This window comes from Apteryx rowi, unplaced genomic scaffold (assembly GCF_003343035.1).
Source record: "Apteryx rowi isolate R43461 unplaced genomic scaffold, aptRow1 scaffold_154, whole genome shotgun sequence".
In the NCBI taxonomy this organism is placed as follows: domain Eukaryota; kingdom Metazoa; phylum Chordata; class Aves; order Apterygiformes; family Apterygidae; genus Apteryx; species Apteryx rowi.
Window position 1 is genome coordinate 993,602 of NW_020447797.1, and position 70,048 is coordinate 1,063,649.

The 70,048-nt window shown below is 51.5% G+C and overlaps 2 protein-coding genes across 3 annotated transcripts in view; both read right to left on the reverse strand.

Annotated features, from left to right (window-relative positions):
• Positions 1–20,542: 20,542 nt before the first annotated feature.
• Positions 20,543–25,616, reverse strand: LOC112962776 (zona pellucida-binding protein 2-like). The gene is made up of 10 exons (XM_026059245.1): positions 25,456–25,616; positions 25,040–25,056; positions 24,410–24,514; positions 23,702–23,845; positions 23,312–23,539; positions 22,792–22,892; positions 22,186–22,357; positions 21,727–21,909; positions 21,205–21,286; positions 20,543–20,849 (listed from the first exon to the last, which is right to left on the reverse strand). Exons 1-10 carry the CDS (start codon positions 25,614–25,616, stop codon positions 20,543–20,545), a joined length of 1,500 nt encoding a protein of 499 aa, XP_025915030.1.
• Positions 25,617–58,820: 33,204 nt separating this feature from the next.
• Positions 58,821–70,048, reverse strand: part of CRHR1 (corticotropin releasing hormone receptor 1) — a 33,054-nt gene continuing 21,826 nt past the window's right edge. Inside the window, exons 4-13 of one of the 2 annotated variants that reach the window (XM_026059241.1) lie at positions 69,524–69,609; positions 68,335–68,441; positions 67,813–67,933; positions 67,257–67,410; positions 66,923–66,983; positions 65,634–65,706; positions 63,983–64,068; positions 61,483–61,618; positions 61,220–61,261; positions 58,821–58,961 (exon numbers count right to left, since the gene is read on the reverse strand). In XM_026059241.1, coding sequence (XP_025915026.1) covers positions 58,821–58,961; positions 61,220–61,261; positions 61,483–61,618; positions 63,983–64,068; positions 65,634–65,706; positions 66,923–66,983; positions 67,257–67,410; positions 67,813–67,933; positions 68,335–68,441; positions 69,524–69,609 — 1,007 coding nt within the window. The remainder of the gene's footprint in view (positions 58,962–61,219; positions 61,262–61,482; positions 61,619–63,982; positions 64,069–65,633; positions 65,707–66,922; positions 66,984–67,256; positions 67,411–67,812; positions 67,934–68,334; positions 68,442–69,523; positions 69,610–70,048) is intronic. The other variant, XM_026059242.1, reaches the window with a different exon arrangement.

Here is a 70,048-nt window from a genome sequence, read left to right on the forward strand (position 1 = left end):
AGATCTCACGCTCCTCTGCACTGGCAGYGGGGCAAACACATGAGCCGGGGTGGGCACAGAGATGGACTCACAACAGCTCAGCTCACACCCTCCCTGCCGGGAAGGGAAGAAGAGTCTCCCTGAATTCACATGTCTGGCATTGACTGGTGGGGATCACTGGTGTTTAAGCTAGAGTGTCCTTTCCTAAGGTAGGCAAACTGAATATAGAAAGGCTAGCAAAAAATCGGTCACACCAGGAAACAGTTATGAACTGAACTCAAGTGTTCTGCCACCATACTGCCACTTCCCTAACCAGACCCTCATTTGTTTCTCAAGAAGTCTTCCCAAGCTGGAAAGTCTCCTCTCGGGAACGGGTAAGACAGTGCGAACAACCTGAGGCCTAACCAACCTCCCAATGCCCATCCTGCCCTTAGCTCCTGACTCACAGGTCACAGAGGACTTGGCTCTCCCAGGATCCTTCCACTGTGAGCTGCGAGCCTGCCTAGGCTGGGGAACCCCAAAGGGCTCCTCCGCACAGCAGCTTCCAGCCTCACCAGGCAGACCATCAAGGATGGAAGAGCAGGAGGCTGCAACTCTGCTTGGGGCTACTGCTTCGCTGCACTCTCTGACTTGCTGCTGCCTCAAAGCTCTAGGAGGGACAACTCAAGCCCCATCTCAAAATATTTAAAGAGAATAAGGCAATAGAGATGGTGGCAGGCATATATATTTGGGAGAGGGTGAGCAGGGCAGATACAACAGAAAAATTCTGTGGAGAAGCACAAGGTAGGGAGAGGCAGAAAGAAGAGCTGGAGCAGCCTGCACCCACACATCTAGCCCTGGCCCTTCCCAGCAGCAGCAGAAGCATTGAAATGGAAATGACTTGCTATTTACAGTGCCAGCAGTGCCTTCCGGCTCCCACACAGAGCCAGTCTGGGCACCTCCCTGCCCGCCCCCAGCCAGGCCTATCTCTGTGCCACAGAGGTCAGAAAAAACAGGGATGTTGCTTGGTGTGAAAATGGTGTGGGGAGCAGGCTCAGCTTCCTCATCCTCTCTGGACAGTACAAAGCCTGTAATGGGCAAGAAGAGCAGCACGCTCAGGATTAAATGCATTCTGCCCTCCCCATCCCCCTGCGCCCCTCCATAGGCACCCAGGGGCTCAGGAACAAAGCAAGATGGGAGAAGCATGGGAGAGGGACTGGGCAGGGCCACAGTTTCCTCTGACTGGCAGCACAGGCTGGGAGGTATTTCAGATCTCCCTGAAAGGCCCCGGCCATTCTGCTGCAGGCCAAAGGACGCTATGTGGGAGCCACATGTGTGGGAGTGCAGAAGACAGATGTTCATGATCCAGCATCTTTATTTACCCACTGGCAGCAGAAAAGAAACTTGATCCCATGCTCTTCCCTGCCATGGCTAGGTGAGATGGTGGGATTAAGCCCATTTTATAGAGCTCTGAGCTATACAGGTGGGCTTGGCATTTCCAGCTCTTTGCTTACATCTGGTCTACTCTGAGTACCATTTCTGCAGCGCAGATCTCTGATGTGGCACATTGCAGACTGGATTATGAAAGAGTTAACTGTCCCCTGGGAAGGGGCTGAGAGTGGCAGCAAAGCAAGTGTGAAGTCAATTAAGCAAACAGCTTCTTGCTCTATCTACTCCAGGTCCCTCCCTCTCTGCTCTTTCTTACTAGAAAGTGCAGGAGGATGGAGGCAGGACGAGGCAGGACAAGGCAGGGAGCTAAATTCTAATACTGGCATCTCCTCCCTGGGCAAAGCCTGAGAGCAGCCTCATACAAGTAAATCTGGAAAAACCTAGAGAGAAAGAGGTGAAGCTACAGATCTGGGAAGTAAGAGCTTTTTCAGTCAGGTATTTAGTTTCCTGCATGGCCCAGTCCAACAGTCCCCCCCGCTTTTATTCTTCCCTTCCCACACGTTCCCCTACATTCAGACCAAACCAAATGCATTATAGCAGCACTAGTGGGGTTCCCTGCCTGCAGACCTGCAGGTTGTTCTCTAATTGGGCTTTCTCAAGCCAGATGGCTGGAGGTGAGAGGCTGGTTAGGAGGCAGTGGGTGCGCTCAGCGAGATAGCCGAAGGGTTTGGCCAAACTGAGCATGTCAGGGCTCAGAAGCTGGCAGGACAACGATCCTTCACACAGCCGCCTCCTGCTTCAGCAGAGCTGGCTCAGTGTTCCCAGTGGGTGGCCTCTTCGCTGCCCCAGGAGAGCCAGACCTGCTCACTCCTCCCCTTCCCTCCTGCACAGTGCCCATGCTCATTCAGACACAACAGGCTGCCAGAAGTCAGGCTCAAATAAGATCAGTCAGGCACTTGTCTATTTTCAGTTGCGCTCTCCTTGGCCTTTCAGAAAGAGCTGCCTCCTACACGGCTCCCTCACTGCAGCACGGCTCGCTTCACAGAGCTGACCACAAGAGCACAAGTCTCTGCAGGGAGGAACTGCCAATCACCTGGCCAAGGTCTGCATCCCAAGGGCTGAACCTGCACCACCTTGCATGAAACAGAGCAAAGGGAGTCGTGTTTTGAAGCAACAGTCTTTCATCATTGCAGGGTTCTTACATGTTTTCCTGGGCATCTGGAGCTGGATCCTGGTTAGACAATATGGAAATCCAGACAGGAGAGCACTCAGCATCATTTCCACCTGGCCCTGGGCTGCTTGATACCTAAGTTAATTCAGTCATGCAATGTGCCTTGGTTTTCCCATCTGTAACACTGATGATGCTAAGCTTCCTTAAAAGTTTGATGTGGTACGCACCTGAGGTCTGATCCTGGCTGTTCCTCCATTCCCATCACCTCAGCAGTCTCTGGACCTTATCAGACTTCTTTCCCATTTGTACCAGGGCAGCTAAACAAAATAACAGAACCTTTGGTGGCAGGAATACACACTGCCACAGCCTGTGTCAAAGAAGGGCCACCTGCTCCCCCTGTGAGAGGCTCTTCAGGAGTCAGGTGGAGGGGTCACACTCTACAAATGTTGTAAACCTGTACCAGAAGTCTGTCAAATTGCATTTAGGATAAGATGTTGCAATTCAGTCACTACCTGCCAGCCAGCAGCTCAGGTAACGTGGGACTCCTTGCAATAGAGTGAGGGCAGGAAAGGCATCTGATGGTCCCTACATATCTGGATTTCCCACAGGAAAACCTGAGCACATGATGGATGTTGATTTGTGCATGCACAGGAGACCTGATGCTTTCAGGCTAAAAGAGGTCTTACCAGGCACACACAGCCTTGCAGGCACTGTCCTCTGCATGAGTCATCCCAGAAGCTGCCATACAGTACAGATGCAACCCCTACTTAAGATTACTTCTGCCTCCTCTTTACTATTTGATTAGACGGCTGGATTGGACCTGGGGCCTGTAGAACATACTTTGCCACAACTGGCTCAGAAACACTATGGTTTCAGCCTCTCTTCCATGCCAGTGTGAGAAGAAATGGGGGATTAATGTGGTGTCTGTGTCGCAGCTTCTAACAGAGTTAAAAAGAATCAGAGCACAGAGGTGTGGAACAGCTCCTGTAAGAGGATGGACTACACTAGAAATCTTCAACCTGRAAAAGAGTTCAGTGAAGAAATATGACTGAGGTTTGTAAAATCTTCACATAATGACCAGGGAGCAAATATTGCTCATTCCTCACTCCCCAAGAACTAGAAAGGCAGAACTTGAAAGAAATGAAAAATCAACAGGTGCAAAAGAAATGTACAGCAGGGCTTTCGCACGCTGCAGGACTCATTTTTGATTGCAGGAGCCAAAACCACCTGCTGGCTCAGGGTGGGATGTGATGGAGTCAGTGAAGGCTCTTCAGGTCATCATGCCACAAGAAGATCCCTAATCTGCTGGTGGTGAGGGAATGTGTTTAAACAAAGATGGACCAGCCTAGCTCTGCCCTATTACTCACATGTTTATGGAAACAGACCCACCAGAGCACCGGTTGCAGGAACCTACCAAGCAAGATGCCCTTTAGCGTGACCCAGAGTGCCTGCTCTTATCCCCCGCATGCCGCTTTGCCCCATAGCCGGGATAGAGACAAATCCTGCACGTGCCAGCCTGTCTTGGCTGACGCAGGGCAGGCTCAGTATTATTTCGGGACAAGATTTCCATGAATAACTCCCCTCATCTGCCAAAGCCAAATTAAAATTTGCCATTTTTGTCAAAATTTCTTGCATTAAGATAAACCAGTGATAAATTCGGATTGTGCATTAAACACTGGCCCACGCGGTCTGGGAAACAAAGAGCATGAAGGAACACTGTGATTCAAACTGTTGCTAGCTCATACATATTTGGCACGTAAGCTTTTAGAGGATTTTCTCAGAACAATTCTTTCCGATTTCCTAATGACTCTAGAACATGAGATCTTATTAAAAAGCACTACAGACTGCCAGCATGCAAGTCTCAGACTCAGAGACATCCTAGATGTCCCAGAATTGATTCCTTTCCATGCTCAGCAGCATTCAGGTCTGGTTAAGGACTGTGAAAAGCTACAGCGCAAGGCCTGCAGCTCTGCCTGATCCCATGGCAGGACTAAGCTTGACACATRAGCTGAGGTGGTTATCACCAGGACATTGGAAGAAAATGTGTTCTGTGGAGAGCAGATGCAGCAAGACAGAGTTGCTTAAGCACACAGCTCCCTGGAACAGCAGCCCTAGGGATTCCTGCAGTCCACACGCCAATTTTTTTCCAGCTTTGGGACGATCCTAGCCTACTTCTCAGGGTGAAAAGCACTTGCTTTCTCTAGCCATAACTGGCATTTCTTTCAGAAAGCTTGAGTGCTTAGGCAGAATATTCCTTGCAAACAATATCTGTCATTTTATCTGCTAGAGATTTCTCTCTTTTCCTGTTCCCTGAAATCCACAGGCCTCTGAGGATTCCTGGGTGCAGTGGCACAAAACCTTTGTTCTGCTGATGAAAGAAAAGGAGGTCTGCACCCCCAGAGAACTGAAAAGAATGGCTCTCTGGGTGGCTCCCACTGAAGAGTTAAGGTGGGCTCTCTTCCTCCAGCTGTCTGACATGCTCACAATGACACAGTCCCTGCTCTTCTCCAGGGAAGGAGTCACAAGGCAGATGTGTGTAGCATGAAACTCCCAGAAAGCCCAGTGGCTCACGGGGCTCTCCTATGAGCTGGGAGCACAGTCTTCTCAGTGGGCTCCCCCCAGCCAGGACACCAGAAGAGCTGAGCAGCAGAGAGAGAACGAGGGGTGGAGCCCACACACCATCCTCAAAGAGGCCTTGGTGGAGTTCTGCTCCCTTTTGGATGCTTTGCTCACAATTAGCTTCTCCAAAGTGAAGCCAGTGGTTTCCAGCAAGCAGAACAAGATGTGATTTGCCCTCTCAGCTCTGTGTACAACAGGAGCCTTGCATTATCCTTAGAACAAGTGCAAATGCAGGATGTGACCCTTTGCACTGAAACATTTCCATCTGAGGTAGCAATAGATGTAGCTGGATTTTTATTAAGATCCACGTTGGACAAACATAATAGGTCTGAGTTGGGATTTACTTTCCTTTTTGTCCCCAGGCTGTTGCTAGCTGAGTTCAGGCTCCCTTTTGCCCAGAGTTTAAGTCTCAGTTTACTGATACCAGACTTCATTAGGGATGCCCATCTTCTACGGTTCACTGCACTTCAGGYCAGATACTTCAAGCTTTTCTCTTGAAAGCTGTGATTGTCAGGGATGACACCAATCACAGCAGCTGGGGTGTGAAGCAAAGCCTCCAAAAGAGCCCGGTTTGTTAGCTATGCCAGTTCATGTCCACAGATTACATCAGCGGAAATCAACCTGCAACACTGAAATCTAACCAATGTGGCAAACAACAAGGAAAAGGCAAATATGGGGACTTCTAGTACTGTTCTTGCCCAGTCCTCATGGGCACCTGTGCTGTTTTTCACTGTTCCTGGTGCCCAAGCCAGATTCAGTGTAGCTCAGGCAACCCCTTTACTCGCTGAAGCACTGACAGTGGCTTTGCACGTGAATGAGAGTGCCTGCACATGAAAGGAGTGATGGAAAGGGCGTTGTGAGACCACGCAAGGGAGTAAAGAAACCCCTCAGACCCAGGCACTTGTGTATGGCATGCACACACTCTAACCCTGGCAGCTCAGTCTGGAAGGGAGGGCCGACATCTCCACAGCATTCATTCCCGTTCACCTCTATCTTGTCTATTCTAGGAAAGCTTGCCTAGAATTCATCCACCCAAAGTGTCACCCTTCACAGCTCCCTTCCCGTCCCACACAGAGCTCACCTGGCAGCTTGCTTCCTTACTGCGCTGCAGGGACAGGCAGTGTCCCAAAGGCAGGCAGGAGTGCTTGCTTCCCGATCCCCACACCCACAGCGGGACATGGCAGGCCTAACCCACTGCCCAGTGTTATCTTTGCTTGGTTACACACCAGGATACAATCAACAACAGCATCTCAGAGCAAGACAACCTGAGCATCATCAGTATCACACTGGCCTTGGCAGCTGTGTCCTGCTTCCCACTGAGGGCAGGAAGAAGGGGTAGGGATAAAAACTGCACCAGGGCCTTYGCTCCCTCCTGGCCTCTGGTTACCAGATGGGGCAAGCAAAGAAAAGAAAGTGAACAGATCAGAACAAACTTATTTGGCGAGATTATGAATGTCTCTGTCCCAACCAGTCTCTTGCAGGAGGGATCATGCAACCCATTCCCTTCTCCCAGAACTTCATTTATACAGAATTCAGATGACCAAGTTCAGCATTTTTATCTGCTCTTAGTGACTGGACTGATGGCAGGGCAGAGGAGGGTCTGCATTTGTAGAAACCCGTCATCAAAATGACCAAGCTGAGTGAGATCAAAGGTCCATCTGGGCCCAGAATCTTGTTTTTGACAGCAGCCACAGGCAGATACCTGAATAACCAAGTACGCATGACACTTCTCCCAAATATTTTCCCATCTCCCAATTATTTTCACACTTCCTAAGCTGGATGTGGTTTCATTTAGTAATTTACTGTGGATTTTCCTTCCATGAACATGTCTAGTTTCCTTCTGAATACATGTGAACTTTTAGCATCCTAACATCCTGAAAAAGAGCTCCCTGGTCAACTCCCCTTGCATGCAAAGTGACCCAAAATATAAGTCCACCTGAAAGCCCACTTCAGCTTTGGCTATCAAGAATGGCACTCTCACTGTTGTAATTTTAATAAAACACACTGCACTTTGGTGGATGGTCTGGGCCAGAGTTTTTGGCAGGTGCTCCTTGAGGCAGCTGTGATCACTCATTTAAATCTAATTTATTTTTATTTTATAAAGCTCCCTAAGAACACAAAAGATTTCTTTCCTGCATCTCACTGGAATTGTGTGCAGATTGCCATGGCAACCATGCCAGAGATTTTGTGGTCCCAAACCCATCTTATTGGTTATCAGATATCTGTGTAATAAATATATATATATATAGCTCTGTTTTCCCACCTGTCTGCTCCATCTGCTTATTTGCATGTGAGATACAACCAGTTAGCTYGGCCATGGCTGCCTCCCCTTTCTTGTGGGGTGGGATAGGACRAAGGAAACAGAGATACATCTGCTGGTGGTCACGGAAGGGGTGAAGGGAAGGAAGAATGCACGACTTAGTGGTAGACATGAACCTGATCATCACACATGGAAAATCCTTTTAAACTGCAATGACAACACCTGCAAGGTTAATCCAATTCTTTCTTGCAGCCCAAGCCCCTGCCCATGATGGCTGGACTACCTACCTGCAGCATGGGCTGCCACACCTACAGAAAGCCTGGATAAACATCCATCATGCACACAGAGTAATTCCAGCCATATGCCTGGTCAGTCTGGTACAGTCAGGGGTACAACCTGGACAGACAGACTCCATGCACATATGCCGAAACATCCACCTGTTCACACCAAAAAACAGTGACGCAGTACAACCCACAGCTAACCCTGGGACCCAGGAGCACTGGCTGGTGGGGATTTGGCAGGATGCCCCCAAAGACAGGATGGAGATCCTGCCTCCATGAGAGGCAAGTCTCATCTTATCTGTTTTGTCCTATGTCCCTTTATACCTTCTGTGGAGTGGTGAGATGGTGCTGGTGCTGCCTTCCAGAGGTGTACACAGGGTACCTAGAAAAACTGGGGCTTTGTCTTAGCTAACTCATTACCAATTATCTCTGAGGTGTAAAGGTGAACAGAAGCCCAAGGGGATTCTGGCCAACACAAGCCTTATCTGCTCTTGGCTTGGCTGCAGCTTAACCCCAGCAGGCTGGCTTTCCTGCCTAAGGGACACGTTGGAAGAAGAGTCAAACTCTATGACACTGCACAGTGAACAGGAAACTCATCAGGACTTTCAGGACACACCAGCCAAGTTGCATCCATTAAGAGTCCTTTCCACCTTCCAAAAAGAAAGGGATAAAAGGATCACCACACTCCCAAATACACTGTTCCATGAAACAGGAAGAAAACAGTAATGAGATCTTTGTGCTGAACTGACCCTGTTTCTCCTGACAGTCCGCTGCTCATCTGCCTTAAACTGGAACCTGCGCCAACAACTATTTGACATCCCCCCCCCAATAGGAGGGCCTAATTCCTTCTAGCAACATGTGCCTTTCCTGCCCACCCCCACAGCCTCTCCTGGGAAAAGCATGTATTTCCAGCCTCCCAGCTCCCTTGCATTATTTAAGCTGTCAGTTGTTAATTATAGTGCTGCATTCCAGCTCGATGTTTCCCAGGGGTCCAAACCACACTAACAGACACTATAAGCAGCTCCCAACTGAATTCTCTGTGAGCCTAGGCTAGAGTTGTGCCCATGTCTTCATCACCCAAGGTGAGGCATTCCCTATCACTCTGACTGCTCTTGGGAGACTTGAACACCACCTTGCACCATAAGACCTGTATCTGCGCTCTTTCCTTAGCTCTTACTCTACTAACTAACCTTTCCCACTCACTGGATGGGAGTCACAGCTTTAAGGGATGTTAAATTGGTCTTTGGCCTTCTCAGTAGTCTAGATAAACATCTCCTTGCCTATCTCCCTGCCAGCTCTGAATCTCTCCGTGAGGGAGGAAAGGGCAGGTGGGTCACACAGCCTCATCTAGTTGCGGATGCCTGAAAGTTCAGAGCAGAGAGTAACCCTCCCTCTGGCCTCTGCTGCACCCCGCTTCCAGCTGACCTACAGAGCAAGGCTAGGGATGACTCTCAGTCCCAAACTCTCTATTTCTCCCTGGCTGCAAAAACTGTTAAGCCAAGCAAATGAAGTTTCTCAGTCACATAACCACGACCACCAAGCTTGGGGGACCTGGCATACCCCTCTCAATGCAGAAGACGTTGCTAAGCAGTTGCTAAGCAAGTGGTCAAGCCAAGTGAGAATCAGCAAATAAGAAACTGCTGCGATGTCACTGCTTTCCAGCTTGTAGCAACACCCTCCAGCTAGGTTACCCCCAGAACAAGCACTGAAGGCTTGTCACCCATTTGCCTCATGTGACCACAGAAACATCTGCTTCAAAAGCAGAAACAAATGCAGTGACCTGTTTTAATTTGCTCAGGGAAAGAGCATGGGGGGGAAAAAAAATGGTGGGGGTAGACAGTAGCATGGGAAAGGGCTTGAACCATGCATTTTTTGATACAAGAGCATATGTCACCCACCCTCAGCTGTGGGTGAAGAGAGATGCCATTTTGTGCAGCTTCATTTCCAGGAGAATCACATTTAACAACTCGAATGGGCTAGACGAAACTCAAAAGCCGGCCGAAGAGTGCTTCAGAAAGCACCTGCCACTGGCAGCACCTTCCAGCTACAGTCACTTGAGCTTGTGTCCTACTAGAGGAGAATCATGAAAGGCAGCATGACCCAGCAGCTCAAGCTAAGAGAGGTCTGGCTATGTACTCTCTGCCACACTTGACTAGTTGGAAGTGTTTTGCTCAACACCTACACAGCAAACATCATAAGAGGGTTCACAGCATGCTTAAAAGGATACAACTCTTCTTAAAAACAAGAATAAACAAAAAACAAGCAGTAGGTGACAAAGGAAATACAGAGAAAGATGAAAATTGAATTACACTGAGCCATAACTTTAAGAGTCTGGTAGCTGAGGACAATCTTTTAGACGAGGAAATTTGAGGTTGCTATTAAGCTATGTGCTTTGCCGCATTTGCATAATAAACCAATGGTAATTATGATTTCATCTTGAATAGGTGCTATTTTAATTGTGACTTTGCCTTTCCTGCTCAGCAGTAATTGGTGGCATTACAAAGGAACAGCAGAGCAGGAAGGCTGTTGCTGACTCCGGCCTTTCCTTCCTCCAGGCAGGTCACATCTCCCATAGGAGCCCAACACCAACTCCCTTTCTGCCCTTTCCTCACCTTAACTGGACACAGTGGGGCTTTGTGCAATACAAAGCAAATCACACAACATCGAAATAATTACCTTCCCTAAGTGGCCACGCAAAGAAAGCAAGCACCTTCCTGCTCGGAAGGACTATTGTGCTCAGAGAAAGCGCCTCAGGACCCTTCCCAACCACAGACCTAGCTGGGAACAGAGGAGGGACTCAGGCTTTGGCGCTTGCAGATCGGATCTGCAGCTCAAGCTCGGGGCAGTTCCTCCTGCAAATCGGCCGCTCAGACAAACCGCCGCGGCGCTGGCAGAGCTAACCGTGCAGCAACCCCCCTCAGAGCAACTCCCTTCGGAACAACCTCCCCCTCAGAGGAGCCGCTCCCTCCCGCGCAAACCGCCACTGCAGCCCAAAGTCCGCCGCCAACTGCCCTAACGGTCACCCGGAGGTGTCAGGTGGGGAGGAGGGCGGGGGGGTGTTTATATACTCTCGGTGCGATGCGGCCGAACGGGATTGGCCAGGTGGCCGGAGAGCGGCGCTGGATTGGTCAGCACGCAGTCCCGGGCTTCGATTGTCACGTGGGCAGTGCCCTCAGGGGCGGCTTTGCCGGGGCGGYGAGGACTCGGGGCGCCTAATGGCGCCGAATCGTGTCCCCAGACCGCTCTCAGCGTGCCTTGCAGGCTGTGGGCCTGGGAGCGCCTCCGAGGCAGCGAACCGTGAAGCAGTTTTGCGAGTGAGGGAGATGGAAGTACCCTAGGAATCTTGGAAACACTAGGAGCTGGTTTAAGACACTAACTGGGACCTGTGTGTGGGGAGGGGGCAAGATGGGTGCCAGMAGCACTCAGCAGGTGAAATGCTTCATGGCTCTTGTGATGCAGGTTGGAGCCTGCAGTAGAAATAAGTGGGCACTTGGCCTGGGAATGGGAGTCGCAGCCTTGRATAGAGTCCAAACCCCGTCTGTAGTTCAGATCTTTGGCCCCAGTAGAGAGGGTATTACAAGGGCATTTCCTCAGAGCTGGACTGATTTAGGCTGGCCCATGGTCTGGCCTGTTGCCTGGATCCCTTCTCCCCCAGCTGATGGAAAGGAAGGGTGTCTGTATGTACTATCTCTAGTGAAGGACACTCTGCCTCTTATAATAACTTAATTCTCTGTGTTAGTCTAATATCCAACCTAAAGCCTTCAGGCTGCAAATTATGTTGATTTGCTTGCCTTTACTTCAGTGAACATGGACACCCATTTCTCAATGCCATTTCACGGACTGGTAGCTGTGTCGTRCTTCCTGAGCCCCTCAGTTCCTCAGAGGGGTGTTCATGGCCTTCCAGGTGTCCCTCTTTACTGTCCTCCACCCTCTCTAATGTGTCCACATCTTYTAAAGCATGATGCTCAAAAGTGGACACAGTTTCCAGCTGAGGGCTCATGGTCACTGAGCAAAGCACACTGATTATCTCCTCCATCTTGCAGATGATACTCAGTAATTCTGTTTCTTTGGATGAGGACAAGCAGACCAAGTTGATTGTAGTGGTGTTTTTTGGCTTAAAAAAAAAATCACACAGGAACACTTTTAATTAATTACAGAGCACTGACAGCAGCTGGCAAGACAGCCCTTGGCCCCATCAGCCTTCTGACGATTAGTTAACTCTGTACTGCACCTGAAAAGATGAAGCAGCACTGTATTTGTTTCTRTGTTGGAGAAGTTCAAAGTGAATCACTTCCATGATTTATCGTCTTCAGGCAAAAATCTGTACACCTCTGCTCATTTCTTCAAAGAGTACGGTCTTAAGCTCTCAGATCAAAGCACTGTCAGAAAGACACTCTTCTGGGGAATGGGCCTTCTCCTCCCCCTTTTAGTACCATTAGGCATTGTCTGCTTCTTGTGCTGGCTGAGCTGGTTCTTAGTTAAATGGCAGGGGTTGCCTGAGACAGGGAGGACGTGTTACGCGTGTACATGCCAGTACGTTCACAGTGGCGGGTGGTACCACAACAGGTTATCCTTGGTGTTACCAACTAGGCAGCAGCGTTTCCTGGGAATCGCAGCTCTTCTGTGGTCCGGCAGAAGGAATCCTCAGCCACTGCGGGACTGTGGACTGTAAGGGGGATTGAGCGAGACAGCACAGGCTGCTGAGGACAGACCCAACAGCAGGGCCCTGATGCCGGTGCTGATCCTGGAACTGTTGCTGCCTTCACAGTTCATCTTCAAGACAACAGCATGAACCCCCCTCTACCCAGCTTCCTTGGGGCTTCCACCTTCTTCTGTGCCTAAGCTAATCAGAATGACTATATCCCAAGAGGTTGGCCAAATTTGGCTCTATGCAAGGGAGGTTTTGTGGGCTGAAGGCTTCTCTGATATGGAACAGCAGAAGTCCAATGGGCTAAGAGCTGTTTTATGTTGCTAAATGCAATCTGAAGGATCTTTGTTATCGATTGCCATGTAAAATTTGCATAAAATTGAATATTTTGCAGTTGGAACTGCTTTAATAAAGAGCTGTTAGTGAATAGTCTTACCAGACAACTCTGAAGGGACAGGGATTGATTTGAATTTATGGGTAGGATCTTTAAGGATCAATTGCCAAGAGAGATTTTTATAAGAAGAAGATTTTTAAAGGCTCAGGGGGGAATTTGTATCCTAAGCTGAACATGGTGCGAACATAGTGGATCACATCCCTTCTAATTAGAAAAGCAATCCAAGATTAGAGATATCATTCTGTGAGAGGGCTGTGCCAGATAATACTTCTTTGTCCAATTTTGGAGCTGATTAAACCCCAGACCAAATAAAGTGGGCATCGTATTTCCTAGGACCCTTGAATAGGGGTACTGCTGTGCAGTGGATAGTTGGAATCCAAGATAATCCTGGAGCTGCAGTGAATTAATGTAAGGCTGTTGCCAAGGCATTTATATCTCCATCGGATTTCGCAGTTTTAACTAAAAAGCAAAGAAAGAAACAATCCCAAATGCTCAAAGAGGGGCCTGCTTAAGGCTAGGATTACACAAGCAGGCACAGGAACTGCAAATTGTAAACTGAACTTGCAGTTAACTTGAGATAGGAGGTATAGTATAAACTGTCACAAACAACAGCAGTCATAGTATTTCCCCATAATCATTTTGTTTTTTTCATTAAAAAAATCTCTAGTCCAATGGTGTATCAAGTAGTTACAGTGATCAGATATGTTTTAGAAGAAGTAGTTTTATTCAGCAATCCAAGATGAAGTTCTGGAAAAGCAAGTAAAAATATGACAACATAATGGTCAGTAAGTCTGTATAGCTTATTTTACAGGATATCAATAGCAAAAGAAACAGTTCAGACCTAGTAATAGTACTGTTAAATTCAGCAACGTGCTGTCATCTAAGTGTTTGAGCAGATACATGAATATGCAAGGAGTGAACAAAACAGGAAAAAATAACTTGAAACAGAGGGACTATCGGTATTTAAATAGTTGGAAGAATTGTGATTTAAGTATGTTTATGTGAAAATTTGAGAGAATAGTGAGTAATAAAATACTCTAATTGATTTGGAGTGGAGTTATTTCTGAAGACCAAAAATTAACTCTGTAATGCATGATTGTAAATGATGTGCGTTAATGGTAAAAATCTATACTAGCTGTATCAGAMTATGACCATTAATATTGACTGCTAGTTTAAGTTAAAATAGCTAGGTTGTTTGCTTTAAAGAAAATATAGAACCAATGGATATCAAGTACAAATATGAGATTACAAAATTAAATCACAGCAATATTATTTCAATTTCAATTTTGTGAGAAACAGTAGTTTAAGAATATTAGTTAGTAAATTTGCTAGAACAGGGGAATAAAAATACTGTTAACTTCACCCTTAATATAACTGGGAATCCCTACAAAGGGAGATTTTATGTCTTGGATAACTGAAATATGTTAGAAGCAATAAGAAATATAGGGAGAAAAAAGTAGAGCAGGCAGTTGAGCAGGAAAGAGCGTAATAAAGCTGCTCCTTTGGATATGCAGGTAGAAGTAGGGTAGCTCCATCGTGTCTGAAATGATGAAGGAATGGGCAAGAGCATCTAGGTCTTGGGGAACCAGAGGGAGAGAAGACTGGAGATAGGAGCAAGGAGATGAAGAGGAAGAGGTGGAACTGGATGAGGAATGCCAGGGTGAGGAGAATACAGACATGGGAGCTGGAGAAAGGATCAACCACAGGGAGAAGGTGGCCCTGTGGAGGATGAGGAGAGAGAAGTCTCCAAGGACCTGTGGTGGGGAGCTTTGAAGAAGGGGTCTGCAATGTACTCTGTTTCTTGTGGCACCTGGCAGACTTTCAGCRCCATGTTCACCAGGCATACCCTGCTGCTGGCAGAACCTTTGTTTCAAGGGGCACTAGGAGCAAGCAGCACAGCATAGTCTGAGGAAGAGAGAGAAAGAAAATGAGCACTAAAAAGCCAGATATCATCCTCAATAGAGCAAATTTCTCCTTCCTCTTCTACCTCCACCACAACCACCAGCCTGGCTTGCTAAGGCAGATGGACCCCTGCAGCACAGGGAACCTCACAGGCGAAGGGGACAGTCCCATGGCACAAACCTTCAGTCCCAGGAGCTTGGAGGTGCTCCCRTTTTCCCTCAGAGGTGTCTGGAGGGGGACAGGTGGAGGACAACTCATTGGGGGCAAGTGGGCTTGCTCAGATACGGACGGACTCAGTGGGGTTTGAAGGCCTTGGAGGGCACACTTGGAGCTGTTCCCCTGCTTGTGGCCGCAGACTGTGCAGCTTGGCCTTCCTCCAGCTCAGGGGGGACTAGAGGGGCAGGAGGAGGGTATCTGGGGAGATGCCTGGGTGGAGCTCACCCATTAAGAAGCATCGGCTGCCCCTTCCGTTGCTCTGCCTCTGCCAGGCCTGGGATAGCTCAGCCGGTAGCTCGCAGAAGTGCTGGCTGTGTGGCTGTGGGAGGTGAGGGGCTGGGAACAGCAATCCCAGCAGTAGCTGTCTTCCCCACGCACAGCGTCAGGAACAGCAAACTGCACACATGGAAGCTCTCATCTCCCTGCCAAGAGTGCATGGATCTGTCCACAACCTCTCATTGTTTGTGGGGTGGCAAAATATGGTGTTGCCTGTGGGGCTGAGAAGCCCTCAGCTGGCTCCATGCCATTCCCTAGTGCTACTGTTTGGTGATAGCCCCTTGCTTGAGCCTGACAGCCTGTAAGAAAGGCCTGACAAAAGCTGTTTGCCATCCTGTGCAAATCCTTTCTTCTCTTGGGGGTCCTCTGTGCAACAAGAGAATAGTGAGCTTGTCATTGATGGCTGCAGATATACCAGTTACACTGCCCTTCTCTGCTACACCCGCCTGCCTTACCTTTGCTTTTCCAGGCAGCACCACATGCTTATCAAAAGCCAGACCTTAGCTTTCTGCCTTTAAATCCACCCCATCCTGGGAGGGGGCGTGGGGGCGAGGTGGCCTGTGATCCAGATGGGGGGTCTTTCATGCTTCTCAGTCGGCTTGACCCTGCTAGCACAAACGGCAGCCTCAAAGGAGTTTGGGTTGCAATTTGCCTCATTATTGGAGCTGATGTGCAGTCTCCCCAGGACACATCCTGTGCCCAGGAGAGCTACCTAATGAGACATCACATGAGCCCAGTGGTCCTGCTGGCATTGATTGGGGAAGGGAGCTGGGCTTCAAAGGACACTACTCGTTTCCTTTGTTCTGAGGAAATCTCCCCATGTCATTAAAACTGGTGGGCCTTTGAGTCTCCAGACTGGAGAAAAGCACAGTATGAACACCGAAGGCAGGGTGGACCTCCTGAGAGAAATTCACTGCGGGAGGATTCACACTGTTTGACACCGGTGAGGCTCCTGCGGTGCTGGAGAATCACGCTGTGCTTGCAGGGGCAGCTATGAGCTGCTAAGCTATTTACAGTGTCTGGCRGACTTGGCTGCTTGCAGAGGGCAAGCTCACCTGGAGGCTGTCATGCCCATGCTTTCTCCTACCCAGGCACGCTGGCTGCTCTTCATTTTGGGCTCAGCCAGCAGTGGGCAGGGGTGGTGGCAGGTGCCTCTSGAGCCCAAGGCAGACATAGAGATGGATCAGCTCCCCCTCTGGAGGAGTYTTTCCGTCACCACTCATATCAGAGAGAGCTGAGGGCAGTGAGACACACGACCTTGGCCCTGCTGTTGGGGCCRGACGGACTTTCTCCCCTAGGAAGTCCCTGAATGAACAGAGACTTGAATGTGGGGATCTGCCCTTTATGTTAGTGCTCCAACCATCGGACCACGTACCCTCTCCAGAGGGCTGCAGATAAAGCCTTGCCTACARCCCCTGGGGACTTCTCATGTCTGCCGAGGTGAAGCCTGCTGGGCCCGAGGCTGGGTCTATGCCCTGCCTGTTATGCAATTACCCATCCCCTGCGGAAAAGAGCAGTCCTGAGTTTTTCATGCACAAATGTATCTCCTACATGGCAGGTTTTCTTTCCTTGTGAGCACTGCACCTCTCTGGGCTGTTTCCCACTCACACGCATGCGTATTTACTAAGGACAGACAATCTGTGGTCCCCTGGCTCCCTTAGACCCCCAGCAAGGGGTGTCCAGTCCTAGCAAGGGGTGCTCTGGTGCAGGAGGAAGATTTCAGTGATTATTGTGAGCAAGTAGAAATGAAGGGTTACCATGGAAACTGATATGCAATCAAGGGCCCAACTCTGCACTGCTTTACTCCTCTTGTCCTCCCTTGCCCTACTGTGTGCAATCAGTAAAGGCCTTGTTTTGTATCAAGGAGTTAAGGAAAACTGAAAAATRAGATCTTCTGCTCTGAATGTGGCTTTGGTTCCCACTCTCACTCACCCAACTGTCCTTCTCAGGTCCCAGCTTTCATTTCACTGGCCTGAGTCTGGATTCAGACAGGTCTGCATGAAAACAAAACTGGGGCAATGATTTAAGTGCAGAGCCTCCTGTCCCTCAAGCCAACATGGGTATTCCAAAATGCACAAAGACGGGATGTATTTTGGACTACCCAAGCACTGATAGTGAAAAGGAGGATGAGGGAAGAGGTGTGTGTAAGGAAAGGTGCTTGGCAGCCCTGGGCAGAGGGGATGAATTTAGTGGGGAGATGAAACYTCTGCTGGGCTGGATTCAGGGGCCCAGAGCGAACTGGGCAGCAGCTTTACTCAGAATTTCTGCCTGTGCTATGTAAGACTGACTTTGAGACCTYTACAAGTTTTACAAATATAGACCAGTTTCCCCATATTTTTCATCCTGAGAGGGGAAACATCTCCCCGGATGTAAAACTGAGAGGCTTGATTCTTTTATACTGAAATATTTTGGTTTTCCACTTTGAAATTAATGTTTCTACTTATCCTATATGTTTTTGTTTTTCATTCTGGCCACTCAAAATTTCCCCTTGCTCTTTCCCATAATCAGAGTTGATCACATTGTTCTGGTTGGATTTCAGATATTTTGGAGTAAAATTCTTGACCAGAATTTTTTTTTTTTAAATAGGAATTACTGAGGGACCTTTGGAAGATGAAACTTTGTTTCCTGAGTTACTTCTGAAAAGCTTCTCTTAAATGCACACGTGTGCATAGAATTGCCCTGATTTCACAGAAGACCCTTTAGGATACAGAAAAACTGGAGTCCAGGTAAATAAGTAAGACRGCATTTGCAAGGTGATTACTCCCAAACATTTCATTTTGGTTAAGTAGCAGTGTGGGCAGATGATTGCAAATGATTGCGTTGCTGCCACTTACTGAGTTGCCACCACACACCAGCATGCCCTTCGCTGCATCCGGAAACCTGGTCTTTCTCTTAGATCCCAATCCATGGAAGAACCTAAACRCATGCTTATCCTGATACAAACATCCCCAAAATGCTGAATATAATGTTGCTGCTTACAGATTTCAGAATTAAACCTAGAAGGGGAGCATCCTTTTTTTCATGTTTGTGTGGAGCTGCAGCRCCAAAGAGGCAGCTGGGCATTAAACTCTTACACATCGCAGAAAATAACCAGGAACCTGCAAAGTGTAATGAACTGAAAGAGACTTTTGACTGGACAGAGAGAAATGTGTGCTAGACACGTCTGTCCATTTGCATCTGTGTCACTGGCTGGACACATGTGCTTATTGCCAGGTTATCTGCCCTGCCAAATCCCCTCCATGGCCCGGCTGTTTGAACCCTCTTGGAGAAGACTGGTTCTGCTAGGTCTCTACTGCCAGAGAGTGACTGAGTTGGGTATGAGGAATCTTTATGCCAGGCCTTGTGCTCTGCCCTTGACTGCAGGGGCAAAATAGCCTGGTGATGGGAGCCAGCTCCCCCCTCACCTTCCCCCATGAACTCGCAGCGCAACCCACGCAGCCTGGGATAGGGGACAGCCRTGACTCCTGCCAACGGCCCCCGCTTCAGGCCTGCTAATTACACTTGTCTCAAGATTAGTCAGAAGGAATCTGTTCCCTCTGAGCTGGRCTGTGGAGCTAAGTTGGGMGGCAGCTGCTGCTGCCTCCTCATCCTAGCCCATGCCAAGCAAACAATCTCATTACATGTCACTGGGCCTYTCTRGCATGTATGCAGTCTTCTCAGGGCCAGTGGGTGGGCGTTATCTTTGTGTCGTTAGCTTGATTATGGTTTGGGCTGCAGCCCTGCTGATGTGCAGGTTCATTCAAAAGGGTATTTTCATAGCTCTCTTGTCTCTGCTTCCACTCAGTTTAAGACAAGATCAACTGTCCTGTGAAAGGGGGGTAGCATGGGGTTGCCTCCCAATGGGTGAGCAGGGATGCTTTTTATCAGCATCCTGCCCTGCTGTCTTTGCAGCCCCTTTTAGGATTTTACAGAGGGGGGAAGCTGAGACTGACTGAGGTGACTGGGCATGTTTGGACTCCGAGGGAGAAGGGGAGAGCCCCAGAGCTGCCTGGTCCCCATACTTGGTCCCTGTGCCTCAGGGAGCTACGTACGGCCTTCTRCCAGGGACTTTGCATCCAGCCTTGCAGAGCTCTAAGGTGATGGACCCAGAATTGGTCTGCCCGTTCTTCCCTTTAGCTATTTCCTCTAGGTCTCTCCTCTCCCTGTTTCAGAGGACCTGAAAGCCAGCCCCCTCTCTCATCATTTTTTCCTTCCCTTCACCTTGCTGATGCCAAAGCTGTGTTTAATCACCTGCCGTGGTCCTGTAGAGGATCCCTTCAGTCTGGAGAGGGTCTGAGAAGGAACACAAGCACCACGGAGCTTTCTAGCAAGCTGATAGCCCTCCTGTCAACTCTTGTCAGTACCTCCCACTTGAATATGCTCACACCTCTCCTAGCTTAGACTTCACATACACCTAACCCCTTCTCTGCCTCTTCTCCCCCCTCTCCTCAGTCTCCAATGTAGCTCCTAGTACTGCTTCTCATTGACTGGCCATTGCTGGGCCTTCTGGTCTGCAAGCCATTTCTTCCTCCACTGGGCCTCAGCAAATAGTCGCCAGCCCACATTTTCTGCTAAAGAAGTTTCTTAGGACCCTATAGTGCTTCTGAGACTCCCAGAGTAAACACAGTACCTGGAGCAGAACCAATGCCACTGCTCTAAGTGTGCTGCTTTCCCTCCAAGAAGCAGAGCCAGCCCCTTCTCTTACTTGGATTTTGGATCTGGAGCCCATCTCTGCTAAGACCTGCTAGGAAGCACCCACTYCCTGGACCAGCCTGCTCTGTGCTGGGGCTGTGCCTCTCGCACTGCGTTGCTGCCCTCTCCTGGACTTTCCAACAGCCGCTGGGCTCAAAAAAGTTTAAACTGAAGATGATAAATCTCTTCCTTGAGGCTACAAAGGTGGGAATCCTTTTYAAAGACCAATGTCCCTCCCATTGCAAAGCCTGGCTCTGAAAATGAAGAGATTTGAGGGTGAGTTTTCTCCTACTGCATCCTATCAGCTTGACCCCAGCAAATGCTCTGGCTTAAGCTCTCCCTAGGGGCTGTTCTTTCAGGGRTGTATAAAAAAGTGGTATCAGAAGGGAACTAAGTTGTTCCTTAATGCAAGACTGGCTCCCTGCCTCGGGAAAGATGCCTTCCATGACTTACAGAGAAACAGTTGGTTCAACCTGTGTGATGGGTTCCCTCCGTGTCACTCCCAAGTCCCTCTGTGTTTGGTACTTCCATGGTTGCAGAGAGATGCAAACAGAAGCCAATCTTTATTGCAAAAGGAAGTCACATATCTTGGTTGTAGTTAGAGCTATTTGGGAAGGAAAACTGAGAGGTGGAGAAGGGTGTTCCTCTTCTCCATTGCTGGATACTTCAGCAAGTGTGGGGTTGGTTAGGGACACCCAGAAAATGGACAGTGGTGGCTGGAGGGATGCTATACTTCATGTCTGTGCACATGGGAATCTCAGAAAGTATCCTTTATGTCTGACACTGTTGGCACAGGAGCTGTCTTATCGGTCACATCAGCAAAATAAGGGATCRTTGCAGGGGAAGGGACTTTGTGCATCTGCTCCATGTCAGCCCCCTGAGATGCACTGGGTTCCAGGGAGATGGTGGCATTGGCAGTTACAGCAGCAGGGTCAGCATGGGGMTTCTGCTTAGAGATCCCAAAGAACTTGGTCACCTTCTCCATCATCTTGGTGGTTTCTGTCCTCTTGGARGCATTTGGAGATGACATCTGGTGCTGTTGACGGGTCCAGTAATAATAGCTGCTACAGAGAGACAGAAGGCCATAGTAAAAAATGGAAACTGAGTGCCAGGAAGCAGCACCAGAGCCCAGGAGCTACCTAACACCAGCCGTCAGGGCCAAGGTTCCCAGGATCATATCTAACAGCTCCCTATATGGCTGCATAAACTATTGCCAAGGGTTATCCCCCCTGTTGGTGTGCTACATCCCTGCTCTGGCATGCCACCTCCTGTCAGTGTCACAGTGTTGGGCTCAGAGTCTCCTTCATCTCCTTTTCCAAGGAGGGTGGCTTCCTATGCAGAGCTGGGGACCCGACACCAACAAACTGCCCTGGAAGTTCCCCATGCTGGGAGAAGGAGCCCAAACCCTCCTAGACTCACAGGATGAGGAGAAAGGTGATGGCTAGTAGTGGTATCATGATGCTGAGAGTCAGGACTGGGATCCTGCGCCTAGTGGAGACAGCTGAGGAGAGAGAAATGGGTGGGGACTTTCTCAGAGAAATCCCACTACTGCAAGCCCTTGAAATAATCCTGGTGTTAGTGCTCCCCAGCCCCAGAGCTAGGCAGGGGTGGTGRGGCCAAGGCCTGCATTACACTGGCAATGAGGTTGTTAGGCCTCAAGGCTAGTCAGGGACACCAAGGTGGAGAGTGATCAGATTTCTCAGCATTGGCCTGGTGTTGGGAACAGAGAGGGAGCTGTGATCTCTTCAAGCATGGTGATGGAAGAGACAAGAGATACCTGTCTCYGAAGTGACCCCCGAGGACTGTAGAAGTTGTCATAGCCAGCATATGCATAAGATGTTTTTGGGGAAGCTCTTCTGGGGTCCTACTTAGTGTTTACCCTCAGTTCAGAGCCCCTCAATCCCTTCTCTGCCCTACTCAAGCAGCAGATGATCTGCGTACCCTGCTCATCCTCTTCTTCTTTCACACAGTTCTCCATGGAGCTGGTGCCCATTGCCCTGGTGATCAGGCCTTCCTTACATGGAGTGCACCATGTCATACCGTAGATCAGGCTGTAGGTTCCAACAGGGCATGGGGAGCACTGGCTGTCCTTAGGAAGGCTGAATGTCCCTGGTGGGCATACGACTGAGGAGAGGACACATAGAAAGGCCTTTCTGAGCAAAGGCACTGGCTGCTTGGTAAGAGCGTATTCAACCAAGAGTGAGGGAAATTGAGCCCTGACACTTAAAGGCTCAGAATTACCCATCCACCATATTCCCTGAGCTGGGTAGGCATGACTGCTGCCAGGGCAGCCAGGACCGCTGAAGGGACCCAGAAACAGAGCCATGCATGGYGAGGGGAAGAGACAAGCAGGGAGAGAAAGCAGAGGGGGGACAAAAGGGCTGTGGACTCCTGGCTCACTGCAACAGTCGAGACATCTTTGCAGCTGCTTGGTCTGTCCGTAGCCTCCACTACAGTATTTGGTCTCCAGGAAGCCGACAAACTTGTTGGTAAAAATGGCGGGGGGGATATCAGCTCCAGTGAYGTGGAAGGACTTGTGCTCTTTGAAGAACCTGTTAAGGGCGAGCTGGACCTGGGGAGGATAGAGCAGGCGATGGTGGGCAGAGGTCAGAAGTGCAAYGCCGGGACCCTAGAGGGGAGCTAAGGCTTTGTTGCATGGAAAACATCCTCCCAGCACTGTAGCTCTGGGGCCTGTGGAGTGCATCCAACTCTAGTGTGAAAGGCGGAGTTCAAGAGTTCAGTGCACTCACCCGTGCTGGAGTTGAACCTGGGGAGACAGGCACTGCACACAGCCTGAGTGGGAGGCCCCAGGCTGGGCCCCAGGCAGAGTGAGCAAACCCTCAGGTAGACTGTCCTCCTCTTCATACCTGCGCTGGTGAAGATGCCTGGGCTGCCCGCATCCAGGCTGCGAGGAGAGTGCCCCCCGCCACGTGCAGACGCACACGCAAACACAGACATCCCGTGCCCTGCTCCCTCCTTCGAGAGTGTTCTGGCCCCATGGCTCACCTGCCAGAGGTTGTGCTGGACTGCTTTGCGGTAGCAGTCTGTGACCGTCTCCGGGTCCTGGGAGGTGCAGTGTTCATCCCAGTGGGGCCCAAACAGGGAGACTAGAGAATGGAGATGATTGAATAGTGCAGCTCAGGCAGCATCAGCTCCAGCAGGAGACTGGCAGAGCCCTGAACAACTGACAGGCCACACTGGGAAGGACCAACTCCTTGTAAGTGACAGGTGGCAGTGCCAGAGAAGTAGCCAGATCAGACCTTGAAATTTGTGACAGTTAGAAAATCTAAACTTGGAAAGGGGGAATAGAATGGAGGAGTCATGGCTCTGCACCCCCAGTTCTAGCCATTTGACACCACTGTCTTCCACGAGCCCCTRATTTCACTACCCCTGCTTCAGCCCCGTACTGTTGCCCTTCTCCCCCTCTGAGCCCAAACCTCGGTGCCTGAACTCTGCTCACTCCACCCCCCTGTCTCTGTCATTCCCTGGGGCCTCTCTGCCACGGTGCTACTGCCTGCGGCTCTACCTTGTAACTGTACTTGGACAAAGACCTCATGCAAAGGCTCATTCAGCGTGGGGAAGCAGGAGGCTCCTGTGAGCTGGAATTTGCAGTGCTGCTCAGCAGCCAGGTGGCTCAGGCTCTCCTGCAGAATCCACAGGAACCTCTTTGTCTGCTCTTCCTCACAGAGCTTGCTCTGGAAGAGCAACATGGTCTCCAGGCCTCCAAGTATGTGGTAGCCTGTGGAAGAAAATCCTAAGAGGTTCCTGGTTCTTCTCCTTTGCCAAGAGCATCAGAGAACTTCCCCATCCAGAGAGCTGAACACGGCCCTGCTCCTCCTCTCACCCCATGGCCTATCCACCCTTTCAGTCCTCATTGGATTGACCCTGCTGCTTGTTAGCATGGAGCTTGACTCACCGAGCACACTGTAGTGAAATGTTTGGGACACGGGGAGCCCACGTTCCATGTAGGAGATGGTGCAGGAGTAGTTCCCACTGTCACCTGCTTGGAATTGTTTGAAGAGGAGATGTCCTTGCTCGCTGACTATGAGAAACCTGGAGTCTAGTGCAGGAGACAGAAGGATTAAGGATGAATTCCAGGAACTGGCTRCCCTGTGCTGAGCTAGCCCAGTCCCTGGGGTGGACTGGCCCAGATCCCATCTCCTCARTCTTCTGGTGAGACTCTGCAAAGACTCCCAAAGCTGATCTTCCTCTTCCTTCTCTGAAAAGTTATTAAAGGGTAGGGGGAAGAAGAAATTAAGATCTCTGGCTCCCTCCCCTCTGCCAGAGATTTCTCTGTCTGCCAAAAGAACCATCCAGAAAACTAGAAACTTTCTTAATAAAACCTCTCAGCCCTTGTCAGATCAGAAAATCAGGTAATACTATCCCATACAGTATTGCCCCATAATCTCGTCTCATGCTTGCAGTTCAACACCTTCCAACACACACGATCTTTTCAGGCCCCAGGCCCTATGTACCCCTCACCTGGCCCCACAGGAAGGAGTGCCTGCTGGCAGACCTACTCCTTCCTTGGGTGGATGTTTCCCTTCCTACCCCTCTCTTGCCTTGCAGTTGCAGAGCCCATCGCAGCTGTTTGCACCTGAGAGGTAAGGAACCGACACCGTACCTTCCCTGTCATGGACCCAGCGGTAGGTGGGATTAGGCACCTCCATCTCAATGGGGCTGCATGGCAGTGAATACAAGCTGCTCTCCRCATGGATGAAGACATGGCCTAGGCCAGAGAAAGAGAGACAAGAGCTGGGCACATTTCAAGAACTTCAGGGCATTGGGAAAAAATAGGCCTGGAGCTGAGGAGAGGGAAGGTTTGGGAGCTAGTGGGGCAGGCTGGGAACCTACGTGGAATCTGGTTGGACTCAGCCCCACTCAGGACCMACCTGTATATGGGCTTAGAGAATAGAGAAATGCCAGGAGCTGTAGGAATAGGCAGCAAGAATTGATGCCATGGTAAGGGGAGCTGGTGGAGACCACAGAGTGCCAGACTAGACCATCTCTGCTTGTGTTGGCTGTGACCAGACTGGGAAGCCACATCCTCTGTCCAGTCCGTTGGCATAGTGGGCAGTGAGGACAGGCTCCCCTCACCAAGCCCTAGACAYGGACTGGATGGGGAAACTCCTTAGCTCAGGAAATAGCATGGGTCAGGAAGCCGGGCCGTGCAGGGGAGATTTGCAGATCTTTTCTCACTCCCTTGGTGTTCCCAGCTGGAGCTGGTTGGTTGCTGGAGGTCTCTTGCTGGCACCCCATCTGTTCTGCTCCCTGTGAAGCTGTCCCCAAGAGGAGGAGCTGGCTGTCCTAGAAAGGAAGCAGAGGGGCAGCTCTCAGGTTCAGTGTCAGCAGTATGGGGACAACCTGCTCTASACAAAATAGCCAACACAGGGGATGCTCAAAAATGAAGCCAGAGGGGTGGCACAATAAGGGACTTGTTCTGCCCCACTGAGGCAACAGCGTGAGCTGGTGAGGGTYTGCCTGGCAGTGATGTTACTTCTGACCTGTTCTCTGCCTCGCCACAGATCTCAGAGCCAAGCTAGGCCATGTTTCCACCTCTCTTGGCTCTGCCACGCRCCTGATTGTAACAGCTACAGGGTGTGTGGAGCGGCTCATGTCACTGATTCTCCAGCAGCTCAGAGGGTGCTCACCTCACCCTGGACACCTCACCAAGGCCTCCCATTAGCCCTCCAAGGAGGCAGAGCAGAATATATCGACCTGCATGCTGGTCTTTTACCTGAGCAGCTGCAAAGCACCAAGGTCAGGATGCCCAGGGTTTCCAACACCCCAGGTCCCCTGAGGTCCAGCCAGATGCRTGGAGCACAGAGCATCCTGCCTCCACTGCTGCGGTGTGGAGCACCCGGTTACCATGGCAATGAGGAATGTCTTCTGTTTCCTCCTCCTATCACCTTTGTGATGGTTTACAGGCACTGCAGCCTCACATCTACCCTCCTTGATTGCACACACTCAGCCTGGTCTGTGTGGGAAATGTGGTCCTTCCACTAGGGATCATCGCTGGGTAGGATGGAACACAGCTAGAGTCATCCTAGTAAAAGGGACATGAGTTTGCAGGGACATGGTCAAGACAGGTGAACAGAGGCAGGGAGGAGGAGATAGGGATGTCAACGATAGGCAAGGCTTTCTTGGTGGAAATGGAAACCCTGCAGGAACAAGAGGCAGGGAAAACCCTGAGAGCCTAGATTGAGGATGAGTTTGCAACATAACTCAGGAGCAGGAGACTCCAGGGTCTTCAGCTGTGGAGGATACCTAGAACATCAAGCTATGGAGAMTATCTCGAGAATAAGAACATGTTGATGAAAATAGAGAACTGGAGTCTTGAGGGAAAGTTAGGTCCACCAAAAGTCTCAGAGGGAGAAATGACAGAAGTTGCTAGGCAAAGGATGGTAAAATATGGGTATGTGCCAAGAAGTTTTGGGAGACTGTTTTAAGTTTTTCTGCCAGCTTAGGAGCCTCCTAAATAAGAGCTCAGCCCTTAACTTCCAGTAGGAAGTTTGGACTCAAGCCTGGGACACTTCAGGCAATCTCTTGTTTCAGGTCTGAATCTCTTAAAAAGTGTTGTTTTTTTAATGGTCCTGTTTGTCCTGGAAATGAGATTTAGGTTCCTGAGTCATTTAGGCATTGGTGACGATTGTTCCCTGGGGACTAAAACTGACCAGTTAAAAGATACAAACAGCTGGAAACCAAAGRAGGGGAAGGCTAAAAACTCCTTCACATTTATCACTTGCACCTGGGTTTCTGGAGGGGTGTATGTGTGGGGAGTTGTGCTTGTGGGGAAAATATCTACAAAGCATCCTGCTGGCACATGAAGAAAATGTATACAGGAGAAAACAGCAAGAGTTAAAAAAATAAGAGAAACAAGAAAACACCCACTACTTCATTTAAGATGCAACAGAAATGTGGAACACACGACAATTTAAAGACAGTAAAAAGGATCAATAATTATTTAGGGGGAAAATAATGACAATGGTAGGCAGCCCTCCCTCCCTGTCCTCCCAGAACAGAGAAATCATGAGAAAATGTCAGTGAAAATGCTTAAATATCTCAGCCCCGTGGTTGTGGGCCTGAGTAGGARTGGAGGTAGTGGCCACATCTACTGAGGGCAGCTTCACACCATCCTCCCACYGAGAGCCAAAAGAAAGGGCAGGCTGAGCAAGCGTCTCTGGAGGATGTTCGTTTCCAGGCTGTGCCTACAGAGAAAGCTTTGCCGTGATGAATAATGGGATGAATGAATCTTCAGTGTTTCTTTAAAAAGAAAAAAATCCCCCTACGCCCCAGATCTCAAGTTTCTCTGACAGTTTTAGCATAAATAAACAATGTCTGGGTTTGAAATCACTTGGGATAAAAACTCATAACTTGTGTGAGCAGCAGAACAAATCAAGGAAAGTTTCCTTTAGATTTACAGTATGGAGGCTCTGTGTTCTCTGATGTCTAATAAAGGTTAGGTCATGACACAGCTGTATCTTTTCTCTCTAATCACCTCTTTTCACTAAACTTATAGGAGCTTGGTAGTATCTTTGAGATCTTCGCTCTTCTGTCAAGTTTAAGTGAAACTGGTGTTAAAAAGCTACTATGAGGAGGGCTGCCAGCCAGTCAGGCCCACACCCAGAATGATGCCATGTATCTCATTTCTCRAGGTAACCAGGCTAAAGATATATATGATCTGAGACAGGTGTGACATTTCTGAAATCTCCTATTTTTGTATTCATTTTAACTCACCAGCTAATTAAGGGGTTTGTTTTTGAGCTCTCAGAAAATGTGTTTAGCAGTCAATGAATGTGTACTGCAGCTGAAGGAGAAGGGGTACCCTTCTTACATAGCAAAGAGGTTGACTCCCTGCTTGAAATGCAAAATTCAGCTTCAAGCGTGAAGCTGCGCCTGGGTCATCYATAATAAAATGCCATGAATACAGATTCGGTTTCTCACCGTCTTATAGCATTTGTTATTCATTTGCTTATCTTGGAGAGAACACAACAACTGCTTCAGTGAGTACATGGAAATATCATTCACTGTGTTGTTCTGACTAGAAATTAACCTTTTTCCCTCCCTCCAGAARAGTGATGCAAGTTACATTCATATGCAAACTCCATTTATAAATGAGAATTGATATAGGAGATTCGCAGTAGTTTCTGCATCCCTTGGTGGCYGAGAGGGAGGGATTCTGAATTTGTGGGCATTTTGTATCAAGTAGGTGTCATGTTATTTTTGATTATGTGAACTGCATCAGTACCCAGTGATGGACAAKTATCCTATCGTGCTGTACAAATACAGACCCACCTTCTGTCTCTAGCATTGTTCCCTCTGTCCCTCTCTGGCCCCRGCTGGCAGATCTYACMGGATTTCACAGTCTGTATCAGTCCRCTAAAACTGGCATTGTTCAACTCATGAGACCTGGATTCCCAGAAGCTAAGTTAAATCCACCAAAGCTGGGGTACATTTAAGTCCAGATTCATGAGACAGAGACCCCTGAGTTTAACCTCAGGTGGAGTCTGTACTCCAAGACCAAGACCCTGAAGCTCTACCACTGCATGGGCACAGGTGGTRCTTATATTTCTGAGTCGAGGAACCCAGCACCCACCTCACACCTCATCAAGGCTGGGTGGGATTCAGAAAGCCRAGGGAGAAACACCTAAATCTCTGATTTTTTTAGGTTGTCTCATTTTTTTGGTACCTTTCCCCTGCATGAAGTTCTGGTGTTGACAGATACCAGCTGCAGAATTTAATGAGAAGGTGCCCAGGTCTCTTGGGGATTCCCCTAAGGGCATCCAGGGAACCTACTGCAGGACTAGGATATGAGTCACAGTTCCTCTACACTGTGCAGCATAAAGGAAATTTGCCTTTCTGCAGCTCTTGAGGGCCCATGGAATCCAGAGCTGGATCTCCAGAGACCATGAAGCATCCCAGAGAGATCCTTGGGTTCCCGCTGTCTGGGCTGTGCCAGGCTCTGGGTTCCTGTTGGGCCTGATTCAAGAAGTRACACTTATTCACCAAACCTTCTACAGCACCTTACACATGGGGCTCCCAGTCTGAGACCAAGACACATAGCAGCTATGGCGATACATCTATCTTCTGCTCCAGRAGCACTTTCTGCTTAAGAGAGTGATACTGATTATTGTAGGCAATCAAAAGGTTGAGTTAGCAGTCCTAAAGACAGGTTTGCATTAGCTCCCTGTGAAACTCAGACCCTTGGGACAAGCAGTGGCGTGTACCTTCCCTGGGGAGACAGCACAGCTCAGCAGCTCTGRTAAACAACTAATTTCAGAGAAAGGGACCCCGCACTTCAGATCCTGTCTGAAGTCAGTTGAACATGGCTCATTAGGAAGGAATTACGCCCTGATCTCTCTTCCTGTGATAAATAATGTTTGCGTTGATAAATATTCAACATGGGCACCAAAGGAACAAGGCTGGCATTTATCTCTCRGCTTGTTTTCCGCTAGAAAGAGTCAAAGGTTGTTAATAAAGGCAGCAGTTGTATTGATAACACCTCAGAATTAACCCTGATGATGCCAGGCAGTTTTCAGTGACCTGCAGAAGGATTTTCAGCACTTGGCAGGTCAGAATCCAGCTCTCCTGTGGGCTATTTCAGGTAGACGTGTAATGCAGCGGGAGGAATGGCACAGGCGTAGGATTATGGGAAGGAGAACCATCTGGAAAGCAGAAAGGACAGTGTGGAAGAGCAGGCTGGGAGATGGAGAGAAGCAGGGCTACTGGCTGGCTATGAAAATGATAATATCTGCAAGGRGGGTCTGAGTAGTTTTGGGAAGCAGATGATTGTGGGGGACAGCAGGCTCAGCCCGAGGGTCCCTGGAAGGGCTCGGTGTCTTCTGATACAAAGGATGATGATGCCTCACTGCCAGGGGACGTAGTGACAGGAGGCAAGGAAGAGGAGGGAGTAAAGTAGCACTGGCCTTCTCTGTGAGAGGGAGGCGAAATAGCAGGAGGAAGACAGCAGAGGGTAGCAAATACCTGAATTCCTTTCCTAGCCTCGCAGGAGCAGAGCAGCGCTGGTTTTTACCACGGCACACGTTTAGTGGTAGAGGCTGGAACAATTTCACAGCACACATCTGGGCATATTTTGTTTAAAAATAAAGCAGGGAGCAAGGCATTTTGATAAGGTGGAAATGTTCTTACCGCGGTATCTTGTTTTGGAAGACATTTCCATTAGAAATTTGCCTCGGTGATATCCCCAGTGACCCCGTCACCACTAGAGAGAAGGTGAATCAGACTGCCCTGATCATAATCAGAGTGGAAGGCTTTGGACAAATGAAAGGCAACTTCACTGTATGAGGATTTTGTGTCCCAAAAGCAGCAGCAACATTGCATCTTGGCTGCTATTTGGGCAGATACCCGCTGACTTTTCAGGTCTCAGCTTTGGCCAGCTCTGCTGGTGTGTTGTGCCTGCATCTGCCCCTTTGCCTGGAGGAGGGCCTCRGGATCACCAAGAAGGGTTGGTTTCTTACTCAAAGATGGAGATCTCTCATTCCCTTGCCCAGGTGTCCTCCAAAGCCTACAGCTAGTCTCACTGGTTCAGAGGGAAAGCAGGATTTCACTGATGCTTATGGAGACAAGTAAAAATCAAAAATGCTATAGTACTTTCCTCATTGGAAGACCCAAAGTGATCCCCCATGTCTGAATCCTGCTCACACTCCAGCATCACCCAGGGCCAAGAAATCTGGGGCTGCCCCCTGCGATTGCTCTGGGCCTCCTGGCTCCTCTGTTGGGATCATGGCCCCAGAGATTGGGGCTAATTATCTGGCAATCTGTCTCCCTCCTTGCGTGGGAAATGCAGGTGATACCTTATCCTACGTGTCAGACTAAGTGCTTTGCTTTGCCCTTGAAGCAGCCAGGAGATAGTCCCAGCTACTGGCTTGTGTCATCACATCAAAAAGGATCATTCATCTTCATGAGAGAGCTGCGCTGAGCCAGGCTGTGTGTTCCAGGCCATTCCCAGGCTTTGGCTGCGGGAGGAGTTGTGTTGCTTAGGTGGTGGAGAAGGGCCCAGAGCCCTGGATGCAGGGGAAACCGCTGTAGCAGCTGGTCCCAGCATCTGGAGAACCCAGGGCAGAATTAAGGTTGTTCCCTGACCTTCAAAGAAAATCTTTCTTTCCTCACTGCATTATTTTTATGATGATTGTAGATGCCTGTCTGCCAAGTGTAAAGGAATGGAGTTTTCTCACTGAGGCATATTTAGTTTGGTGAAATCAGTTTTTAGGCTTGTGTCTTCTGCCAAATGAAGCTCTCACAGAGACACAAGAGCAGATCAGGCTCCAGTATTCACAGGTGGCACTTAATGRGAACTCCACTGGTTACTGCTATGATGAATTCTTTAATGTAGTAAGTGTGTTACGCCATTTGGGAGGAAACCTCTTAGGAGCCGCTAGCATGACTAGAAGGTTGTGGTTAAATTTTGGCCTGTGTTCCTGGGGTCCRGCATGTCTGGCACATGGAGCATGAGGGAAGGCACCAACTGGAGAACAGCTAGGAGATGGACTTTGGGCCCACAGAGTCCTGTGAGCTCCATATTCCTCATTCAGGCTTGAGAATTACCACTCTTCCCTCTGCTAGCACATGAACCCCACAAGCCAAACGCATTCCCTCACCGTGCTATGGGCCACAGCGCTTTCTGCCCTCCTGGAAAAGTAGCAGCTTGAAACATCACTTGAGGCAGGAAAATAACAGTATGCAGGTGATTTTCAGAGTGGATTTGTCTGGCTATTTATTGTTTTACACGCCATGGTTTGTGCCCCTCTGTTTTAAGTGTTAATGGTTAGAGTGAGTCAGGGATAGGATTGGTACCAGGCACTCTGGAGTATTTTCTCTGAAGTTTTTGCTCTCAGTACTAGCTAATACTGTGGAGCTTTCAGTTCTATTTTAAAGGATACATCTCTCCCCTTGAACAAAGGAGGAGATTTTCCCCTTAGTTTTGTATTTCTGAGTCATTGCACACTACAGCAAATTTTTGGCAAAGTTGCAGTTATGGCTAAATGGTCACTTTATGTCTCTTTTCCAGCTGCTTTATACCTTTTTTAAGCAAACAATTGCTCTTCTGGGATGAAAATTTCTCCTCACTTGGTCTCACCCTGATGTCAAAGTATTCTGGAACATGGGGAGAAAAGCAGTCTGAACCCCTTGATGCATCTGATAGCACCTTTTCCCTGCCAGCTGGTTTTSCCTACACTGATGGCTGAAGAAGCCATAGTTATTCTAATTTGAATTGTAATTAGGGGTAATTTAGCCTCTYTCTGAAAGCTAAAGATGAATTGAGACAAAACAAAAGTATAGTGGTTGGCAAACTGGGTGGTATGTTGGATCTGTAGCCTCGGTTATTTGCTCAGAGCTTGGAAAGCATGGCTTAAGTCTGCTCTGCTTGAGACTACCTCGGTGAGCCCAGTCAAGTCATTTAAATTTTTTTGCATCTCAGTTCCTCCCCCTGTAAGGTGGGTAAAAGAATACCATCATCTGCCAGAGAGATGTACCAAATGTTCACCTAGACTCCAGCACCCCRTGTGGCAATCCCTAGGGGACTTAGAGAGAGGAAGACTTTGGAGGAAGCACCAGGAAACCAGACGGGGTGCAGATGGCTGTGGGATTGATGCGATTAGTTCTCTTAACAGAAAGTGTTAGTTCTAGAAACAGTGTCCTCCCACGTTAACACCCACTAGGCAGTACCCAAAACACTGGGCCCATGTAAAGCAGGGGAGTGCTGCAGCCGTCACAGCCGCAGGGTAGCACTGTGCTGGCAGCCGCGGTGCAGCACAGGGACATCGAGTTAGACGTGGGCAGGAGTCTTGGCAGCAGCAGGGTTTTAGCTCAGGGGTCAAGAATAGTCTTTGCTTTTAGTGAGGGGGAGCAGCTGAGTAGATCTGGGAGCAGTCTGACCTCTCTCCATCTCAGCAGTGTTACAGCAAAGCTTTCTTGCTTCTGCCACTCTTTCTGAAGGAAGCTGGCAGGGAAAGCAAAGGGCACCTTCTTCTCTGCTGCTCACTGCAGATGCGTTAGTCAAGAGCTGAGACTCTAATTTCCTGGATGCCGAGACTCTTCTTCTAGGAAGATTTTTCACATCTGGCAGTGTCCAGCAATTGCCAGCCTTCATGCTGCCCACGCCAGGGCAGCTGCTGAAGAGTTTTAGCTGATACTATAATTATCTGGGAGTGTGCCTTTAATCCTTGAGCTGCCTGGGGAAGTGCTTTGGTTTTATTCTCCGGCTCCCCACAGGCACGTTGCCAGGCTGTTCTGAGAATCTCGATATCTCCCTTTCTTCTCCTTCTCTTGTGTTACCCATTCCCCTGATAACGTGGTGTGGAGTCCCCTGGCACCAGGGGAAGGGTGAATCCCAAGTAGTGCCAGACTGCTTCATTTGTCCTCACGTAGTTGGTGCTGGAGGAGGTTGCAGTCACCCTGCAATATCCCTGTCCTGGGTCTAATACTTTCCTTACTGATACCTGCACTTCTACCAGAAAAAAAACAGAGCCAGCGAAATGCAGAGGTGGGGAGGGAGGAAAGATCTGTCTCAGCTGGTGCATAATTGCTCCCTGGAGGGAATTCGCTAAGATTTTCTTCAATATAATTGTGAGCATCCCCAGTGATGGAGTTTGTATCTCCTCTATACTCAGGAGACTAATTTCACAGGCTAATACCTTYCCCCGGTGTTCAGCCTGGATCTTCCCATCTCTGTTTTCACACAGCCAGCTCAGCCTTGGTGTCTTTGAACTCTGTTCCACCATAAATATTTCTTCTCCTTCCTTGGCACCAACATTCTTAGATATTTGTAGATTGCAATTATCTCCCTGAAGCTGAGTCATCACAAAGCCAGCTGTATCTGCCTTGCTGCAGCTCGCAGTGACTCCCTCCACCTCCTAGATATTTTCACTGCTCTTGACTTTAAGCTCCCTCCACTGTGTCAATAACTGAAACCAAGACTCTCGTGGTCCTGCAGCAACGCTGCCACGTGTCAGTTTGTTGCCTCCCAGGATGAAGGCATTAAATCACTCATGTTTATTGACTTTGAGAAGTCTCGGGACCTGCTGGAATTCCCTCACTGCATAACAGTACAGTAAGACAACGTGGCAGAAGTAGAAATCATGGAGCATTAGAGCGGTAGGCCAACTCCAGGAAATGTTGGAAAATAGCCAACTCTTTCAGCACCCAATTGCGATGTTCAAAGTGTGTTCACACTCCAAATTGGGGTCAGAAGTCAGAATTTTTCTCAAACTGGAAGAAAAAATCAAACCAGGCCAGATAGCTCAGTGATTCATGATGCCTCATTTTGAATTGGACCATTTTTGCCTCTAAATATTTATGTTATTTTACCACTATTAGGTTTTAATGTGAAACATCTTTTGAAGCAGAAAACTAGATTTTCACCTCAAGGTAACAGAAACCAAATATTTGAATATTTTTAAAACTGCCAAATGTCTCCTTGAGGTGAGAAATTCATGGAGGAGCCATCCACTCCTGTGGAAAGCTTCAATTYAGAGAAGCATCACCCAGTGGAGAACCAGGAAATAATAGACTTCCTGAGGAGCYCCTGGGCTGAAGTCAATCATGTACATCCTGGCAGGGAGAGCTGGGAAGGCAAGCCATTGCCTCTGGGCAATCTGAGAAGGATTTCACTGTGGCTTGGGTGTATAGTCTATTCTGAGGGGGACATCTTTCAGCAAGAAGTAGCACTACCCTTAAAGAGATGAAGAGGAAGAAGGGAGGCATGTGGATCAGTCTCAGCAGATTACCTGAAACCCTACATGAGTGCTGTGGTATTTCTCTGGGATTTACTGGCTCTGAGCTCGCAGTAGAACTGCTGCTAATTTTCCTTGCTATTTAATTATCGACTGAAGGGATGTTTATTACTGATCCCCAGGAAAGCATAAAGTGCAAGGTGAGTAAGACTTCTGTTTAGAAAAGCCAGATGGGATTGTTCAGTGAGTCAAAGCAAAACAGAGAAGAAAAACGAGCCAAGTGAGCCAGTCCAGTGCATTCTGGTTTCCAGCCTCTTCCTACTCAAACTTCAAGGCATTTCTGCCAAGCACAATGAGTGCGATGGCCATCTCAGAGGATGGGCTGAGAAGTGGACCTCCAGGTGACAGTGGCAGYCTGGACCTCAGGGCTTTTCTTACATGCTTCTGTTGGGACATTTGGGACCATGTAAGCACACGGCAGGCTTAAAAATAAAGTTGTGTTGCCTTCATTGTGAAGTGTGCAGCAACTTCTCTGTGGCAGAGATTCTTCAGAATTGGGGTATTTCTGTTATATTTTATGGCAAGAGTTTTCAGGCGACTAACTTCAAGGTTGACAAGGTTCAACCCATGTAGATACTCCTAGATGCTAAAGCTTACAAGGGATCGTTGGTTTTTCTAATCGAATTTGTGATGAACACAGACCAGAGAATGTCAGGTTGTCCCCTGATATAAGCCCATCTTATATCGTATTAAACCATCTCTGCCAGGACTACTGCTGGTTTTGATCTGACAATAGCAAAAGGTRATGAGTCCAGCACTTCTCTAGTCAGCAAGTCCCAGTGGCTAACCTCTTAAAGCTCATGCCTAATTTCTGATGTCAGTGTGTCTGCCTTATCTTCCAGCCATTTGATATCTTGCTGTGCCGTTCCCTACTGGATGAAAAAGCTTTTCAGAATCTGGTATTTTCGCCTCTGAAAATAGTTATCCACTGTATTCAAGTCACCTCTTTATCTTCTGTGACAACTAAATTGTCTAAATGACAATGCCTGGAACCAAAGCACTTATATTCATAACAGTACTTACAGATCCATTTCTCTCTAGTACCTGACTAGCTCTTTCAAGGACGATTGCATGACAACAGATTCTTGATATGCTGGGTCTCATCCGTAGCTTATTCCACAATGCTGGTTTCATCCTCTTCCTCTGCTGACTCCTCACTGGGTGCTGTGAGGTGCRTCAGCACAGGCAGAGCTGACAAGGGTAGGGGCAGATGGAACCTCTAAGGATTTTCAGATATTCTGGGCAGTTTATATGACACCTGTCTGCTAATAAGGTAAAAGCCAGGCAAAATACAGTGTTTTGTGCACTTTGACTGCCTCTGTTGTCAGTAGATCTTAGTGTTTTAAGTGTGTGACAACAGGAATGACCATGACATGGAAACTGGTGCCAGGCCATCATTACTCAGTTAGCAATACTGCTTTTGCTGGCTTCTGCAGTTGGGTCCTCTATCTACCCCAGTGTGGATTTAAAAGACTCCTATTTTTCCATGAGAGGTAAAAATCCCAGTGGGTGATTGCYAGTGCTCTGAGGGGCGAGGTGGGATGGGATTTATCTGACCCCACGCTGGCATCTGCATAAAACCTAGCAACCCCAAGCCTCTCTGAAGTCAGAGCAGATCCAGTCAATGGAGTGCTCTCATTCCCCCAAGACTTTGCCTCCACCTCAAGTAGCCACCTCCAATAGGTCAGAGGCATCTCTTCCACCACAGAAGTGCTGGTGTGGACCTGCTGCAAAGGGATCCTGGGGMTGTGGGGACACTGCGGTTGCCTTCAGCACTGGTAACTGTGACTATGTGGGGCATGGTATGTGCAGGATCTGTGTGGCTCAGAGCCCAAATCTTCTGAAGGGTGGACAAGGTATTTCTCTGCTTTTCATCTTGCTTGATAACCTTCAGCATCTGGGTTCAACCCTGCTCTGGCAGGATCARTCTTGTGTGACCTGTCCAACACTTCCAAGTCAAACTGGCACATAAAGGTGGTCTGGTTCTGTGATGGGCAGTGAATCCTTCTATTTGGGATTCTGTTTTACTTGTAGGGAAATGGTCTACCCAGCTGAGATGGAGATATCTCAAGTGTTAGGGTTCAATTTCCTCTGGCAGTGTCAAAAAATGAAATGCCCTTGAATTCCGTGAATCACCCTCACTTTGCTTAAAGGACTTTTGCCTGCAAGGCTGTGCTCTGTGCTYGCCGTAATTGTCCAAGGACTCCGTGCACCCAACAGAGCTGGCCCTCAGGGTTGAGGAGCAGAAGTAAACCAAACTCACACTGGAGGAGAGCTCAGAACCAGCTGTCTACCAGTGCACCCCTCATTCTGAGTGACATTTGTTCACTTGGTGTTAGCTCCCCAGATGGTTTGAAAGCACTTCCCTGCCCACAGCAGGGGAGTTTTGCAGCACAGCACAGTGAGACATTTGAAATCCCACTTTTGTTTGTGGAGCTCTCACTCACTTAAATTGTTGCAGCGCGTGAGCACCTGTCAGTCCCGTTGCCGTGGGCTAATGAATGGCAGGTTGGTTGTGAACAGGGTATTTTTAGCTTTTAGACACCCAGAGGATGGCAAGACAGGCAACTGCGCCAGCTTTCAGTGGGATGGGGAGGCAAGCTCGCCTGGAGATATTTTCCTCCGAGAGAACAGTGGCAGAAACAGATTCCCTCCTTGGAGGATTTTCAGTGTACGCTGTTTGCCAAAAAAGTTTAAATAACCTTCAGCTGAAAATTTAGACTGAAGATTGCCCCCCCCCCCCTACTCTACAATCACTGGGCACGGAGCAGCAGGGCTCCTGGAAACTCGCGGGCTAGGATCCCATAACCAGCTCTTCTCCAATGTCAGTATTCAACGCAGAGAAAAAAATCCTTTAAAATCCTTCTCATATCTATTGATTGTGAGAAGATCATCTACTGAGAAACACCACCTGCTCCACAAGGGCTGGTTGAAGTTATTTGGCAGAGAGGTCATGGTTGAGTAGGCCAGTGGAAGGGCAGAAGAGTTGCGCAAGCGTGGGACTGTGGGTTACGCAGTTTTGCTAAGACCCGTACACAGACTTGCCAGTGCTGTTTGTATTTCAAGCTGCTGCTCACATCTCTTGCCTCCATGGAGTTGAATTTGCTACAAGCTTGAGGAAAAAAAAAAATCCAAAACTTTCCTTAAACTTTTATTTATTCTTCACTGGGGAATCAATAGAGGCAGAGAAAGAGAGTCCCCATTACTGAAGAAAGCCTCACCTAATCTCAAGTCATTTTCAGTACATTTTTGTAACCGCTTCCAGTAAATAATTGAATCATCTTCAATTTGGGAGGCAGAGAAAGGCTATCCCCAGGCAACCTGCTTGTACTGTCAGGATTGCCAATCTGTCGAAAACCTCCTGAATACACCCTAGGTGATATTAGCGGGGGTGGGGAGAAGGATGGATGTGCATTCATGCTCTTCTGTTGCATAAGACACCCAATTGACGAAAGTACCAATTTTGTAACATGATAACAGGAGCGGGGTCTGATTTAAAATCTCGCTTGGAGCTGGGGGAATGACAGGGACATGGGGAATGACAGAGATGGATGGCCTGGTACTGGTGCCTGGGCGTTGCAAGCCTCTGAGACACCTCAGACAGGGACACGCTGAGGTGCAGGATCTTTAGCCCTGCTCGTATTGGTGACAATTTCTGACCTCAGTCTGAGCTGGTAACGGTGGGTAATGTGATGGGATTCCTGATTCAATCCAGTCTGGACCAACAGCAATAGAAAGTTATTGGTGACTGGAAATGTCTTCTAACCTGCATGAAATGAGTTTGCTGGAGCTCAGTCCCCTTTTCTGTAAGCTTCTGGGCAGAACACAAAGAGCCACTGCAGCAATGAGACTTGCAGAGCCCAGGCTGATGGGCAGTGGAGTATCTGGGGATACCCCGTAGATGCTCAGTGTGCAAGATGTTGTACACATGGATCTGGTCCAGAACCACTGAAAATGGTTGAACAAACCGTTGGTGAGAGAATAATATATCTGCTAACACCGAAGGAGAGAAACTGAAGATTGGAGGATACAGAGAGCTTATAAGCCATCATCACGTGTACGAGTGACCCATCTTAGTGCCTATACATGTATGGAGATTTTCYGGTCTTGATGGTTTCTGCATTCCTGATCTCTTGACTCTTCCCTGGGGACACTTCTCCACCGGGCGGCTTGTGGCAATTCCCTAGGGTTCCCTCTGCCCCTCTCCGTGGCTGCACAGGATCGTGCCAAACTTTTATTTCTTACTGCAGCATTTCTAACGAGCGCTGGTTTGCAGATGCTGTATGTTAGCGTCGGAGGCTTGATAGCAGCAAGCTGCAAACAGTGGCTCTTTGTGCTGTTTGTGCTTGTGGGTGTTTGGCCACTCATACTAATTGTTCTCCGGCGATGCAGAAGCAGCAAATTCGAGATGAAGGTTTATGATCACAGCATTACTTAGGAGGACTTGATTGCCTCAGCTGATTTGTTACTGAAGAGGTACTTTGACTCTGTGTGTGTGTGTGGTTTTTTTAATGGAAAGTGATGAATTGAAATGTTCCTGTTAGATGTATACTCCCTTGCTGCATACAACTGCAGAGACCTCTGCAATCAAATGGAAAGAAGAGGAGTGGGAGTGCTCTTCGGTGCGGGGTTCATCTGACCTTGACAGTGTCCTTGTATTTAGGAAGTTAGAAGTGTCCATTCTTGACAGGCATTACAAAAACTGCCTTGTTTCATAGCAAATTTTGCTCTGATTTGATAATTGCTCCCTTTGGTAGCTGTAAGTTTTCATGTTTTGTGCCAATAAGCAAAATGCATAGGGCAGGACAGAGCCTTAGCTGATGTAAATCAGCTCTGCACTGGTGACATCACCTGTGAAACCCTGATTTATTGCAGCTGCAAATCCAACCTGGCAACTTTAAAGGAGTGCACAGAGCAAAACGCACAAAAAATTAATTAAAGGTGAGTGCTGCAGTTTTAATGAGACAGGGCTCTTGCCACTGAACAACCTCCAGACTTTATTGCCAAGGCAGGTAAATAAAACATAGCCTTATGGCATAAAAAGCCCAATCCTGAACGGGGCTGAGCAGCTCTGGATCCGCAGGAGGGAGTTTCCATCTAACTGGCTGTTAGATGGAGGCTGAAGATTCAGCAACTGCAAGATTTCGGTGAACCCTTGCAGCTTTTTCTCTTGCTAAATCAGAAGGAAGCTATTTGTTCTGAGCAGAGCCTCAACAGCGGGATTGCAGCTGGATCAGAGCGTTTCATTACAGCAAGGTTTGGCAGTACATGCTCTTACAGCGGTGCCGATTGCAGCATCGCTTGCAGGGAGTCGTCGCAGGTACATGCTGTAGCAAAGACTCTGTTAGCTGCTACACTTCGCCGCCGGCTCCGTAGTCGGTCCCTTCCCTGCAGCTGCACGTGGGAACAGTTGGAGCCTGAATCCCATCCCCACTCCTAGATTCTGAGCCCTTCTTGGGTGCCCAAGGAAGGAAAGGGGCTCAAAGGGTTTCTAGGCAGCATTTTAGGCTACAAAATGACTTTCTAAATTATATAGGCTTAAAAATAAGAAGAACAYGCATTCTCTTGCCCCCACAAAGGATCCTGGCGGAGGCTGTTTGCAAGGCAGAGGGATGCTTGTTGCAAGGGAGGCCAGAAGAGAGGCAGGGTCAGCTCCCAGATTCCCCTTTCCAGTGGGCAGGAGGGATGTCACAGAGGGCACCGGGTGCAAGTGGGAGATCTGCGCTGGACCAGACTTGCCATATAGAGCAGTGTGAAGGGCGGTGGTGCAGAGGGCTGAAAGATGAGAGGGTCTGCAGGCCAGGGGAGCTCGCCTGAGTCTCCGCAGCAAGGGTGCAAGGAGGGAGGGTGAGGTGGACGTGGCCAGAGGGCAGAGCAAAAAGCACAGGGATGTGCTGCAATGCCGCAGGGCACATGCAAAGCCCTGAAGGAGCTCGAGGGAGAAGCTGTGGCATGAAACTAATGTGAGAAAAGCTGGGGAGAGCGTGGAGGTTATGCATGGCCTGAGATCGATAACAAAAACCAGAGCAGGAAAGGCTGGAAGGAGGCGTCTCCATGCCGGGCTGGTTTAGTCGACCGGCTGGCACTGGGAGGATGTCCCAGCTGTTTCCAGTTGGCTCCTCTCAGTTGAGGTGGTGCTACCAGCATCCAGGTACTAGTGAAACACGTTGCAAGGGAGCGATATGCATGGGGGCAATCAAAGCTCTGYCCCAGAACGTCAGAGACTGCATCTAGGTGAGGAAAAAGATTTTAGTTATTTTTATCCTGGCAGCCACCTCAATCCTGCTTTCAGCCCTTCCTGACCACACCAAGGCCCTTTTGGGACACTTGTGGGAAGTGCCTTCTCAGCCATCTTCTGCCGGGCCATCTCCACTTACAAGTGACATTTTAATGTACCTTTTCCTGGGCACTAACRGGGCCAGAGCAGTTGTGAGAGCAGCCTACAAGGACAGTAATAAGGGGAGCAATAAGGAGAGGGTGTTTAAGGGTTTACTCACACACGTGCATCAGCTGGGCCGCTGCTCGCCCTGTCTTGGCCAAGGTGGAGGTGCCTCCTGAGCCCGGGTCATCTCGCACGGCTGCTATGTTGAAGCAGGGACCTGGCCTCCTGCCTGCTCCGGGGCTCTTCGAGGGTGGGAGCATTTTGAATCTTTCAGACTGGCACTGCACAGCACTTTCAGACATTTCTGCTTTTAAAAAGAGTAAATGCGAGTGAAAGCTTTAATTGGAGAGTAAACTGTGATTTTTTTTTTCCCTCTTTCAGTGAGACGTGGGATGTTTCCAGAGATGCATTTGAACGGTCCCAAACATATCGCTTGTTCCATTAAGAGTCTGATGACAATTTGTGCGTGGCCCTTCCCCATCAGGGAGCTGAGAGGAGAATGAGCGTTAAAAAACACAGGCGAAACCAATGAAATCCCCCCCTGTGGCACTGCCAGGCTCTGGGGTGCTCCTGTAATGCCTTTCTCATCCCAGGAGGTGTGAAACGCGAACCTGGAAAGGCTTAGGACAAGTAGCTGCCAAGACTTGGTTATACCTTTCAGGAAAACCTCCTCCCTAGGCAGGCTGTTAGCTTGCTGCTGGCTATGATAATGTATTTGCCAGACGAACCATTTTCAGAGGTATCATTTTGAGTGGAACCTGCCCAGCAGGCAGTTTTAGGAGAATTTGGGGCATTTCATTTATTTCCTGTCTTTTTAGAAAGAAAATATATTTTTCTCCCTGGTTCCTGGTGTCACCCTGTGGTGGTTCCCGAAGTCATCCAGCGCAGAGCAGCTCTGCGGAGCTGGAGTCTCCAGGAGATGTGGACGGTGCTGCCACGCTCTCCCCGTTCAGAGCGTCCTTGGAGAAACTGAGGATTAGATTTGGTGCATTTGCTCACTTTGTCTGCAGCGTCTGCTGGCTCCCTTGGGGTGGTCGACACGGTTCCCTCTTAGCTCGTGCACAACCTGTTAGAGGGGCTGGAGGGGCTGCTGATTCCTGGCAGTTAGCACGGTGCCTCCCGCCGGGCATCTCACCTTGCTTGTGCAGCACTCGGATTTAGGCTAACAGAGCAATGCTGGGCAGGAAGACATCTAACCCATCGGCATGAGATGCCAGGTAAAACTGAGATGCCAGGTAAAATGGATACTTGGGTGAATGCACCGTGCCTGGAAACCCATGTCCAGACTGCGCAGAAGAGCGTGGGGTGGTGTGTGGCTTTCCCGGGCTGGCTTAGCGGAGAGGACGTTTCTCCTGGATGTTGCACACGGACGCAGGTGCACCTCATGCAGGCAGTTTTGCTGAGTGCAAATTAGGCAGCTGCGGCTGAAACAAGCCTGATGGCAGAACAGCAGCAGCAGCAGCTCAAAACTGCAGGGAAGGTCATTTGCCCCCTGCTTCAAGCACAGCAYGTGGTCTCCGTATGGGTTGGTCTCTGATAATCCAGCCCCGTGCCGAGCTCCAGGGGCYGGAGAGAGGAGGGGGATCCACATCGTTTCTTCCAACCCCGCACAGCCGGCTTTCCCCCTCTCCGTACGCTGCCGGTGTGATTCACGAGCACCTCCACAGCTCTCCTCCGCCCAGGMGCTTTGTTACCGCCACCAAACTATTTTCATATGTTTTTGACTGATGTCAAATCCAGGCTCAGGATCTTTCTGTTCCTTCTCCTCACCGTTTCCAGCAGGAGAAGATTGATCCTCTGTCTGCCTGAGTTATCACCCTGATGGCTGAAGGCCTATTAACGCCGGGAGGGGGTTGCTGCTGTCATCTGCAAGTCTCTACCTTGCCGTCAGAGACGTGGCTGCATCGCTTTCATCCGGCCGCCGCGAGCTAGAGCGACTCCAGCTGCCACGCAGGCAGTTCGGGTTTGGCCCCGGGATTCGGCGGAGGGCTGGGCCGTGGGCTCAGGTCACCACGTTGCACTCACGCTCCCGCAGAGCGTACGAACTGCCCTGCTAGTCGGAGCGGAGAGCCCTCTAGCCGTGTAGCCCATCRGCAGCGGCCAAAGGCAAATGCTAGGCAAAGAGCAGGACGAGCGTACGTGGTGGTTTCCTAGCCTCCAAAATTTGTGRCTTAGGCAGTTTGGGAGACAGAGGGGGCTTCTCGTGTAACAGCTCTCCAAACTTCTCTTCCATGTGGTTAGCTTGTCCCCTTCTACTCATGCAACCGTAGCTGTGAAACTCCTTGCTGCAGGCTGTTGCGGAGATTGGGTACGTTCCCAACGCGGGCGGGCTTCCCTAGCATCGAGAGACTGCCAAATTTGGGACACAGCTACTATTAGGTAAGAATGGGCTTAACCTCTATCAGATCCTTAATTTTGGCCCCAAGGGGCACAGGCGTCCCTGCTTGTGATTGAGTACCGGGCTAAGCTGGCACCGCTGCTGACCCACCGCTGAGCACACGTGTGCGGGCAGCAGCCAGTGCGGTACTGCTGGGCTGGCACCGTCCCCTCCAGCCCTCGAGCAGCGGGTGGACTGTGCCCCACGCAACTACAGTCCTGCATTCTCCTGCTTTCTCACTTTTTCCAAAATCTCTTCTCCTAAAGCAAACCTGGGGGCTCCCAGCTTTTCCCTTCCCAAGGTCTGTCAGCCAGGGATGGCTCTGGGCAACCTTCAGCATCAAACTCTGCTCGTGCCAATATTGCCTGCACGCCGAGGCTGGACTCAGCGCTATTCGGATGTGCAACCCACAGCCCCAGCCTGGCAGGATACGTGCTCCTTTGGGCCTTGGATTGGGCAGGCTCAGCCCTCCGAGGAGCGAAGCTAAAGGGATGCTCACACGGCCCCGGCGCTCGCCCAACCTCAGCCGAGAGGAGCTCTGCTTTTCCCCGAGTGCAGTCAGTGGCACTGAGCCGCCTGGCCCGGAGCGCGGTCCCTCCTCGCCGTTCTCTGTGCCGGTCCTTCAGCCGCAGCTCATCAGGATTCATTTGCTAAGCAGACAGCGAAGGGCTCGTGTCAATTAGCCTGCGAGGTAAGAGAATCAGGTAGGAGCCGGGCTAGGCAGAGGTTTAGCTGAGATTAGCTCTGTTAACAAAATGCTTAATTCAGCCCCACAGCTAATTCCCTCCGGAGGAGCGAAGGAGCCGGGAGCCGGCTAACACTGAGTCAATTAAGAGGCAATTTGTCGCCCTGGCAGGGCCCCGATCCCGCGGAGGCATGAAGTGCACGCTCCGAGGGACCAGCTCCTGCCTCGCTCGTGGGACCCCTCTGGCAGCTCCGGGGAGGCTTTTAAGCAAAGATAGCTCTTGCTTCAGTGCTACTGCATGCTGCAAGTGTTGCTTTAGCTAAAGGAGAGGTGAGCCCACAGGTCAAGCCTTAAGCAGGACTAACTGTTCCCAGTGCATAAAACGAGGGACTGGGAAAAACCCAGTGGGTCAGAGAAGAAAGCGGCTGCTGGGACTGGCGAGTTCTCCAACCTCCATGCAGCAAATTCCTGCTGACCGGAGGGACGGGGTGGAGAAACGCAGGAGGTTTTCAGGAACACGCGGTGGATTTTGGAGCTGAGCACTGAGAACTGGAGCCCTTCTCATAGGCAAATCCTGCGGCTTTGAAATCAGTTTCCGTTGAAATTCCCAGAATATTGGGAAGTAAGCCAAGACAGCTGTTTGGAGTCGAGCACATTCACATATGACTCTTCAAACATATCTAGTGTCTAGGAAGGTATTTTGGAACAATCCTTCCAAAAATGCATCCGTTCAAGTGTTGGTCTCGGATTCTCTGCCTGTGGAGTAGGGAATGACTCTGGGCCATTGCACAAGGGTTCAACACCCCGCGCTGACTTCAAGCAGCAGCTTACTCCAGCAGTGGAAGCACAGAGACTGAATGGGACAATTCCGGACAAGTATAAATACGAGGCATCACAGGTCGTACAAAGCATTAGCACGGCTGTGTAAACTTATGCTACGAACTACTTGGTATTTACTGCCAAAGGATTCCTCGATAACCTTTGGGAATTCCTCATTGCTCTGATTACACATGTAAAATGAATTCCAATTTAATCCCATTTGTTAGCAGCAGCTGGTGGGCTTTTTGTAGCCTCAGTGAAAAATGGCTAATAGGCCCAGAACGAGGTAGGAGAGGTTATTACTTTAGAGTAATTAACATATCCAGCAAAGCACACTGATACCAGAGATACGACGATAGAGGTGAATCAAATCTCTTCGACCTGCTGCTGTTGCGTAAAAGATTGAGCTGGGATGTGTTAGGGTGTCCCGGGGCTCTGCTGACCCTCTGTGCTTTAGGGCCGATGGTTTCTGAATATGGTCCTGCTCAGTTACCAACAGTTTTCTGTCTCATCTTCTATTTTTCAAGCCAAGATGCACAACATTTCTTAGCTTGTCTTGGTCCGGCGGGGTCACTGCTCACCTATGGAAGCGGGTGGCTGCCCTGCAGTGCCTTTGCATCCCCGGCGTGCTGCTGCATGAAGGAAGGGAGGAAGCCAACAAAAAAATCATCCTGATAATAAACACTGTGTTGTCTCTGTGCAAACAACAGGACAACTGACTGCGGCCGCAATTTCTCTCAGCTGTCAGCAAAGCTGTCACGGTTTCCCCTGCTGAACCCATCGTGGGCTGAGTGACAAGGTAATTTCTCTCTCCTCCTCCCTGCTTGCATCCTTGCATCCCAAAGCATCTCCGGTATCCTTGAAATTCAGAGGAGATATAGATGGATATGCAYGAATGTACATTTTTGACAGAGAAACGTTCAGCAGCCACCTGCTTTGGCGGCGAGGCGCAGGTTCGTGCTCGGTGGATTGAGTACAGCACGCGTAGCCGACGCAAGCCGGGAGGGAGCGTTACGGGGCTCTTCCGCAGCTCGAAGATGGGTTGCAGCAGCTTCAGCCAGGACGTGYGATGAAACCGGATTGCCGAGACCCTGCTTTTCTTGCAGGTGGAGATCGTCTGACCCAACCTTGCCACCTGCGCTGGTGACGACTGTGCCACATGCCCGGGGTAGTGGGGCTGGGCAGAGCCGTGGTGATGCTGGGGGCAGTGTCTGTGGCCCCTTCCCCAGCCTCCAGCCTGAAGAGCTTTCCACCGGCACATGCTTCCGCTGAGTAAAAAGGACACGTATGAAGTCTTCAGCACCTTCTCTTGTGAGAGCAAAGCGATGTACCCGCCRTGCGGTGCGGGTGCTCGTACACAGCGTTAGCCTGCTCGAGGGTGCAAGCATCCCCGGGCACCCTGGCACTTGGGATTGAATTAACATGATGCCTTTAATTTAGCAGGTGTGCAAGCCYGGCTCCCCCAGGAGCATGCTGCGGAGCAGGAGTGAGCTCGTGGAGATGGTCTTTGCATGCTAATGAAACTGGAGAACCTGATTATTTTRCACAGAGTTAATGGGCTAGCCAGGGAGGCAGGAGGAGCTGGAGAAAATCATGGCTGGTTGCAAACCTAGGGGGAATTTCCGTCTGATGCCACCTCCAGCTCTCTGCAAGTCTCCTTTTTGGCTCCTTTTCCTGTGCGGCGCCTGTCATCCGCAACCGCCTCTCTGCTTTGCCGATGCCCCTTCTAAGTTTAGATCCCGTCCGCAGGCCTCCCTCTCCTCGCTCGGCTGTTTGCTCCGTTAATCAGCCAGGCATTTCGGAGTACCACTCGGGGAGGAAAGATGCTTCGCGCAGGAGGCGTCTGGCTCAGRCAGCAATAAATACTTGGGCGTTCACCTCCAGCCGTGCGCCGATTAATGCTCGTGCTGTCCGCAGGGTGAAATTACAGCGCGGGGGGAAACCTCCAGGGCCAGGAGCGYGCTTTACCTCTGCTCTCCTCTTCCCAAAGGAGCCCGGGAGCTGCCTGAGCTCGCCRCGACGTGCTGATCTATCTAGCGCTYGCAAAAATGAGCAGCTCTCGCCGTCCTTTGGCGGGCGCCCAGCTGCTCGTGCTTGGTCGCCGTGGGTCAGCAGCCTGCCTGGCCTCTCGTTTTTCATTTTCTTTGGCTCGGTTGAGGCAGCCGCCGGCTTCGTGGCTCCCGGAGCCAAAGGGGTCTCCGTGGGAATGGGGATCTCTGCACCGGAGCCGTCGCAGGCTTCCTCCCTCCCGCGTCCTTGGCTCGAGGGAGATGGGTTAGACGCAGCCTCCCGCCTGCTGGTGCCGCCCGGAAAGATTGAATTTTGTAGGAATTGGGTTGACAGGGGAAGAAAAAAGAAAATAATGTGCTGCAATTTAATAGAAAGAAAGGGGACGGGGTCACATCCACAGCTTAACGCCGCCTTTCCAGCGTTCAATATTTGCTGCAGACGCCTCTTCTGCGGGGAGCRGCGCAGTTAAAAGCAGCCCCTTGCGCGCCGCTTTCATCAAGGATTTGTGCATGCGAAGGCTCACCTCGCCTCTCCTTTTCGTTTTAACTAAGCGAGGAGAAAACCTCCCCGGCGCCGAGATACTGATGTTCAGTCATTAGTTTTCAATTTGAGCGCAATCAGGCTTCTCGGCTCCGCCGTGCCCCATTGCTCGTGCTGGGCTGTGCACGCCGAGGCCGCTGCCAGCAGGGCCAGAAATGCGACGGCGAACYGCTTCTTGCTTTCTGGAGGAGGAGAACTGGGGGGGACGGAGGGCACTGGGGGGCGAGGGTGTTTAAATCGAATACCTCTTCAAAGGAAAGCCAGATTAAATTCATTCTCGGGCAGTGAATGAGGTGAAAAAGGAGAGAAAAGGAAGCCAGCTGTGACTGCAGTCCGCAGGGAAGAGCAGGGMCTTTAAAGCATCCTTGGCAGTCGCGAGGGAAAGGCAGAAATGGTTCAGCTGCGGTCAGGAGGTGCTCGAACCTTTGCATTTCCCTCTCCTCTCCGGATTTTTGGGATTATTTTTTGCTAATGTGGGGAGACGCCAAGTTAGAAAGCTGCCTCCGCTGGTGCATTACTGCTTTCCGAAAGGGATGCCTTGCCAGCGTGTCCCATCCTGGCATCCCTGCTGGGGATTAGGGGATGTCGAATCCAGGCRGAGCGCTGAGTTAACGCTGGCGTGACCGACCAGGGAAGGACAAAGCCGGGATGGGGAGGGAAGGGACATGCCGAGGTAACGCCGCAGCCRGTCCTGCCGTAGCCGCGGTGTAGACGGAGGAGATGAAGGGGCAGCCCTGCCTCCCGGACCGCGTCCGTCCCAGGTTTGGTTAGCAATYGGAATTTTCCGCTTTGTAAATTTTAACCGAAAACCTACAAAATTAAGATCGCTTTTGAGGGTTTTAAAACGTTCCTCGGAAAGGCTTTCATCATTTCGGTTCAAGGCCAAAGCATCGTAGGTTTTCGGCAACTGAAAGCCGAGCACTTTGYCAGTAAAATAACATTTGGGGTTTTGATCTTCCAGTGGGAAAGGACAAAGGAGAAAGAAATGGGAACTTCAGTAAAGAAGCAAACGGTGGTCGATGCCCAAATGCTCGTCCAGAAAAAAAAAACACTTTTGACTGAGAACATTTGAGGAGCCCTGACTAATTCCTTCCCTTCGCTATAGGGAAGAGATGGTGGAGAAAAGCGAGAAGCACCATCAGCTTGGCCAGGGCAGCAAGGATATTGGATTAACGTATGTTGTACACGAATATTATCGGCCTGCTGACAAAAACCCCACTCCTCCGGGTAAGCTAAGCGGCGCAGAGGCTTTTTAAAGTGCATCTCTTTGGAAACAGGAGTGACTATTGATGGGAGCCGGGTGAGCGTACGGAGCGGCGAGTGTTGGGGACGGATACCAAGGACATCAGCCAAACTCCAAAGTCTGCGGTAATAAAAGCTCATACATAAATACAGATGACAGCTATTGATTTTCCTCTGCAAGCTGCAGGGGCGAGAAGCGCCTCCCTGGCTGGCGAAACGCAGCCCCTTCTTCAGAGCGACGTCGCGAAGGTTGTAACGGGGAGGGGAAATAAATAACGTTAGAAAACGGGGGGGAAATGCGTCTGGCTTGCCCAGCTCTGCGCTGGTGCCCTGAGCGAAGCCGCTTTGCGCCGGGCTGTGGGAGCTGGAAATACAAATTCAGACAAAACTAATTCCCCTTGCGAACAGCGCTGGCACCGGCCAGGTTGCGTTAGGGACGCTGGCTGAATTTGTCCAACTCTTGCAGAAGTCTGGATGACTTTTTTTTCCTCCTTCAAGCTTGAAATATTGGGCTGTGATATTTTAAAATTATAGGTTGCCTTCCCTCCCAGGATACCGGCTCGGGTGGAAATTTGCTTTCAGAGCAATCGGTGCTGGGGTCGGGGGGGGGGGGGGACGCGAAAGAAATGCTTCGCTTGAAGCTCTGCTCCACCGAACCCGGAGGCAGGTGCCTTCAGGGCCAGTTTAACCCGTTTTATCCAGGGCAGGGCCGTGGAGATGAAAAATGCTGCCACAGCGCCCAGCGCCCCGTTAGGATTCGTCTCACACCGTGCAATCACGCTCCTGCCGCCGGAGCGGGGCTCCTCGCCGCCTCCGAGCAGCGCCAGAGCCCAGCCGGGCTTTTCGCTGCGATCGCTTCGAGACCCCGGGAGCACTGGCGACGACGGAGCGCACTGCCCGGCCCGAAACGCAGTCGGGGCAGGGAGACGCTCTCTCGGCCCCAGCCGCAGAAAGGTCTCAAATAACGACATATGTTTTAAGGAGAAGCTGCTGGTCCGTCCCCGCAGAGGTGAGCGCACGCGTCGGACGGGCACCGGCGCACGTTTGGCTTTAGGTCTCCAGCTATGGCTTTGAGGAGCCTCCGGAGCTGCCGGGTGGTGTTTTTAAAGACGCTTCGTCACCAAAGCAACCACGAGGTCCGAATGCCCAGGTCGCTTTTAGAAGCGGGATTTCGGCCTTTCGCTTACCGCCCGGCATCGCTGGGGGCAGAGTTAAGGGTATTTGGAGGCCTGCAATGTTCTGGCTGCCCAACGATGCTCCCTGACCACGGGACAAGCATTCGCCGAGTGACCTGCCCGGTCATTTTTGTAGCGTTACAGGTGGCTAAACAACGCGTGAACTCGTTCAAAACCCCGCGAGGGTGACTTGTGCTCGAGGCTGCATCCCGAAGGCGGCGTCTCCCCCCGCTCCCGTGCCCCCGCTGTGCTGCCGCTGCTGCCGCGAAGAGCCGCTGCCCCGGCGAGTTTATGGAGCCGAGAGGCGCTAATCCCCCTCCAGCGAGAGGGAGAAGGGCGCAAAGCCCCCGGATCCGGAGCCTGCCGGACCTTCCCCGCTCGCGCCGGGCCGCGACGCTCCCCGGGAAGGCGAGATGTTGTCGGGGCCGTGCGAAGTTCCCGGCTCCGTTCGCTGGCGCGGCTCGCGGCCTGGGGGATTAGCGCGTCTCCGCGGCAAGACGGCCAGCTCTGCCCGGCGCGCCGGTGTCACGGCAGGTAATTAGCTCCCATTCGCATCAGTCCAGCGCGCGATTAGGCTCCCGTTAATGCAATTAATGCCGTGGCGTCGGCTCAGGGATGTAACCGGCACCGGAGGCGGCTGCAGCTCAGCTGCCGAGCGGGAAGCGGGCGCCTGTTTCGGGGCTTTTCCGCACGCTGAGAAGGGGAGGGAGGGCTGGTGGCTGCCTCTCGCGTCCAGCCGATGGAGGGGAAGGGATGGGGAGGGGGCTGAATTTGGCTTCAGAGGCCGGATCTGACCCGGCGTGGGTGCAAACAGGGCTGGGAGGGAGCAGGGCTGGGAACAGCCCAGCAGCGCCCGGGCGGTCGGGGCGGACGGCCGAGCCGCCGGGAAACGTCGCGGGAGCATCGCGGGCGGAGGAATCGCCTTCCCAGCCGCCCTCTCCTAGAGGCGTGAAAATCCGTTCTCCTTCGCCAGCCGGCGCCTCTGGAGTTAATACCTGGGCGGCTGCAGCCGAGGCGGCGGCGCGAGTGAGCGGCAGCCYGCCGAGCCCTGGCGCGAGCGAGGCTGCTCGGCTTGGGGAAAGCTTCTGACAATCTTGATTAACCGGCTCTTCATCCGTCTGCGCCGGCGATAAGCCGCGGGAGCGCTGGGCCGTCGCAGCTCTATAATCAAGAGGGTTTGAGAGAAGCAATTTTCTCCTCCCGCAACCCGGTTAATTCGCGTTTAATTGCTACCCGTTTTGCATAGATTTTCCTGAATTGCCGTGCCGTTGTCTCCGCGCTTCATCCTCTCCAGCAAGACGGAGGTGCTTGACTTACATCTTGTTTTGCCAGGCTGGGATTTGCGAGCCGCAGGTTGTGTCCTGGCCTTCACGTCTCTCCAGACCATTTAGTCGTAACATGCCTGAGATGTGGCTTTTATAGGAAAAAAAATCTCTGGGGATTGGACTGGTCTTTGCTCCTTGCTATCATGCACTGCCTTCGGGAAAAGAAATAGGGAAAAAAAAGAAAAGGAAAATCATGGGAATTAAACATAAGTGGGAAATTTGGGGGGCAGGAAACATGCCTTCCTTTAAAAAAATAAAATATAAAAGGCAACAAAACAGATATTTCTGCAATTTAGCGTTTAAGCAAAAAACCCTTCCCTCCTGGGCTCAGAGAGCCAGACGGCAACAGTTTTAGGCAGAGCTGAATTTGAATATTTGCTTTTGACCCAGGTCCAGGTTGGGGGTGTGTGTGTGCGTGTTACCCTGATGTCTCGGGGGAGCCCTGGCCGAGAGGTGCCAGCCAAAACAGCAGAGCCGAAAACCATCTCCGCCGTGCCGGAACGCCGCGGAGGATGGAACTGGTCCCGGGATCGAGCCGCGAGCCGGGGATGGGCAGCCCACCCGGCGTGGGGCTGCAGGACGGGCCCGTCGCCAGCGCTTGCCAGCCCAACACCTTTTATTTGCCTGGTAGCAATTAATACATTGCTGCCCACGTTCGGTTTCCTTGGCGAGGAAGAAAAATCACTCCAGGGCTAATAATTGCACCAGGAATTAGTGGAAATAAGTCCTGGGGGGTGCAGCAAGCTGACCTTCCCTGGCGAGTGCCAAGAAACCGTGCAAGACTGACGGACTTCTTGGATAACACGGCGTTTGGGAGCTGCTGGCCACCCCCGGGTGCACCCCGGAGCTGCGGACTTGCTCCTGGCCGGCCGTCACGGATGATTGCCGGGAGGTGGCCACCATGGAGGCGGGGGGTTAAATGCATCCCCGCCGCCAAAACAGAGCAGCTAACAAACTTTCGATTTTTCAGCGCTGGGGGAAAAGCGCCCAGCTTGGGTCAATCGCGCTGCGAAGCGGCTCATGCCGCACAGAAGCGGCGGGCCGGAGCCCAGAGGCGGCTGCGCGTGCTCGAGTTAAGAGCGCGACGCTTGCGTCTGATCGCAGCCGGAGGGCGAGACGGACCCGAAACCCTTCAGAAATGCTGGAAGCTGGCTGGCGACAGGGTGTCTCCCGGGATGCAGCCCCTGCCACCTCCCCGATACCCCGGCGAGGGCCCGGAGATCCCCGGAGCATCAGCTCAGCGGGGAGCTGGATATTATGCCGGTCTGGCAGGGCATACAGCTGTGGCCAGCTCGCCTTCCCATCGCTGATTAAAAGCTCTGCATGGTGCTTAGTGCATATTTTCATTAAAGGATGAAAAATTGCAACCTCCAAACCTCCTCCTCGCCCTGGAGGTTGTGGCAGGGGCTGCCAAGGAGCCGCCCGGGCCCCTCTCCCCTCCGAGCGGCAGCGTCTCCGCACTGAGCACCGCGAGAAAGTGGTCGCGTCAGGGCCTGGCAGAGCCCGGCGAGCGCTTCTTCCCTTCGCCGGCTCTGTATCTGACCCGCCGCACATGAATTACTGCCAAATAGCCCAGGCTTTTGTTTTTGGCTTGCTATTTTTTCTTGCTAGTAATCGGATGAGTTTCCCTTAGCATCGCCCAGTGCAAAGGAAGCAGCCGGAGTCATCCCTGCGCGGGAAGCGCTGCAGAACAAGCCCTTTTCCCATGGCGCAAGGGGCTATTTTATCTCCTTATTCAATCTGCAGTCTCTAAGAGCATCTTAATCCTATTAATGCATTAAAATATAGCTCCCGTTAGCTGCCCAAATCGTTTTCATCAGAATCATAAGCATTTCTATTACCGTGGCTTTGGGTTAGTGATGCAGCACCGGTCAAACTTCAATAAAAATGTAATCATTCTAGTCTGCAGTCCGAGGCTTGTCCGAAATATCTCATCTGATTTTCCTTTCTAAACAACACATACGGTCACAGGGCTTCTTTTCTGGCTAATACCGAGGGCTTAAAGCTGCTCTTGCGGCGGATTGCATTCACACATGCTGCTCAGGCCTAGCTTTTCCTTGCTTGTGCTCCTGCAGGTTTCTGTCTGATGGCACCTCGGGAAGCGGGAAGGCGGCGGGTGTTTAACCCAGGACTCCCCTTTCTGTCCTGTATTTCACCTGCTCCCAGTTCTCCTCCCAAGCCATCAGCTCACTGGCAGCTGGTTGGGACTCTCCAACCACCCTGGCTCCTGTAATCCTCCTGCAAAAGGACCTCATCCAGCCTCCGAGCCTCCTGCGACACCCGCAAGCGCGGGACAGTTGCAGCCCCGGAAGGGGAAGAGCCTCCTAGTTGCAACATGGTCAGATCATCTGCTCTCCCGAAGGCCGGTTTCATCCCAAGCAAAGCTGAAGTCCCCCTGGAAGCAGAGAGATGCCTGATAGCCGGGGATGCTCCTTTGAGACCAAGCCAGCAGCCCGGATGCCTTGCGATCGGAGCTCAGCGATGCTCGGCGGACAAACCCCACAGACGTCGTTCGGGCTGAACCTGGACAGCTTTGGCACAAGCACCATGGGGTGTCTGTGACAGGGGGAGAAGCAGGAACCAGCCATTTGCGATGTGCCTCCAAGCGAAAGTTAGGAGGCAGCAAATGAAGCCGTCAGGTACTAAGAGAAAAGAGGGAGACGCGTCTCCTGCAGGGCACGTTGCTGGGCTGAACAACCGAGGGCGCAGAGGGATCGCTGGTTGGGTCAGGACGGGGTGTTTCCCCCTGCGGCTGTTTGCTCCAGGGGAGAAGGAAGCTCCGGGCTGCCGAGGGTACCGTCAAGTCTCCCATCACACTGACATCTCTTTTCCAGCTCCTGAAGCAGGCACCAGGCCTGGATAATTAGGGCTGGAAGATGCTCTGCAGCAGATGTGTCTGGCACGATGGAGCTCGGGAGACAGCCTAGCAGCCGGTTGTGCAACGCGGTGCGAATCCATGCCTCGGTTTCCCCTGCTGCCTATCCTGCTAGCAGAAGGCTCAGAGGCAGCTTGGAGGAACCGAAAATCCTACTTTCCTGTGGAAGCTTGTGCCCAGGAGGAGGAGGAGGAGGAGGAGGGAGCAGGGAGCCCTGAGAGCGCCGAGCAGGGGAGCCTGGCCGTGGTTCTTGCACCAGCCTGGCCCTGGGAGAAGGGGAGCTGCTGCAACAGGAGCCGAGGGTCAGGGCTGGAAGGGGCAAAGCCATTTCCAAAAAAACCTGAAAATCCCGCAGGGTTTCTCAGCTTGGGCAACACCACCAGGTCCAGCCGGGTGGATGGATTTGGAGCTGGGTAAGCCAAGCGAATAGCCCCGGAGCCATGGGCATGGGTGAGCTCATGGTCCGGGGAGGCTGGACCCCTCACTGCTCCCTGAAAATTTCCGTTTTTGGGATGCTGAGCGATGCAAACCTCTCTGCCAACATTCGCCGGCGCTGCAGCCCCGGAGCTCCTCGCGGAGCAGCCAGAAAAGCCTTTTCTTGAGTGGCGAACGGACAGGCTCTCCGGCGGGATCAGAGGCGGTCCGGCTGGTATCTCAGATCTTCAGATTCCCTCCGAACTGGAAAAACACAACCCTTTGAAATTTTCATGAGGGCGGCAGAGAGCTGCCTGTCTCTCGCCGCCGCTCGCTTTTGAAAGCCATTTAGCTGCGGCTGCCGTGACAAATGTCAGCGGGAGGGAGAGCAGCGCGCGAGAGGGCACAGGAATTAATGGATGAAATATTTATTCGAGGCTTCGGCGGCGCAGGAAGGCCAGCGCATCCCAGGCGAGAGGCATCGCGGGGCGGACGGCGCCCAGAGCCACGAATTAGACAACACGGCTATAAAATGAAATGAGATTTCCTCTCCCTCCCCACCTCCCACCCTTTCCGGTGACAGCGAAGGCACAAAGAGGGTTAAAGAGCCGGGAATGGCCCAGAGCTGCCCAAAATCACACGGAAATGTGCTCTCTGAGCCAGCCTGGAAGAAGGGAGGTAGATCCTTCCAGCTTGGCTTTAAATACAACCCCCAGACCCTGATGCACAGGGGGGATTCACCTGAGCCCGGCCACCTCGGAGCCCGCTGGCTGCCTTGGCCCCTTCCCAGCTGGTTTCGGCTGCGGGAAATATGCAGCACCCACAAAACGGGTGATTGCTACAGGTCGACTAACAACAGGTCCTGGCCAGGACCACGGGCCGGAGCCTTCCCCTCCCTCCGGGCTGCGGGTTTGCTCCTTTGCTGGCCCTTGATCTGCCAGGGAAGAAGAGCTGGGAGGTAAACCCCCCCCCCCAGGATTTGGCCCCAGATGGCAGGGCTGCAGCCAGGGTGCAATTCCCAGGCTGGAGGCCACCTGCAGGATGGGCTTCACTTGCTAATTGAATAAACGAGCTAAATTAAATTCCATCAGCCATCTGCACCTTCCTGTGGCAGCTCAGCGTGGGGCTGGGGCAGTGGCAGGACCTGCTGCCGACTTTCTTGCTATCTGGCCCAGGACCCCCCTTAGCTCCTCGAGGGCCCGTCCTCGACTCTTTCTGGGTCCTCTCTCAGCCCTGAGACCTGCCTGAATATCACCGAGGGTTAATGCAGGATCATCTCGAGATGCTACAAGCTCCCCGAGAGCGCGGAAGACAGCGATTGGCAGGTCATTAATCCTGGAATTACTTGATAACTTTAAATACAATCATGTAATCAGCGGGAACCTGTAATTATTATTTATGTGCATGGCGCTTACCAAATTACAGCGCTCTCCAAGGCTCTGCGCGATGAGCAAATTAATTCTGCGATGGAAGATCTTGACCGGAAAGCGTTGTTTGTGTCTGAATTTTGCTAGTAAACATTGATGGGAAAAATGAAATTTGGTTTTAATTGGTTCCCCCCCTCCCCTCCCCTGAGCTGGGAAGCGCATTATGTTTTTATTCTGTCTCGGCTCAGCTGGTGCCAGAGCGCATCGGCTGCCGCATGGGAAGCTTCAAGGGGCGTTCGGTTTTCCCAGCCCTGATGGCACTCGCCGCCCAAGGTGGGAGATGCCTGTGGATGCTCCTCGCCCTCCGAATGGCAAGATGGGAAGGTGTCGGGACCTTCGTGGGAAGCCCTGCCCTGCCCTCCAAGAGAAAAAACAGGCCTGCAAAGTCCTTGCGAGAGGAATCAAAGTCATTTTAATCAAAGAAAGCTGAGAGTACGCACACCTCTCCCTRGCTACGGGAAGCAAAGTCGTGTCGATCTGAGCAGACCTCTGAGAGGAGAACGGGAAAACAGCAGTGCAAACGGGGATGCTTTTGTTTGGGTTTCTTTGTTGGGTTTTTTAAATTTTCGGCTTCTTTCCCCCCCCCCCCCCCCCGGGTGACTCAGCTTTAGAAAATCCAAACGGAACGTACGCTGCATCGCTTTTTGGTAACATCTCGTACGTACAATGAAAAAGCTCCCCGGGGCATTTCCCCTTCTCCGGAGCAGGCAGAGCTTGATCCTCTCCTGCCAATGTGCCCAGCAGAGAAATCAAACCAACCCAGGGGAAACAGAGAAAAGGGAAGATTTTTCAGCTCTTTTCGCTGGGTTTGTACCATTTTGCAAATTGCCTTAAAGGGGAATAAAAAAACCCGGTGCTGTCGCTTTTCCCATCGCACAGCTCCGGGGCTCTTTTTCTCACCCGCGGATCGGTTACGGGGCAGTTTCTGGGCCAGGGGCTCTTGGTGCTGGGTGAACCTGTGCAAGGACCAAAACCTGCCCCCCGTGCAGGGCACAGGATTCGTTCCGGTCGCGTGATGGTACCGAGCCGCTTTCCTCCGGGGAGATATCGCAGCTCCAGGCATGTTTGTACAGGCAACGGAGCGTTTCTGAGTTTGGCTGCACAACAGACGTGCAGGTAGGAAACCTCGGAAAGAAGGAGGGAAATGGGAGGATTTTGCTTCAGGCTACTGAACTTCTTGAACTCTCAAAGAAAGAAACTGGAGGTTTTAGTCTGTGCCTCAATTTATGGAAAAAAAAAACCCCAAATTTTATTCCTTTCTGGCATTTTAACCTGAGGAAGTCAGAGCAGTGCTACTTCGGAGCTGCTTCCAACCTCCCTGGGGCAGGGAATCCTGATGACCCCTTTAGAGTGGGGAAACCGAGGCCCAGAAGCACGAAGTGGCTCGAAGCAGGTCGCGCAGGGCAGCGGTGGCGGCGGCCCCTCGCGTCCGGGGAGCAGCCCCGGCCCGTGATCCCGCAGGAGCCTCCCTGTGCCCGAGCACCCGCGGACCCCCCGGCTCCGAGGCGGCCGGGGCAAAACCCCCCCGCAGCGAGGGTCCGGTTTACATCCTCCACCTTGCCGGGGAGGGAGATTGCGACTCCTCCAAGGCACTTAACCCCTGCAAGGGAATTGTTTTTTCCCCCCCAACGGCTCCATCCCAGGACTAAGAGCAAGGAACAGCTTTGGTGCAGACCCCAACTTTTAAGGGTAAAAGCAGGGCAGGAAGGAGGAGGGTGAAACCATCACATTACCGAGCCTGGGGGCTCCGCTGGGACCTGCAGCCCCTCTCCCTCTTCCAGCCGTTCCCTGCCCAGCTCCGTGCATCCCTCAGCCTGATACAAACAGGGTTTCCACTTCTTTCCCAGCCCGCGGTGGAGGAAGGCTGCCCGCCAGCGCTCCTCGCCCCGGCTCTTTCCTTGCGGGAGCAGGAGGCTCGGACCCGAGCTGCGAGCTCGAGGGAGCAGCATGGGGCAGAGAGCGGCTCTGCCCACGTCCCCGGGCACCTCTCGAGAAGTGATGATTAAGCTGAGCTGGGTTTGGACTTGAGAAAACTGATAAATGCACAGGCTCGTTTTTGGCAAAGGAAAGAGGCCCGGGAGAGCCGGGAGGCTTCAGCCCAGTGCGCTACGGCGGTCGCTTAGTGCCCTAACGGGAAGGGACAACCCTTGAGTGTGGGGACCTCAACTTTTTCTCCACTTGAGGCTCTGCTTTGCATCCTCCGTGCTAACATGAGAAATGGAAACGGTCGGACAGGGCAACGGATACGGGACCTCCACGGGCATCCTGCTGCCTGGGGAGGAGCAGCCAGCACCACGAAGGCTGCCGGAGACGTGGTGAGGGCAGGGGTGGGTGTTTGGGCATGAATAACCCCCGTGGTATAAAAACCCAGCTACGTAAAGCGAAGTCTAGACTCAGCCCAGGGCTCTCCGTTCATTTCCAGTCAACCCAGAAGGTTTTAGGTCGTCAGTGCAGCATCCCCAGCGTGCGCTTGCTGGCAGGGCGAGCGAGCTTTCCCCGCGCATCGCGCTAGGACTAGCGGGGCCAGGCGCTGGGCACCGATTTCCCAAGGGATTGACCCCACAAGCCATCCCGGTGGTGGCCCCGTGTCCTGACCCCTCGGAGCAGTCTGTCAGCCTGCTCCAGGTGAGGAGCTGGGACAAGCCCAAGGGAGGCAGCGATGCAACTCGGGGCCATCGTGCCCGGGATGAAGGCCGGCAGGGAGGCTGTGGAGGCTGCTAGTGAGGCAGCTGCAACATCTCAGAGCTCCTGCGGCTCCTTTTCCAGATCCAGCAACAGTTAGGGAGATGAAGAAGCAGTCTTGGCTGTCTCATCCCACACGGCAGTCCTGGAAAGCTGGATGCGAGCGGCCGTAGGGTTTCCCATAGCTCCGGGGAGCTCGCCCTGTCCTCCACCAGGTGTTGACGCCGGACAGCGAAAGGAGGACCCGGCTCCCGCGTCGCGCTCCGCTGCAGTGCGGTGGCTCCGAGGGGACGCGGCTCCCTCGGCCCGGACGGCGGCTCCCTCGCGGCTCACACGGCCGTGGACTGCTTGATGCTGTGGAAGCTGACGCGGGTCGGCGAGGTGGGGATGGACATGGCCCGAGCCACGCGGGCCCTGATGGAGTGCTTGTCCTGCCACCGGTGCCACCGCTTCCGCACGGCCGATCGGACCTGGGGACAAGACGCAGGGGAGGGGACGTTTAGCAACTGCGTGGCCGCCAAACCGCCTCCTCTGCGTGCCGTGCGCTCTGCAGCGATGTTAACCGAGCCTCCGGATGCTGCAAGGGGAAGCAGTAATTGGGATGGTTGCACCGTTTTTCTGGGGGAAACTGAGGCACCGAAGTGGCTCATCTGATGCAACAAGTGAAAAGTAGCGGGAAGCAAATGCTGCTGTTACATTGCATTATGGTGCATTGGAGGTCAGATCACACACATGATTTGGCCCCTTCCTCTGTCAAAACCCCTGGGACTACAGAAAGAGCAGGGTGCTCTACCTGCGGCAAAGGAGAGCCCAGAACTCCCCACCAGCTCAGGGCACCATCCCATGGGGATCCAGGCGTCCTGCTCCCCGCTCCTCCTCTCTGGTCCCACTTTTCAGGGTCCAGGAACAAAAGTGAGCTCAGATTTTGCTCACGGGCACTGGCCACCCTTGACTTCAGCCTTTCGACTAGAAACACCACTAAAAACCAGCTTGGGCCTGCAGTCTGGGAAAGGTCCCAGGAGTCCCCGTCAGGTCCCAAGACACCCGGCTTTATTTGACGTGATGCCTGCGAAATCCAGCCCTTGCAGTTCTGCTTCGAAGGGCAAGAGATGAACCTGACTGCCAGTGCCTCCGAGTGTGAAATGGAAACGAGAGGGAGAGATAAATCTGGCCGGGCGCACGCTAAAGAAGAGCTGATATCTCAGACACTGCGTGTGATGCTGGGAGTGGGCTGGAAGGGACATGAGTGACAGCTGGGAATGTTTTATGGCTTTTCTAGTCCACACTAGTTGCGTTTCTTCGACATTAATTCTGGCCTACGACAGCACAAGTGCTTTGTGCGGCAGGTAAATATTGAAGAAATGCCTTTCTATTGACTGCAATGTGGGATGACTCCCCCCCCCCCCAGGAGGTGGGTGCTGGATGGGGGTGGCTCAGACAGCAGGCAGCTCCTAAAAACAGCCAGCTTTGGGGAAAATAACCAAGCAGATTCGGGCAAGAAAACTCTGGCCCTGAAACAGCAGCGTCGGAAGTTATTAGCGCATCTGAGCCCATTAGGTCAGAACGCTGCCAGCATCAAATCTGTCTCTTATTGAGGAAAATCAGTTTGAAATATAATGCAAAGAGGGGTCTGTGTCTTCTTTGGAGGCTTTAAAATGCTTTTTATGTTTCCTTTCCCTTGGGCTCTGCTCCTACCGATCGTGCTCAGCCATTGAGCCTCACAGCTAGCAAAGGTGCGAGAGCATTTGCAAGGAGGCAGGGGAATGAGCTGCCCAAACGATTGGCCCCAAGGTACAGTGTGCCTCCGCTCTTGCCTCCTTTGCTCTTTTTCTACTTGTATTTTGGGCCAGAGCTTGAGAGTTGTGTGCCTGGTACCCATGGGTGCACCAAGGATTTACACAAGGAACAAAGTGCCTGGGGTAGGGGGACATGGATGCCTCTCCCAGAGGGACCGTTCTTGGATGTGGATTTTCCTCCTCCAAACAGAAGCTTTCAGGAGGAAACATAGGGAAACATAATTTCTGCAAGATGTTTCATTTTTGCAGAAATTTCTGCAGAGCTGAGCCCCATTCACTTCATGGGAAAGAGGTGGCAAAAATTCTTCATTTTCTTGGGTTTTGGAGGCTGAGTCTACTGTTAAACCAAACCAAGCAACCGAGCAAGCCGCAACAAATAAACCTCAGTGAAATAATGTTTAAAAGATAGAGACAGCTTTCCAAACAGTGAAGCCATGGAAGCTGTCAGCTGTGTTTGTTTTGGAAGGGCTTTTCGTGGGCAATTCTCACAAAAAGCAAATGAAACCACGAGGAGCTGCAAAAGCCTCCTAAATTTCCTATGAGAAATAAAAGCCCATTTTCTGCCGGCTCCTACCAGCAGCAGTGCTCGTGGTGGGGGCTTCCCCATGGACATGGCTGCAGACGGAGTTAAAGCTCTGACTTTGATGCTGGAAATATCTTCAGCTGGAGAACTTGTTTCTCCAAGGCTGAAGAGACCCTGGCTCACCCCAGATGTTAGTCCCTGATGCTGGACTTGGGTCCTAGCCCCTTTTCTCTACCAGGGGAGTCCAGGTGCCATGTGCTCGGGTGCAAGCACCCTCCGAGCCCATGCACCAGACCCAGTTCAGAGGCAGGAGCCCCTCAAGCTGCCTCCAACTGAGCTTGTGTCTGCATGCAAGGAACCGTGTACGTGTCCCGAGAGGCTGCCATGCGTCCCCAGCCCCCATGCTCACCTCGCTGTTCAGGAAGCAGTAGAAGACTGAGACAAAGAAGCCCTGGAAGAGAGAAGGAAAAGAGAGGCAGAGTCACCACCAGCGCATGGGGCTTCGCATCAGCATGGCCACCTTGGAGCAACCCTGGGATTGGGGAGGTCACTCCTGCTTTCAGGAAGGATGAAGTGGCAGGAGTGGGGCGAGGGAGGGCCTGTTTTCTGGCTGACACCACATCCCTTGGGGGACTGGGATGGCAACACCACTACTAGTGCCAGGGACCATACCTGGAAGGACTCCAGAAAGGAGTTGAAGTAGATGAAGACGATCCTGGAGATCTCATCCTCGCCCGGGTTGACGAAGAACAGCATGTAGGTGATTCCCAGTAAAGGCAACAGCACCAGAGTGGCCTTGACAGCTTTTCTGGGGAGGAAACATAGAGCTGAGCTGCAGCCCCTGCTCTGGGACTATCCCCATCCCAGGCAGGGCTGACTGGTTGGGCTGGTCAAGGCAAGGCAAACCAGTGGCTGGGCAAGGGCAGAGTGGAGCTGGGCTCATCTTTGCTGGGAGGGAGGTGATTTCTGATGATGGTTTCTGGATCATGCAGGCTGGAAGCAGCTGGGCTGGTGTGTGTGTGCAGCTCTTCAGAGGGTCCGACCAGCTCTTGCGAGGTAAAATACAATGGGGTCTGAAGGTGCCTTTGCATTTTGGATCTCATGCTTTGGTTTCTCCATTCAGGAAGGGAGGTAGATAGAGGAGACCTGACCTTGAGCTCTTGTGAAATGACTGCCTGGCTGTTACAAGACTTGATTAAAAAAGAATTAAGGAGGGTAAAATAATTCATAGCCATCAATAAGGGTTTATGAAAAACTGATCTCATCTAATTAATTTGATCTCTCTTCTTGATGAGATTACAAGTTTGGTTTGTAAAAGTAATAGTGCTGAGGCAAGAGACTCCTGGAAGGATCTAGGTTTGATATCTCATTCATTTTGATTAGGGAAGAAGAACAATGCAAAGTCAACGCTTTTCTCCTAAAAACTCCTGTTAACACACAGATCCCAACTGTAGCTTAGCCCAGGGAAAAATCATCTCCCAGTGGTTTGAGGTGGGATCCTACAGGCACCAGTCATGAGACACATGCTGGTCTGTGGCTGTATTGCTGACCTGGAGGAAAGCCATATTTTCACCGAAACAAACTGGCAGATGGCACAGAAACCTAAGAAGCTGGAAATAATTGAGCCTGAGCTGGCTCCAAGGAGCAACTCAGAGGCTTGGGGAGCAGCCAGGGCTTGTAACGCTGTTGACAGCCCAGGATCAGTAACTGCCGCCGGACACAGGCTGTTTGGAGTAGCCTCAGAGAGGTTGCTGGAGTGTGGCCCCCAGGCCCAGTGAGGAACCAGTCGGATTCGGAGGGGAGATGCAAAGAGTGGGTGGAAAATCCACCTCAAAGGGGGACAGTTGTGACATGCTTAGCTTAACTAAGCTAAGCAGATGACAAGGCTGGGACTCCCCACACCTAGTGCTAGGGGAGGAGCAGCTTCACTGGAAATTCTCCCAGTTTAGAGGCCTATGGTTTGATGTGGTGGATCCTGCTCTTGGCATGGGACACGACATCCCAGGGGACTTCAGGCTAGCAAACAGGGGTGTAGCAAGAACCAGGAATTTGAGATTAAAAATAAGGGACAGGACTTGCCCATGGGGTAACATCCCCAGGGCAGCAGCTGTGGTGGTGGGGGATGCACCAGCTTTTTAACTGGGCTGCTCCCAAAGGCTGGGACCTAATGTGAACAGGAGTCCTCTAGCACTATCCCCTGCCTGGTTTAAGCAGGACTGCACAGTTTATAATCTACCAAACTGTCCAAGTTTTCTGTCCCACACAATGTTTCTGGGAAATGTAAAGCTTCTTCTGCCCAAAGCTGAAAAGCTTTCCCACCCAAACTCTGGAATATGCTGGAAAATCAAAAGTCTTTCAAAATTGCTTATGGGGGCCAGCCAGCCTGTTTTATTTCAATAATCTCTGACCTATGTTTCTCTCTTTTCAGTTGAATGGTTCAACCCAGCTCAACAACCTGCAATGAGAAGAGCTAGCATTTCTCAATAACAGCACCTGAGCTTTTATGGCTTTAGCTGAAAAAAAAAAGCAAGAAACCCCCAAACCCCAAACAAAACCACCCTCCACCCCAAACCTGCCTCACTCTACCCGATATGCAGCTCAACAGAGATATTCACTGATTGCTGTTTGCAGAATGACCCCAATGGAAGCTCTGCAGAAGACCAAAGCGCCTTCCTGTTCCAGGTGCTTCAGAGAGATGCTCTGACCATGCAGCTTCTGAGCTGTCTGCAAAATATTCCCCAGGAGGAAAGGGTTAAATCTTCCTGTCATTTGCTTGTGACACTTCTGCCTTTTCCTTGCGGGCTCACAAGCAGGTGCTTGGGGTTGCATCGATTCATTCCTCCTTCCTTGATCTTTGCTTTGCTGCCAAGCGGCAATTTAATTCTCACCTCTGTGCCAGGATTTGCAGGTCCGACTCTGCTGAGCTGATCAGATCCCATCAGGAGAGGCTTTTGCAAAGAGTCCAGCTCCCAATTGCTTCCGCCAAAGGCGGATCCAGCTGTTCGTGTCCTCTAGTGTAAAACGCTCTCTGGCCACAATTTCCAAACACCCCCAGTTGCAATGGCCAGGTGTCTCCAAGAAGCATTTGAGATGTTTTTAGCTGCCTCTCCCTCTGTGCCCCAGCTCCAAAATCCGCACGCTGCTAGTCACCATCTCCCGGTTGCGCTCTTACCTGTACTGGATTGTCTCTGATGTGGTCGAGGCTCGTAGCTTCGTCATGAGGATTCGGACGATGTTGAACAGAAAGATGAAGTTGATCTGGAAGGAAGGGGGAACCCCGTTAGCGTTTGCTGCCTGGACGCTGCCTCTTCCCTTGGCTCCCCTGAGCCCCTGCAGCATTAGCAATCCCCGAAGGGCGGCAGGCTCCTCCGGAGACGTCGTCCGTCAGGCCTCAGCTGCAATTTCAGCTGGCTTACTTTAAATGTCTCCTRAGCAGACCAGGCAGTCTTTGCACTGGAGCAGATGAGGAGAGCTCACACTGTGTGCCCTGGCAGACCCTCCAGGAGGGGAACAGCCCCAGGGCAGGACCGGCTGGAGCAGCATTGCCATCTGCACGGTGCTTTCCTGCCCCCATCCCAAGCGGCAGAGGCAATGGGCTGTGCAGTGCAGCTAAATTGCTACTTGGAAAAGTCTCCTCTCAAACCTGAACTGAGGCTGGAGAGCCGCAAAGGCAAGAAGCAGTTAAAACGGCCCAGAGAGACTCTGCTTCTTGCAGAGATACCTATTGCCTCCCATGCACTGGGACAGGACATCTGCATTTATTGTTTTTTTTTAAATCACTGGAGCAATAAGACTTTGGACTTTGTTTGAGGGAGCGGGAACAGCAGAGCAGACAAGGAGAAGGGTGAGACAGAGCAAGAGGCAAAGAAAGGGGTGAGAGGGGAAGAATGGGGGGGAAAGAAGGAATAAGAGGCTAAAGGGATTTGGGGAGAGCGGCTGCCAGCGTGGCAAGGAGCTGCTGGCCAGGCCCTGTGCTTGGCAGCTCTCCTGGCTGTCGTTCGGCTAATGAGGGCACGGGGAGGCAGCAGCGTAAGCTGAGCGCAGTTGACACAGATTAGAAGTGGCCTGGCTACCTGACGGGCTGGGAAATGAGAAGCAAACTCCAATTACTCAGAGAGACAGAGGGGATGCTGCCTGGTACCAGTGATTAATACCCCCTTGAGCTTCCTCAGCACTGGGCAGGGAAGGAAGGAAAGCTGTGGGACCTCACACATGGCTTTTCCCCCGCAAACTCAGGTCAGATCTCTGCCGCTGCTGCGGGGACCTGCCACCTCCATCCCCATCTTGCAGCCCCTCCTCATCCCTTCCATGAAAGGCAAAGCCCCAGCAAGTTATGCTCCATCTGACCTGTGGTTTATGGATCACTGCTCAGCTGAGGGCCAGAAGCAAAGCAATGGGGACTAGGATTGGGGTCCCTGGTCTGCTGCTGCTCCTCAGCAAAGCACTTGCTCACCTGCACCTGAGTAGAGCCTGGGCTGGAGCATCACTTCCCGGCCAGGGCGCCATGGAGGGACTCACCCGGGTACTTGTGGGAGTCTGCAGACAGGAGCATCCCCCTCAGAGCAAGGTCTCCAGGCTCCCTTTCCAGACAGCGGGATGCGGGGCACGCTATTTCTCATCTTGGGGTAGGTGTCCAAATCTGCTCAAGCTTGGCTGAGGGTAGCTGGGCATGCAAGGGGACAGCATTGCTATGACGTGGCAGCACAACCTGCTGCAGCGGGGTAACGCTAAGGGAAGGGGCAAAACCCRGCTCAGCCACAGTCACATCCAAAGTGCAGACAGAAAAGACCCTATTTTAGCCAGCAAGGTGTCTTTGCTCTTACCAGAAGCACCAGGATCATGGGACCTTGGTATATGTAGTCGGTATAAACTCCTGCTCTCTTCCCAAACCAGCACCTGCAAGGCAAGGACAAGCGGTGCTGGGGACAAGCCAGCAGTGTGGGAGCTGCTCCCTTCCAGGGCTTTCGTGAGAGCAGGGATTGGAGCAGACCATGCAGGATCTGCGCCAGGGCTGATCCTCTTCTCATGCTGGAGAACGTCAGGAATAACGCCCTAGGGTCCACTGATCCAAGGGCAGAAGTGGGCACTGTGCCGAAAAGGAGCCGGTTGCACTACCTCTGGGGCTCAGCCTGCGTGTAAGGTGCTACCACAAGGATAGTCCCCCATCTTTTGCACTGATCTTAAACTAAAGCAGGAGGGATGTGCACTGAGCTAGCAGCAGTGAGTGCAACACCCAAACTATCTGGAAAAGCCTTAATACATTGGGAAAACACCTTAAATGAAGGCTGTGGCCTAGGGAAGAAAGGCCTGGATTGTGAGTGACCTGGATTTATTCCTGTCCACGCATAGATTTTCTCTGCAAGCTTCAGAGATGGGAACAAGCACGCCTGGGAAGGGATGTCCAGCCCCAGGATGAAAAGCACAGTGCATCAGTATTAATGAAAACAAGGCAGTCAAATGATGTTGCATGCGTGTGGGTCTGGGCAGGCACCGTCCCCAGCAAATCCTGCGGGAACTCGCACAGGTATCTGTGTCCTAAGAGTACTTTGCTTGGATTTTTGTTAAATTGGAGCTGCTCCAGTGTGTGTAGCAGAGGCCTTTTGAAGTCACCGGGCAAAACTAACACTGAAAAACAAGACAAGCTGCCATTCGTCTAAACAGGCTGCTTTTAACTTCACAATACGCATGATGAACTCATCAGGTTCCTGCTAAGTCCTCCATTAGCAAGTGTCTGTGAAAATGGCTCAGGTGGTGGTAGTTTATAGCTCTGCTGGTAGATTAAATCCCTGCTCCATTTAGCAAACACTTTGTAGGAGCTCTGGCTTAATCTAGCTTTTTCCCCCCTAAAATCTCATTTGTCCTTTGAAGAGAAAACAATGCAGGAGCAGGCAGCTGCAAGTAGGGCTTGTGCCACAGAGAGCCTAGAGCTAGAATAAAAGAACGGATGGAAGAATATCATCTTTTTTCCATCCCTTCTGTGTATCCTGCCTTGTGTCAGCCCTTCCAGGAAGGAACTGGGACTGCTTCTGCATGTACAGCTCCTTGCACAACTGATCTCTAGATAACAGGAATGGAAAAGAGAATGAGAAACGAGAATAGCGATGGGGCTTACTTCTCGTTGTCGTAGTACAGCTTCCCGATGGCCCAGGCGACGATGATGGGAAAGGGGATACCTGTAAATGAACACAGAGGTGAGCCTTAGGGGTGCAACCTGGTGACCAAGTTATGCCGTAGTAGTGATCTTCCAGCACAGGGCTCACACGGAGCGAGCATCCAGGTGAGCCGACACGGCCCTTCAAGTCCCGCATGTGGGCGGCTCCTCCTGCTCCTGGCAGCCCTTTGCAGCTATGCCCATGCAAGAAGGGCTGGAGGAGGGAGCGGGGGATGAGCATCCCCTGTCACTAAAGACTCCGTCGCCCTGCGGACGAAGGGGAGACAGTGCTTACACCAGCCGATGCAGATGAACATCCACTTGCGGAGCTTGTCCGTGGAGTAGGTGAGCACGATGGCTGTGTGGAGGTAGCAGCCCTCGCCGAACATCCAGAAGAAGTTGGTGACGTGGAAGTAATTGTAGGCGGCTGTGACCAAGCGGCACCAGACCTACCAAAGGGGATGGGTGTGTAAGGAGGAGATGCAGAGGGTGAAGAGCAGAGCTGCTCGGGAGGAGAACGAATGGGCGGCCCTCCTCAGAGCATCACTGCTCCCAGCTGGGCCATGTCAAGAAAAGCCCAGTGTCTTCTTCAGAGGGTCTCTTGCTGGTAAGGGGTAAGAGGCAACACTGCCTCTGTGTTACAGTGGGGAAACTGAGGCAGACAGGCACAGACCCCAGCAGAGCAATTGAACCAGGCTTCCCATAAGAGTAGGCTGTACTATAACCAGCAGACAGCCCTATTCCACCTCAAGCTGTGCATGCAGCCTCATCTATAGGATCCTTGAGCTCCCCCCATACCCGAGCTGACTGGCCCCAGGGTCAAGCCGGCTGCCCACCAGAGCTGCACCTACCACATTGCTCTCGTGCACCTCTGGGTTCATCGTGAGCTGCACCACGAACCACGTGGCATTGCGTAGGATGAAGGCTGTGATCAGGTTCCAGTGGATGATGTTCCTCAGGCATCGGATGCTCCTGGGGAGGGACAAGGGACCATCAGAGCACGGTGAGTGCCTAGGAGCYGGCCACATTTGGGGAACAGGGTTGTTTATGGAGCTGAATGTCTTTGCAGGGGAGATATTGGGGCTGTGCCTGTACCCCTGGGGTAGGTGGGCAGGACTGATGCCAGGAGACGAATAGGACCAAGGAGGGCCTCTCTGTCTCCATAACCCCAAAACAGCAGGAGGAATATAACCCAGAGCTAGGCACAATCCCCCCAGACTGAAGGGCAGCTGGGAAGTGACAGCCACAGGGGAGGATATGGCAAAACACAGGGGCTCCAGGTCCAACCCCTGCCTGAAGGCCTTGGGGTGATCTCTCCAGCCTCGTCCCCCTCTCATGCAGGGGGTTTGGTCATGGCAGGTCGAGTCGCTCACCGCAGGCGCATGAAGAGGACGAAGGCCACAAGCAGGGCCCCCAGCGAGACGCAGTGCCCCAGGTAGTTGATGATGACAGCAATGTGGTAGTGCAGCTTGCTCTTCTTCTGCAGGGGGGGAAGAGCAATGGGGAAGGGGGTCAGCACTGGCTCTGGGTACCACCAGCAAACTGAATAGCAAACTCAGCTATTCCATCCTGATGTCAGCTCTGAGAGCTGCACTCAAAAACCACTTGGAGCCCACTGCCCATGTGATGTTGGAGGATTAGGAGATAGTGGAGCAGAAAGGAGAAGTACAAACCAGAGCTGGGCTTGCAAAGGACTCGTGTCCTACTCATGCCCGAGCAGCTAGCAATAAGCCTGTGGATGCTGCCCCTATAGCAGCCCTGCTCTGTGCAGGGACATCCCTGACCCGTGTCTGGGGAAGTCCTGCTTTTAATTCAGCCAAGCTGCCTGGAAACATGACATCTGATGTCTCAGTTCATTCCACTTTGCCCTGGGGGCAGCTGAGAGACTTGGGTGTATTTGGGCAGAGAGAGCAGGGGATCACGGGAAGGCGTGTATGATAATTAAATTAATTGATTGGTCCTGCTGTTAGGCACTCATCCAACCTGTGAATTAGCAATTAACTGAGTGAGAAAACCATTCCTGGCAGGAGATATCAGCATCTTAAGTACCAGAGGTGGCTATTAACTGCAAATGAACAGCCTGTATCTCCTCTCCTCTGCTCTGAGGGGTGGCTCGACTTACTCTGGGTCTTGTAATTCTTGGTCCCCATTCTTTTTTTAAATCCCTTTCAGCTTCCTAAACGTCTTTATTTCATTGCCATCTGCCAGTAGGCAGGGACAGGGTTTGCACTGAGTGCTTGTGTTGGGAGGGAGCTGGTGAAGCAGAGGACGGGGCTGGGGCTAGAGGGCATGCTTATTGGCAGGGCTACGGGCTCAGGGGACCTCACACTGCAAATCCTCCTGGCTTTTTAACAGGGAAGGATTTTTTGTTTTCCTCCAGGGAGTGAAAATGCAGAGCAGTGAGGGAGGTGCTATACGCTGCGTGTGACCCTAAAGACTTAGTGATGCATGCCCAGCCCCACAGCTCCCTTGAACCATTCCTGGCCTGGACATTGCTGCCTTTCAGAACTGTTTCCTCCCCCTTATCCTCCTGCCACAAGCCCGGCTGAGTCGGGCTCCTACCTCTTCGCTGAGGATCTCCTGGCACTGGGAGTAGTTGACACGCGCTGCCCAGCTCCCGTTGGCGAGGCATTCCCTGTAGCCATTGTCTGCAAGAGAGGATGCACACTGAAGGGTTAACGGCGTGTGGCGCATGGGCTGGACACAAACCTTCAGGGAAAATGAAAAATGCGACCTGATGATCATTAATAATCCCGGTGTCTGATGTCAAGCCAGTGGAGTCTTTTTCCTTAAAGCCAACTCAGAGCATGACTTGGTCTCCGAGCAGCTGCAGGTTCAGGCAGATTCACGAGACCAGTCGTTGCCTGGAGCTGTTCCTCGTTTGACTTTTTTGGGATTCACCTGAAGTCAATACCCAGATCGAAGAGATTTAAGGACAGGGTCTGCTTCCAAAGGGCAGGGAATGGTCCCAAGTTTTTGCCAAAGGAAATGACTCTTTGCAACTCTCCACAGGGACTGAGAGCACATCTGTTTGAATTTCTTAGTCAAGCTGGCAACCATGTAAATGGCTATAGACCACATCCAGGG